This window comes from Giraffa tippelskirchi, chromosome 11, assembly GCF_054371585.1.
Source record: "Giraffa tippelskirchi isolate mGirTip1 chromosome 11, T2T-mGirTip1v1.2.pri, whole genome shotgun sequence".
Taxonomy (NCBI): Eukaryota; Metazoa; Chordata; class Mammalia; order Artiodactyla; family Giraffidae; genus Giraffa; species Giraffa tippelskirchi.
Window position 1 is genome coordinate 94928289 of NC_137285.1, and position 72089 is coordinate 95000377.

At 39.1% G+C, this 72089-nt stretch overlaps 1 long non-coding RNA gene and 1 pseudogene across 1 annotated transcript; one reads left to right on the forward strand and one right to left on the reverse strand.

Moving 5' to 3' along the window:
* Positions 1-26619: 26619 nt before the first annotated feature.
* LOC145526644 (uncharacterized) lies at positions 26620-29608 on the forward strand. Its single transcript, XR_014069046.1, has 2 exons — positions 26620-26872; positions 29459-29608. It is a non-coding gene; the product is annotated as an uncharacterized LOC145526644 (long non-coding RNA).
* A 17270-nt stretch (positions 29609-46878) lies between these two features.
* Positions 46879-50328, reverse strand: LOC145525233 (heterogeneous nuclear ribonucleoprotein A1-like; annotated as a pseudogene).
* Between the last annotated feature and the right edge of the window lie 21761 nt (positions 50329-72089).

Here is a 72089-nt window from a genome sequence, read left to right on the forward strand (position 1 = left end):
TGTTATTCGAAGAAGTTACTGTGAAATGACCTGAAATTGTGTTGAGATCATTGTGGCTTGCTCTTGCAGAAAAGACGTATCTCTGCCACTGTGTGGGATTCTGAAGAGCTTATAACAAAAACAAAACAGGTTTATTTTGCACTTGAGACTATCAGAAAAAGAGTCTCATTATACACTATTATGTTATACACATATGCTAATTTGTCTCATTATACACTATTAGGCAAAATCTCTACATCTCCACCTAAATATTGCTTTATTTAGCACCTGCTCTATGCCAGGTACCATGACAGGATCTGAGAACTGTAGCAATGAGCAAAACTGACACAAATCATTATACTCCTGAAGCTTATATTCCAGTAGGAGTAAATCAACAGTAAGCAAATAAATAAGTCAATCATACAGTACATTAGATAGGGGAAGTTCTATGGAAAAAATTAAAACAGAGAAGGAAGGTAAGGAGTATTGTGAGGTGGGGAAGGTAAGAACTTGTATTTTTAAATAGGCTGGTTAGAAAAGATCTCACTCAGAAGGGGGCAATCAAGCCAAAATGTGAAAAAGATGAGGGCTCAAGCCACACAAATATGACGAAGGAGAAAATTCCACGTTTGGTAAACAGCATGTACAAATTCCCTGAAGCAGGACTACAGTTGAACCAGTTAAGAAATATCAGAGAGGCCAAAGTGGTTGGAATGGAGTAAATGAGGGGAATAATATGAGATTAGTGAGATAATTAGGGGGCAGACTGAGTAGAGTTTTCATATTTTTGTAAGTATGTTGGCTTTAACTCTTAGTGACATGGAGAATCACTGAAACTTTAAGGCATGATCTGTCTTACATTTCAACAGGATAACTTAAGCTTCTGTATTGAGTATATTCTCTGGGGGATGAAGGGAAAAATTAAAGAGAACAATTAAGACTTGGTTTGCATAATCCAGGTGAGAAATCATGTGGCTCAGCCAGGATGGTAGTGGTAGATAGTAATGAGAAGAGGTCAGAATTTGAATATACTTTGAAGAAAAAGTCAAGATGATTTGCTAGTGAATGAGATTTTTGATAGGAGAGAAAGGGAAAAGAAAAGATTATGATTTTGACCTGTGTTTGCCATTAACTGAGATGGGGAAGACTATAAGAGAAGCAAGTTCTGAAGTAAGACCAAGTTTTTGACCTGTTATATTTGAGATATTTGTTGAACATTCAAGTAGGATGATTGTAGGAGACCATAAGTTAGAGAGAGAGATCTATTCTGTAGACATTCACTTTTGAGTCTCAGCATGTATATGATTTTTGAAGTCAAGAGACTGGATGAGATCACCAATGAAATGTTTAAATACAAAAGAGAGTCCTGGAGGACCACAGTATTTAGAGGCTGTGAATAAGAGAAGGAACTAGCAAAGGATTTTAAGAAAGAGAGGTCAGTGAGGCAGGAGGAAAACTAGGACCTTGTGATGTGCTGGAAGCCAAGCAAAAGAGGTTACAGAAGTAGTCATCTAATATTGGGTAGTCATCTAATATTAGTCATCTAATATTGCAGTGGATCAAGGTGAGTGAGTTATGAGAATTGATCAGTGCACTCAGCATTACAGTAGTCATTTGTGACTTGATAAGGACAGTTTTAAATGTGGAGTGATGGGGAAGAAAGCCTGGCTAGTTTGGGTTTGAGAGAGAATGAGGATTGAGACATTAGGTATAGAAAGTATACACAACTTGAATGAATTTTCTTTAAAATAGCCAGAGAAATGGAGCTGAAGTTAGAGAGTATGGTATTAGTTTTTTGTGTGTTTCTTTTTAAGAAGATAAAGATATTATATCCCCACAATCTGCATAACTTCCTTATCTTTATTGGAGGAATAAAAACTACATGCCCAGTGTAGACATAGAATAAAATGTAGGCACCTATATTGTGGTGCTCCTTTAAAAGAGATTAAATGTTGGCAGTGTTTGGATTCTTTCAAAAGAAAATTTTTCTTAATCTAACCAAGATATCAATCAGAATAGTTTGACTTAAATTGTAAAATCATGAGTCTGAAAATTGGCAACCAAAGTCAAAATTCAATAGTGATATTTCTGGTTGATTTACTCTTACAAGAACATTATCAGTTTAATAATTAATATAATAATTTGCTCTGTGTGCTGTATGTGCTGTCCTCAGTCACTCAGTAGTGTCTGACTCTTTGTGACCCTATAGACTGTAACCTGTCAGTCTCCTCTGTCCGTGAGATTCTCCAGGCAAGGATACTGTAGTGGGTTGCCATTTCCTCTTCCAGGGGATCTTCGCAACTCAGGGATCAAACACATCTCCTATATTTCCTGAATTGGAAGGCAGATTCTTTACCACTGAGCTACCATAGTTTTGAGAGAGTCATTTCCTAGGCAGGTTGATAAGAAGTCTAGGGGTCCCCAAGGAGAGAGGGGTCTGGAATTCTCAAGGAAGAAGAAGGGACAAACTATTTTTTTTTCCTGTACATTCCTTAGGATTATATAACAATAATGTATCCTGCTTGAGGACAGTCTCTGGAAAAAAACCTTCTGGCTAATCCTGTTATCTTAAATTGTAAATTATGGGAGTGGATCTGGTGAAGTCTTTACAACCTCCAGACATTCTTTTGATTCACTATAATAACTAATTTGAGAGTATATATTTCCACTGCTAACGTTAGCAAGGGGGTACTCTTTCTACCCTCTTCTAACGTCTATGTCAGAAGCTTTCTCTATCCCTTTTATACTTTAATAAAATTGCACAAAAGCTCTGAGCGAACAAGCCTCGTCTCTGGTCCGGGATTGAATGCTTCTCCTCCGGAGGCCAAGAATCTCGGCATCTTTTCGTGGGTTCAGCAACAACCTTTCAGTTTGGTGGCCAATTATAAAATTTTGATGATGTAAGACTTCATATTTAATATAGATATTATGCTTGGAAGAATTTCAAAATATAGGGCTAATATCAACTTTGAAGATGATTTAATTTAATGTGTACATTTTATCAGCTGATGACTTCAACCAGAGATTAAAATGACATAACTGAGATCATCAAGCCAGTTAAACAGGGCCAGGGCTAGAAACCAGCTGAGAAAGGGCCATTCTACTGTGTCTCAGGCTTCAACTTGGGAGAATACCCTGACTATGTCTAAAATGGGGACATCTCTATCAGTTTATATGTTAATTTAACATGAAGAACAAATATTATAAGAAAAACCTGCTCATTTAGCTGGTAAATGATGAAATCAACACTGTGTATTTTTCCCCTTCAGTCTGCAGCTGAAAGAATTAGTGCCCAACAATTTTGATTCATTCGGTATATACTCAGAGAGCACCTTCTGTATTCCAAGCTCCATAGAGGGTCTAAGAGGAATATGATGAACTCAGTACATCCCCAGGGCTTAGTGTCACTTGTATAGAGAAGAAGAGAAAGGGACTGACAATTTATAGGCCAGGCACCTTCATAAACAACCTCTTCTTATATCTCACCATAGCTATGTGAAGTAGGGGTGATCATGTTATTTTTTACAGATAAGGCAACTGGGGTTAATTTGCTCAAAAAGTCAGAGTTATATAGTATAGGTGTTGTTGAAAGTAGGGACCATATTCTTTTGATATATACCCCATAGGGAACTGAAGGCTATTTTATTTACAAGGTAGGGTAGGGAAATTTGTCATCTGAGAAACTACATTTATGATGGACTGAAAAGAAGAGGTGAAGGAAAAGATTCTCATAGAACACAAGAGAATCTTTCATATATCTTGACCCAGGTTCTCAAAGAAGGAGGTGATACGCTGTCCTCTTCAGTCTGGGTAGGATGCAGGAGAGCAGGAAGGTATGGAAATGCCCTATAGTTAGAAGTGTGTTGGCCCAGCCCAGGAAATCAGACAAATTTCCACAACCCCACAACAGTATATGGGCATTTTTAAAGAAGTTGGTGATGAATTTCAACTAAACTCTATCTTTGGAAAAGTGGGATTTTAATAACTTAAAGAAAAATGGATTCAAATAAATGACTATCAAGTATAATGGTGGAAAACATACATCTATAAATCAGAATACCTGGATTTTGGTCCTAACTCTGCCACTTACTAGCTTTGAGAATAGTGGAAAGTCACTTAAGTAGGCTGAGTTCTTATTCCTTCATCTTTAAAGTGAACATGATAAGTGCTACTTTACATCACTTTTGAGAAGAACAAGCGAGATTCATGCATATAAAAGTGCTTTAAAAACTCTAGAATGTATGACATTCTATGTACAAACCTTAGTTACCATTTTTTTGATGGTATTTTTGGAGTGCTGTGAGTCAGTCATAAAGACTACTCTGAAAATTAAAATGAAAATATGCTTATACAACTATCAGTGTGTTGAGCTTAGAACATAAGTCACTATCCTTGACTATGAACTGATGGGCCCTTGAAAACTTGGAATTTTCAATGTGCCAGCTAAGAAATAGATATTTCTCAGAACTAATATGAAGGAAATGATGAGTAGGAACATCCTTAACATGTTGAGCGCTTGCATAGAATTCTAATTCATTTGCTTGTTTTGTACATGAATCATACTTGCAATCTACAGCATAGAAGATCGAAGTTTCTTTTACTAAGAATGTGAAAATTTAATTAGAACTGTGGCTCACTTATTCTTTGAATTATTCTTTATCTTTATTGTTTCCCACCTCATTATTCCATTCATGATTGCAATAGATGGAAGGTAAATTGCTTTGATTTAAGGGGTTGAAGTTACTGCAGAAGAATTTGATAGTTAAAGTTCTCCTTTAGCTTCTTGAAATTGAAATAGATTTGCACTAAATATACACTGTCAACAATTTGAATAAAATATATTTTATCAACTGAGAACAATTTTCATGAGACTAAGTTGAGTCTGACCTGTCTGACTTTTTGGGCAAAGAATTTGATTAAAATTGATAGCTACGTGTGACTACACTTTAGAGCTATGAAACATTCCTTTTTTTCATCATTTTAGTTTTTCATTTTGTTTGTAATGACATATTACTTTAATAAAATGTCAATTTCTGTTGAATAAAGCTTATATAATTACAATGCTTTTACAAGATTTCTACAAAATGATAACAAATGAAACACCATTTGGGTATTAAAGACATATCTGCTGAGGGCTACCTGTTGGTGAGTAGTAGTGGACTGGAATCAACTGCATGGTTTTGACTGAGGAGTTGCTCTCCATGTGTGAAAAACAGAACAGGGAAACAGAGAAAACCTTCAGTACTTTTGTTGTTCAGTCGCTCAGTCCTGTCCAACTCTTTGCGACTCCATGGACTGCAGCACTCCAGGCTTTCCTGTCCTTCACCATCTCCTGGAGCTTGCTCAAACTCATGTCCATTGAATCAGTGATGTTATCCAACCATCTCATCCTCTGTCGTCACCTTCTCCTCCTGCCTTCAATCTTTCCCAGCATCAGGGTTTTTTCCAATGACTCGGCTCTTTGCATCAGGTGGCCAAAGTATTGGAGCTTCAGCATCCATCCTTCCAATGAATATTCAGAGTTGATTTCCTTTAGGATTGACTGGTTGGATCTCCTTGCAGTCCAAGGGACTCTCAACAATCTTCCCCAACACCACAGCATCAATTCTTTGGCACTCAACCTTCTTTATGGTCCAACTCTCACATCCAAATGTGACTACTGGAAAAAACACAGCTTTGACTATATGGACCTTTGTCAGCAAAGTCATGTCTCTGCTTCATAATACACTGTCTAGTTTGGTCATAGCTTTTCTTCCAAGGAGCAAGTGTCTTTTAATTTCATGGTTGCAGCCACCATCTGCAGTGATTTTGGAGGCCAAATAATAAAGTCTGTCAGTGTTTTCATTGTTTCCCTATGTATTTGCCATGAAGTGATGGGACCAGATGCCACAATCTTCATTTTTTGAATGTTGAGTTTTAAGACAAATTTGGCCAAATGAGATTGTGGTTACCTTGGCTCAGAATTGCTTAGTCGCCAGTAACAGAGGTCCACTGAAAGTTACTCTAATACCAATGCGGCACTAATTGCTAAGAAACAAGATGCCTTTCAGAGCAGGCAGGATAGCCAGCCTCGCAGGTGGCTAGAACCAGAGACTGGACAAGAGCCCAGGCAGCCTGACTGCTTGTTAGCTGGTCTCCATATCAGTCCTGAGTCACACGCCTTTTATTTTTGCTTCTCTCTGCATATATGCTTTAGTTTTCTCTTTCTGAAAACTGACTTTCCCTGATCACTTTTTGCTGTCGCAGTACAGCCATTCCAGTTAAAAGCTAGTGGAGCCAAGTCCTAGTATCTTTTGTGCTCTGATTACATTTTTGGAGTTTGAGGCTCACTTAATTCCCTTTAGAGCTGATGGCATAGTCTGACCTTACGGTCCCTAGGATTCTGAGTGAGCCCCAGAATTCTAGGGAGGAGAGAAGCTCTGAGGCTTCAAGAGCTTCTGGGCCCCAAGGCATTGGTATGGCTTGGTCAGGAAGAAGCTGGGAGAAACTGGGAGTTCATCTGGTATTCTTGGCTTCCTCTCTTGCCTCTATATGGATGTCATAACCCCATCTGGGGGCATCTGCTGCCCTCAGACTCTTCAGAGTTTTATTCTCTATCCCTCATCATCTTTCTTTGACAGCAGTAGAACTTTTTCCAGATCCATTTCCACTATCCCCACAGCTATTTGTACCTTCCTAGCTATGATGTTCTCTCATTTATTCAGCTATGGTCTGAATGACACTATCTGGCAAACGCAGAACCCTTCATAGTCAACCAAGAGTACTTATTTTCAAAAGGACTTTAAGCAGTGACTCAAATAATGAGAGTGCCAGATATTAGGCAGGAGGCATTTGAAGTCAGGAAGGTCTTAAAGTAAAAGGTAATTCATAAAAATTTGTATTTGAGTCTCAACTCCATTACTTTGGGCTGTGAGAACCTGGAAATTTGCTTGACATCTCTGTTCCTGAATTTTTAATTATCTCATTTCTACTTATCCCATAGAATTGCCATATTAAATTAGATAAAGTATGCAAGTATGTAAAGTACCCAAATATATAGGATTTTAGAGAATGATAATTGAGAATTATCTTCAATCCCCGACTCCCACTACATGCCCTTCACTCAAATCTCATTACAAAAATGGTTGCTTTAGAGTAGGACCAAAACTCTGTGGGCGCCTTTAGAAATACTATTGGCTCCTCTCGCTGGGGCAGGTATTTCCTATTCTTTTATGCACAGATTGTCTCTACAGGATATCACACTCTTCCGATAAAAGCATTATGGTTATAACTTTGAAGACAGCAAAGGGACTCAAGACATAGAGGCACTTTGGATCTAAAAGGTGACTACTGGCATCTTAGATCAAGGAGAGCATGGGGATGTGTTTCTAGTGGTATCACCTTATAACCCTAGAAGCCTCACTTTTACAATATCTGTATTAATTTAGAATTCCAATGACAGAGAATCCTGGTGGGATACTGCCCATGGGGTCACAAAGAGTCAGACACAACTGAGTGACTAACACCCATTGATTTATAAATAACAATGCCCCTTACATGGCCATAATCATGAAGATAATAATCTCATTAACAACTGCTATATTTTTGCCACTAGCTTGGTATTTAACACATCAAGTATTTCACATATTATCTCCCACAAAACTCTCAGAATCATTATCTCATTTTTGTGTTTTTTAATTAAATTTTCTTTTTATTTTAATTGGAGGCTAATTATTTTACAATATTGTGGTGGTTTTTGCCATATATTCACATGAATCAGCCATGGGTGTACATGTGTTCCCCATCCTGAACCTCCCTCCCACCTCTCTCCCCATCCCACCCCTCAGGTTGATCCCAGGGCACCAGCCTGAGCACCCTGTCTCATGCATCGAACCTGGACTGGTGATTTATTTCACATATGATAATATACATGTTTCAATGCTATTCTCTCAAATCATCCCACCCTCACCTTCTCCCAGAGTCCAAAAGTCTGTTCTTTACATCTGTGTCTCTTTTGCTATCTCGCGTATAGGGTCATCATTACCATCTTTCTAAATTCCATATATATGCATTAATATACTGTATTGGTGTTTTTCTTTCTGACTTATTTTGCTCTGTATAATAGCTCTGGTTTCATCCACCTCATTAGAACTGATTCAAATGCATTCTTTTTAATAGCTGAGTAATGTTCCATGTGTATATGTACCACAGCTTTCTCATCCATTTGTCTGCCGATGGACATCTAGGTTGCTTCCATGTCCTAGCTATTGTAAATGGTGCTGCAATGAACATTGGGGTACACGTGTCTCTTTCAATTCTGGTTTCCTCGGTGTGTATGCCCAGCAGTGGAATTGCTGGGTCATATGGCAGTTCTATTCCCAGTTTTTTAAGGAATCTCCACGCTGTTCTCCATAGTGGCTGTACTAGTTTGCGTTCCCACCAACAGTGTAAGAGGGTTCCCTTTTCTCCACACTCTCTCCAGCATTTATTGTTTGTAGACTTTTTGATAACAGCCATTCTGACCGGAGTGAGATGGTATCTCATTGTGGTTTTAATTTGCATTTTGCTGATAATGAGTGATGTTGAGAATCTTTTCATGTGTTTGTTAGCCATCTGTTTGTCTTCTTTGGAGGAATGTCTGTTTAGTTCTTTGGCCCATTTTTTTATTGGGTCACTTATTTTTCTGGAATTGAGCTGCAGGAGGTGCTTGTATATTTCTGAGATTGTCAGTTGCTTCATTTGCTATTATTTTCTCCCATTCTGAAGGCTGTCTTTTCACCTTGCTTATAGTTTCCTTTGTTGTACAAAAGCTTTTAAGTTTAATTAGGTCCCATTTGTTTATTTTTGCTTTTATTTCCAGTATTCTGGGAGGTGGGTCATAGAGGATCCTGCTATGATTTACATCAGAGAGTATTTTGCCTATGTTTTCCTCTAGGAGTTTTATAGTTTCTGATCTTACATTTAGATCTTTAATACATTTTGAGATAATTTTTGTGTATGGTGTTAGAAAGTGTTCTAGTTTCATTCTTTTACAAGTGGTTGATCAGTTTTCCCAGCACCACTTGTTAAACAGATTGCCTTTCTCCATAGTATATTCTTGCCTCCTTTGTCGAAGATACTGTGTCCATAGGTGGGTGGATTTATCTCTGGGCTTTCTATTTTGTTCCATTGATCTATGTTTCTGTCTTTGTGCCAGTACCATACTGTCTTGATGACTGTTGTTTTGTAGTAGAGCCTGAAGTCAGGCAGGTTGATTCCTCCAGTCCCATTCTTCTTTCTCAAGATTGCTTTGGTATTCGAGGTTTTTGGTATTTCCATACAAATTGTGAGATTATTTGTTCTAGTTCTCTGAAAAATACCATTGATAGCTGGATAGGGATTGCATTGAATCTATAGATTGCTTTGGCTAGTATACTCATTTTCACTATATTGATTCTTCCGATCCATGAACATGGTCTACTTCACCATCTATTTGTGTCATCTTTGATTTCTTTCATCAGTGTTTTATACTTTTCTATATATAAGTCTTTTGTTTCTTTAGGTAGATATGTTCCTAAGTATTTTATTCTTTTTGTTGCAATGGTGAATGGAATTGTTTCCTTAATTTCTCTTTCTGTTTTCTCATTGTTAGTGTATAGGAATGCAAGGGATTTCTCTGTGTTAATTTTATATCCTGAAACTTTACTATATTCATTGATTAGCTCTAGTAATTTTCTGGTGGAGTCTTTAGGGTTTTCTATGTAGAGGATCATGTCATCTGCAAACAGTGAGAGTTTTACTTCTTCTTTTCCAATCTGGATTCCTTTTATTTCTTTTTCTTCTCTGATTACTATGGCTAAAACTTCCAAAACTATGTTGAATAATAGTGGTGAGAGTAGGCATCCTTGTCTTTTTCATGACTTTCGGGAAAATGCTTTCAATTTTTCACCGTTGAGGATAATGTTTGCTGTGGGTTTTATCATATATGGCTTTTATTATGTTGAGGTATGTTCCTTCTATGCCTGCTTCCTGGAGGATTTTTATCATAAATGGAAGTTGAATTTTGTCAAAGGCTTTCTCTCATCTATTGAAATAATCATATGGTTTTTATCTTTCGATTTGTTGATGTGGTGTATCACATTGATTGATTTGCAAATATTGAAGAATCCTTGCATCCCTGGAATAAAGCCCACTTGGTCATGATGTATGATCTTTTTAATATGCTGTTGTACTCCATTTGCTAGAATTTTATTAAGGATTTTTGTATTATGTTCATCAGTGTTATTGGCCTGTAGTTTTCTTTCTTTGTGACATCTTTGTCTGATTTTGGTATTAGGATGATGGTAGCCTCATAGATTGAGTTTGGAAGTTTACCTTCCTCTGAAATTTTCTGGAAGAGTTTGAGGTGGGATAGGTGTTAGCTCTTCTCTACATTTTTGGTAGAATTCAGCTGTGAAGCCACCTGGTCCTGGGCTTTTGTTTGCTGGAAGATTTCTGATTATAGTTTCGATTTCTGTGCTTGTGATGGGTCTGTTAAGATTTTTTATTTCTTTCTGGTTCAGTTTTGGAAAGTTGTATTTTTCTAAGAATTTGTCCATTTCTTCCAAGTTGTCCATTTTATTGGCATATAGTTTCTGATAGTAGTCTCTTATGATCCTTTGTATTTCTGTGTTGTCTGTTGTGATTTCTCCATTTTCATTTCTAAATTTGTTGATTTTATTCTTCTCCCTATTTTTATTGATCAGTCTGGCTAATGGTTTGTCAGTTTTATTGATCTTCTCAAAAAACCAGCTTTTAGCTTTGTTGATTTTTGCTATGGTCTCTTTTGTTTATTTTGCATTTATTTCTGTCCTAATTTTTAAGATTTCTTTCCTTCTACTAACCCTGGGGTGCTTCACTTATTCTTTTTCTAGTTGTTTAGGTGTAGAGTTAGGTTATTTATTTGATTTTTCTCCTGTTTCTTGAGGTAGGCTTGTACTGCTATGAACCTTCCCCTTAGCACTGCTTTTACTGTATCTCATAGGTTTAGGGTTGTTGTGTTTTCATTTTCATTCATTTCTATGCATATTTTGAATTCTTTTTTGATTTCTTCTGTGATTTGTTGGTTATCCAGAAGTGTGTTGTTTAGCCTCCACATTTGTATTTTAGTAGTTTTTTTTTTTTTTTTTCCTATAGTTGACAGCTAATCTTACCACATTATGATCAGGAAAGATACTTGAGATGATTTCAATTTTTTTGAATTTACCAAGGCTAGATTTATGGCCCAGGATGTGATCTATCCTGGAGAAGCTTCCGTGTGCACTTGAAAAAAAGGTGAAATTCATTGTTTTGGGGTGAAATGTCCTATAGATATCAATTATGTCTAAGTTGTCCATTGTATCATGTAAAGTTTGTGTTTCCTTGCTAATTTTCTGTTTAGTTGATCTATCCATAGGTGTGAGTGGGGTTTTAAAGTCTCCCATTATTATTGTATTATTGTTAATTTCCCGTTTCATATTTCATACTTGTTAGCATTTGCCTTACATACTGAGGTGCTCCTATGTTGGGTGCATATATATGTATAATTTTTATATCTTCTTGGATTGGTCCTTTGATCATTATGTAGTGTCCTTCTTTGTCTCTTTTCGTGGTCTTTATTTCAAAGTCTATTTTATCTGATATGAGTGTTGCTACTCCTGCTTTCTTTTGGTCTCCATTTGCGTGCAATATCTTTTTACAGCCCTTCACTTTCAGTCTGTATGTGTCCCTAGGTTTGAGGTGGGTCTCTTATAGACAGTATATATAGGGGTCTTGTTTTTGTATCCATTCAGCCAGGCTTTGTCTTTTGGTTGGGGCATTCAACCCATTTACATTTAAGGTAATTATCGATCGATAAATATGATCCCGTTGCCATTTATTTTGTTGTTTTAGGTTCGAGTTTATAAACTTTTTCTGTGTTTCCTATATAGAGAAGATCCTTTAGCATTTGTTGAAGAGCTGGTTTGGTGGTGCTGAATTCTCTGAGCTTTTGCTTGTTTGTAAAGCTTTTGATTTGTACTTCATATTTGAATGAGATCCTTGCTGGGAACAGTAATCTTGGTTGTAGCTTTTTCTCTTTCATCACTTTAAGTATGTTCTGCCATTCCCTTCTGGCTTGAAGAGTTTCTATTGAAAGATCAGCTGTTATCCTTATGGGGAATCCCCTTGTGAGTTATTTGTTGTTTTTCCCTTGCTGCTTTTAATATTTGTTCTATGTGTTTGATCTTCGTTAATTTGATTAATATGTTTCTTGGGGTGTTTTGCCTTGGGTTTATCCTGTTTGGGACTCTCTGGGTTTCTTGGACTTGGGTGGATATTTCCTTCCCCATTTTAGGGAAGTTTTCAACTATTATCTCCTCAAGTATTTTCTCATGGCCTTTCTTTATGTCTTCTTCTGGGACTCCTATGATTCGAATGTTGGGGCATTTCACATTGTCCCAGAGGTCTCTGAGGTTGTTCTCATTTCTTTTAATTCTTTTTTCCTCTCAGCTTCATTTATTTCCACCATTCTATCTTCCACCTCACTTATTGTATAGTCTGCCTCAGTTATTCTACTGTTGGTTCCCTCCAGAGTGCTTTTGATCTCAGTTATTGCATTATTCATTATTGATTGACTCTTTTTTGTTTCTTCTAGGTCCTTGTTAAACTTTTCTTGCACCTTCTCAATCCCTGTCTCCAGACTGTTTATCTGTAACTCCATTTTTTTTTCAAGATTTTGGATCATTTTTACTATCACTGTCCCAAATTCTTTTTCAGGTAGACTCCCTATCTTCTCTTCTTTTATGTGGTTTGGTGGGCTTTTACCATGTTCCTTTACCTGCTGAATACTTCTCTGCCTTTTCATCTTGTTTAGGTTGCTGTGTTTGGGGTGGCCTTTCTGTATGCTGGAAGTTTGTGGTTCCTATTTATTGTGGAGGTTCCTCCCTGTGGGTGGGTTTGGACTAGTGTCTTGTCAGGGTTTCCTGGTTAGGGAAGCTTGCATCAGTGTTCTGGTGGGTGGAGCTGGATCTCTTCTCTCTGGAGTTCAACAAAGTGTCCAGTAGTGAGTTTTGAGGTGTCTGTGGGTTTGGTGTGACTTTTGGCTGTCTGTATTTTTGTGCTCAGTGTTATATTACTGGATTGTTGGAGAATTAGCTTGGTATGTCTTGCTCTGAAACTTGTTGGCTCTTGGGTGGAGCTTGGTTTCAGTGTAGGTATGGAGGCTTTTGGATGAGCTCTTGTTGATTAGTGTTCCCTGGAGTCAGGAGTTTTCTGGTGTTCTCAAGTTTTGGATTTAAGCCTCCTGCCTCTGGCTTTCAGTCTTATTCTTACAGTAGCCTCAAGACTTCTCCATCCATACAGCACAAATGATAAACCATCTAGGTTAATGGTGAAAAGATTCTCCACAGTGAGGGACACCCAGAGAGGTTCACAGAGTTACATGGAGAAGAGAAGATGGAGGAGAGGATAGAGGTGACAAGAAGAAGAGGGGGAATCAAAAGAGGCGAGAGCAATCTAGTCCATAATCAATTCCCTATTTGCTCTCCACAGTCTGGAACACTCAGAGAGGTTCACGGAGTTCCACAGAGAAGAGAAGAGGGAGGAAGGAGGTAGAGGTGACCAGGAGGAGAGGAGGGGGAGTCAAAAGAAGAGAGACCAATCTAGCCAGTGATTAGTTCCCTAAGTGTTCTCCACAGCCTGGAACACCCAAAGAGATTCACAGGGTTAAGTAGAGAAGAGAAGGGGGAGGGAGGAGATAGAGGTGACCTGGGGCAGAAAAAGGAGAGTCAAAAGGGGAGAGAGCAATCAAGCCAGTAATCACACTCCTAAGTAAAGATGGGTACTGAAGATTGGATTCTTAAAGGTACAAAATTGATGACAAATACCAAAAAGCAAAGATTAAAAATCTAGAGTAGAGGTTAGACTCTCAAAAATGCAATATTAAAAAAACAAAACAAAATCGCAAAAATTATAAAATATATATATATGAAATTTGCTTTAAAAATGAGGTATTTTTTTTGTAAAGTAATAGTAGGTTTTAAAAATGAAAATTAAAGGAGTAATAAAGAACTTAAAATTTTTTTTTAATTTTAAAAATTAAAATAGTAAAATATATCTAGGAATTTCTCTGGGGCTCTTGAGGGCAGTGTGGGGTCAGTTCAGTTTCAGATAGTTCCTTGTTCCAGCTTATACTTCTTCTCAAGGTCTATAGGTCCCTTCCAATGTAATCAATGCTAACTACAGGGTTTTAATCTGTTGGACCTGTCACTTCCAAAGTGGTTCCCTCTTCTTTGTTTATTTTGGCTTCCTCTTTGCAAGTCTTTTCAGTATCTAACTTCTGCCCTGACACAAGGAGGCGAAGGTGGTCACTTATTTAGGTTCACTTGTTCAGTCGTGCTGTGGAGAGGGAGGAGCACTGCAAATAAATATCACTGGCATGTGTGGAGGGTGCTTACAGTGTCTGCGCCACACTGGGTTTGTCCCTGCTCATGGCGTTTGTGCTTTCTCAGTCTACACTGCTCAGGCTCCAGGTTACTCTGCAGGGGAACTGTCTAAAGCAGACCCTGGGTTGCATGCACTTCCCAGGTCTAAATCGCCCAGGTTCAGGTTCTCAGGTACTCCACAAAGGCACAGACTAGGTTGGGCCTGCGTTTTGTGCCTTTCCCAGGTCCGAGCATCTTAGGCGACCAGGTGCTTGGTGAGTGCACTCTCCCCAGGTGGGCAGTGCATCTTATCACCTCCCTGGTCCCTGCCGCTTGGTTTCCCCGGTGCGCAGCAGGAGCACTGTCTCAGGTGTGCCAAGTGTCTCCTTTGGGGAGCTGATCTCTGGTTGTGACCCTCCTGGTAGATGTCAACCATCCAGGATCCCAGGAAGACTTGGTTAGCAACTGGGAGCCTGCTCACAGTTTGGTAGAGGATGCCGTCTCTGGGGCCGAGTGTGCCCCTTGCCTTCCTGCCCACCTGCCTCACTGCCTCCAGTGGGGGATGGGCCAGTCTGCAGCCGGCTAGCTCTCCTCTGGTATTCACTCAGTCCTTTGTTCTGTGAGCGGGCTGGCAGTGCTTTAGGTTAGAGCTTTTCACAGGAAAGTTCTCTCTCTCTCTCTCCTTTATTTCCCCCCCCCCCGGCTATCCCACAGTCTGGGTTGCGATCTCACGTTAGCTCCCTCAGATTGCCCTCGGGGCATTCAGGCCCGGTCCTTACCCTAAGCAATGCAGCCCACACCTCCCTTTTCAGCCCCAGCTTGCTGGTGGTGGACGCTAGCGTCTGGGCTACTTCTCTGCTGGGAGTTGCGGTTAGGCACGTAATCTGTGGGTTTTATTTATTTATTTTTTCCTCCTGGTTATGTTGCCCTCTGAGATTCCAAAACTCCCCACAGACCCGCCAGTGAAAGGGTTTCCTGGTGTTTGGAAACTTCTCCTCTTTTACGATTCCCTCCCCGGGATGGGTCTCCATCCCTAACTCTTTTGTCTCTTTCTTACCTTTTATGTTTTGCCCTACCTCCTTTTGAAGACAATCGGCTGCCTTTCCAGGTGCCTGGTGTCCTCCGCCAGCGTCCAGAAGTTGTTTTGTGGTATTTGCTCAGCGTTCAAATGATCTTTCGATGAATTTGTAGGGGACAAAGTGGTCTCCCCATCCTATTCCTCCACCATCTTAGGACCGCCCCGATTATCTCGTTTTACAGATAAGGAAACTAAGACTCAGAGGTAGGTGTTCAGTAACCTGTCTAAGGTATGACTGTACTGAAAGATCAGTCATAGAAAAGGCAGAGGAAACAGAGATCAAATTGCCAACATCTGTTGAATCATCAAAGCAAGAAAATACCAGTAAAATATCTATTTCTGCTTTATTAACTGTGCCAAAGCTTTTTACTCTGTGTATCACAACAACCTGTGGAAAATTCTGAAAGAGATGGGAATACCGAACCACCTGACCTGCCAACTGAGAAATCTGTTTGCAGGTCAAGAAGCAACAGTTAGAACCAGACATGGAACAACGACTGGTTCCATATTGGGAAAGGAGTACGTCAAGCCTGTATATTGTCACCCTGCTTATTTAACTTATATGCAGAGTACATCATGCAAAATGCCAGGCTGGATTAAGCACAAGCTGGAATCAAGATTGCAGGGAGAAATAGCAATAACTTCAGATACACAGATGACACCACCCTTATGGCAGAAAGCGAAGAAAAACTAAAGAGCTTCTTGATAAAAGTGAAAGAGGAAAGTGAAAAAGTTGGCTTAAAACTCAGCATTAAAAAATATAGATCATGGCATCTGGTCCCATCACTTCATGGCAAATAGATGGGGAAACAATGGAAATAGTGACACACTTTATTTTGGGGGGCTTCAAAATCACTGCAGATGGTGACTGCAGCCATGAAATTAAAACACGCTTGCTCCTTGAAAGAAAAGTTATGACCAACCTAGACAGCATGTTAAAAAGCAGAGATATTACTTCGCCAAAAAAGGTCCATCTAGTCAAAGCCATCGGAGAAGGCAATGGCAACCTACTCCAGTACTCTTGCCTGGTAAATCCCATGGACAGAGGAGCCTGGTAGGCTTGCAGTCCATGGGGTTGCTAAGAGTCGGACATGACTGAGCGACTTCACTTTCATTTTCACCTTCATGCATTGGAGAAGGAAATGGCAACCCACTCCAGTGTTCTTGCCTGGAGAATCCCAGGGACGGGGGAGCCTGGTGGGCTGCCGTCTATGGGGTCGCACAGAGTCGGACACGACTGAAGCGACTTAGCAGCAGCAGCAGCAGCAGCAGTCAAAGCTGTGGTTTTTCCAGTAGTCATGTACGGATGTGAGAGTTGGACTATAAAGAAAGCTGAGCACCGAAGAATTGATGAGTTTGAACTGTGGTGCTGGAGAAGGCTCCTGAGAGTCCCTTGGACAGCGAGGAGATCCAACCAGTTCATCCTAAAGGAAATCAGTCCTGAATATTCATTGGAGGCACTGATGCTGAAGCTAAAACTCCAATACTTCGGCCACCTGATGCGAAGAACTGACTCATTTGAAAAGATTCTGATTATGGGAAAGATTGAAGGCAGGAGGAGAAGGGGATGACAGAGGATGAGATGGTTGGATGGCATCACTGACTCGATGAACATGAGTTTGAGCAAGCTCTGGCAGTTAGTGATGGACAGGGAAGCCTGGTGTGCTGCAGTCCATGGGGTCACAAAGAGTCAGACAAGACTGAGCAACTGAGCTGAACTGTACTGAAAGATATAAGTATTCCAACTCCAAAAATGATCATTTTTATTACTTACAGTATGTTGTGCTGCTCACTCCTGCTTCTGTGCTGCTTTCATTTTCTCTGTCCTCTATCACAGCGATGACTTCAGCTACCTGGAAGTTCCAGCTCTCTATAAGCCCTCATGAAGCTGGATGGATTCTCTGAAGACTCTGCAGACCCACAGCTGAGTTCCAAGCTTCATCCATTCCATAGATCCAGGACCCTGCTATTCAAAGTGTGGCACTTGGACAAACAGTGTCACCTGGGAGCTTGTGAGAAATGCAGAATCTCACCCCAGACCTACTGTGTAAGAACTGACAGTTTAAAAAGTTTCCCAGGTGATTTCTATGAATATTAAAAACACTGATCTGAGAATTGAAACACACTGGATACAGATTGTCTTAATTGCTTGGATATTTTTCAGTATATTAATCCCCTTTATGCATTAGCCATAATGTTTTTGATACTTGTGAGCAAATTCCACCATGAATCTTATCACGCCCTCCTTTCCCAGCTTTATTTATTAGCAGTGTCTTCACTGACATAGAGTTAGAGAATTTGGGAGCCAGGAAATGATTTCGCTTTGGGGGAGTCCTCTGTTCCATGCAAAATAGAAGGCCCTGCTCAACTTGTACTCTGGAGGTCAGGACCACTGATTGGCCAAGCCTTTACAGCTCATAGGATAAGGGATGTTTTCCTCGTTTGCTGGAAATGAGCCTTCCTGTTTATTTTTTCCTTTCCACATTAGACTTGAACATAGTGCAACTGCATGTGTGACAGTTGTCCACCTCTGCAACCAGATATTCTGGAGATGTCAGCTGCTGTGCACTCGGAGAAAACCCTTCTGATTTGTTTCTGAGAAAACATTTCTGTCTTATTTCTCAAAGCATAGAGAGTTAGAGAAAGGAATTCATTCATTTAAGGTAGTAACAGAGGAGCAGTGGGTCTTTAATTCTGGAAAAACAGAGATTTCAAATATCTGTTTAATATAATGTAATTAAATTGCATTGAAGAGGGTGAAAATATGAGGGCAAACTGTTTCTACTGTTGCCAATCAATGGCAATATATCACTTTTAATCTTTTGAGGAATTCTATGATTTAGAGATTCCGTCAATGGTCAGCAGAACAGATGAGCTTCCCAGACCCCACACTCCATCACTCCTCCCTCATCAGACCCCATCAGAGGACTTTGAGCTGGGATGCTGGCCCGTGATGACTCAGGAGCATGAAGGTCAGCTCCCAGGGCTGCTGAGACTGGTGCTCACATGGCATATATGGAGAAAGCTAGAAACCCTGGGAGAGGGAATTCTGCATGAAATGACTTGGCTCTCAGTGCTTCCGCTGGGCCCTGGAATGATTAAAGAGTGGTTCTCAGGAGTGACATATCCTCTGGGAAAGATAGACAAGATACAGGGTTTGGAGAGGACTTCATCATCACATATGTTAACAATCATTTTTCCCTCCTTGGTTATAAAACTAAGGTGTTCCATTGTAGAACATTAGGAAAACACAGAAAGGTCCATCAGTTCAGTTCAATTGCTCAGTCATGTCCAACTTTTTGCAACCCCGTGAACCTCAGCATGCCAGGCCTTCCTGTCCATCACCAACTCCTGGAGTACACCCAAACTCATGTCCATTGAGTCGGTGATGCCATCCAACCGTCTCATCTTCTGTCGTCCCCTTCTCCTCCCGCCTCAATCTTTCCCAGCATCAGGGTCTTTTTCAGTGAGTCAGTTCTTCGTGTCAGGTGGCCAAAGTATTGGAGTTTCAGCTTCAGAACCGGTCCTTCCAGTGAATACCCAGGGCTGATTTCCTTTAGGATGGACTGGTTGGATCTCCTTGCAGTTCAAGGGACTCTCAAGAGTCCTCTCCAACACCACAGTTCAAAAGCATCAATTCTTCAGTGCTCAGCTTTCTTTATGGTCCAACTCTCACATCCATACATGACTACTGGAAAAATCATAGCTTTGACTAGATAGACCTTCATTGGCAAAGTAATGTCTCTGCTTTTCAATATGCTGTCTAGGTTGGTCATAACTTTCCTTCCAAGGAGTAAACGTCTTTTAATTTCATGGCTGCAATCGTAGAGGAAGTCAAAGTTGCCTGTAACCCCATTAGTCAGAATAATTATATATTGGGTTATATTTCCTTTCAGATATACATATTTTTTTCATTTACTATCATTCATGTTCCTTAGTAAATATTGTCAAAACATAAAATAACTGCTCCATGTAAATATGCCCAAGCGTTATTAAATTGATCATTTTTGTGATTTATAATTTCTACCTACTAAAAATATCTGTTTTGACTATTCTTCAACAAAAGTCTTTGATTATCTGTCATTATCTCCTGAGGAGAAACTCTTAGAAGAGGGATTGTAGAGCAAAAGATGCTAAGGTTTCTGATATATATTACATTTTGCTTCCAATTTGCAATCCCAACTGCTGAGTTTGTTAGTACTCATTGAAGCCTTATAAGATGAAGCAGTCAGTATGCTTTCAGTTATAAATAATAATGATAATAATAACTAGCTCAAATTGGCTTAAACAGAAAGGAGATTTATTGGCTTGTGTAACTGGGGGGGTAACAGCTTCATTCTGTTTCTCCCCAGATAATTTTATCCTCAGTCTGATTTCCTTGCAGTTACAAGATGGCTGATGGTGATGTGCTGCTTCTTTTATAACTAAAGGAGATAGTCCCACAACTATTGAAAAAAGCCATTCTGATTGGTCAGGCTGGGCTAGGAACAGCTAACAATGAGGCTAGGGGGTTCCCATTACTCTGATGGGCACTACTATTCAGGGAGCAGCCTAGGAGAAGAGTGAGGGTCAGGCCCCCTTGCCATTTTATTGCTCATGATAGTCAAGGTATGAATGGGCATTGACAAGGCAACCATTAGGTCCTTTAATTCTCTGTTCTATATTATCAGTTTTAAAAACTTTCTAATACGATAGGAAAAAATGACATTCCACTTCTATTTTATCTTGCATTTCTTTGATTACTATTGATGTTTAATATGTTTTTTTAAAAAAATTATTGGCCATTTCTATGTCTTCTTTATTAAATTGCTTCTTCAGGTCCCTTTCCCAGTGGAATCCATTCTCATACAGATTGCAAAATCATGCTTAGGACCCTGAACATGCAGAACAGTGGCTCTCATACATTAAGCTCATCTAAGGAGTTTAAAAAAATGTTGTCATAACCCCACCTCCAAAGATTCTGGTTTAATTCATATGTAGTATGTTTTAAGGGCTTCCAAGTCAGCTCAAGTGGTAAAGAATCTGCTGCCAGTGCAGGAGACATAAGAGACGTGGGTTCAGTACCTGAGTTGAGAAGATCCCCTAGAGGAGGGCATGGCAACACACTCCAGTATTCTTACCTGGAGAATCCCATGGACAGAGGAGCCTGGCAGGCTATAGTCCATGGGGTCACAGAGTCAGACATGACTGAAGTGACTTAGCGTGCACACCCACAGTATGTTTTAAAATCTACCCTGGAGATTTACTCTGCCAGGATTGATACATACCTTTTGAAATACACTTTCTTAAACCTACAGGCTTTCCTCATAGCTCAGTTGGTAAAGAATCTGCTTCCAAACAGGAGACCTCAGTTCAATTCTTGGGTTGGGAAGATTCCCTAGAGAAGGGCTAGGCTACCCACTCCAGTATTCTTGGGTTTCCCTTGTGGCTGAGATGGTAAACAATCCACCTGCAATGAGGGAGACCTGAGTTTGATCCCTGGGTTGGGAAGATCCTCTGGAGAAGGGAAAGGCTACCCACTCCAGTATTCTGGCCTGAAGAATTCCATGAACTGTATAGTGCATGAGGTCGCAGAGTCAGACACACAGAGTGACTTTCGCTTTCTTTCCTCAAACCTACACATACCTCCTTCACATTGAACCTAAATTTTGCTTCTTTAATGTATTATTCTGGAATCCTACAAGATATCATAAGTAGCTCTAGTAAAGTGCAGCACTTATTCAAATACTGGAAAAAAACAGACCTAGATGAATATTCATGACCACTTAGTACACATAAGTCAAGAAATCAGCGGCTTCTCCAGCAGGGTCAGTACAGCAGTGCTTAGACTCAGTGTAATCATTATCGGTCTCTTCTTTCCTGATTAAAGGGAAAAGACAAAGATGTCCCTAAGAAACCCAACTCGGGAACAGTATATTTGTAAACAAGGAGCTAAACAAAAACGTGTTCCTGTTGAAAAGCAGAAACATATTTACTTCTACCTTGGTTGTTTATGGCATTGCAGCTGTTCTACAGAAACAAATGAAGTTATGCTTGGTTTATTCCCACTCCTAAAGAGCCCAAGGAAATGTGAGCAGACATTTCTTTTAACAAATGACAGTGCTTCTATTAAGCAGCTATTCTGCATGCATCTGCCTTCTCCATGTTTGGGGAATAGCAGGGTACTTGTTATTCCCAGGGTGTGTTAAGTCAATGAAATCAAATAAGAAACTTTGTTCCTTCCAACATTGTACTGACAAATTGGTTGGATTTTTTTAAAAAATCAGAAACACCTCTCTACTTCAAACCATTAATCAGGAGAAATTGCTTTGTAAATGTTCCTTTTCTTGGCCATAACTAAGATGTGCTTCCTCTTTCAGTATTCAGGAGGGCTATTAGGCTTTTGAGTACTAACAGGGAAGCTAGCATCCCATCTCAACAGTTCCTGACATTGCCTCTAAGTGTTTATTTGATAAATCATCATGTCTACTGTATACATCCATCACTGATTGATCTTTCGTTATCTCACTCAGTCTTTTAGATTTTTCCATAAGCTGTTTGCTAATGTTTTATCAAATTATAAAAATATTTAGCATTTTAAACAAACACATAAACACCATCTGTGCAAAGTAGTTGCAACTATTACCTGAGAGAAGTAGCCATCACTGAGGCTGGCATTTGACAAGCACCTTTTGTTGTCTTCAGAAAAGCTGACAGGAAAAATATATTTTAAGGGAAGGCAGGACAAAAATAGGGCATTTAGAAGCCCTCCCCTTTATAAGACATTTTAAGTCAAACCTGTGTACTTGTTTGTCCAAAAGATGTAATGGAAATGCTTAAAGAACTTGATTATTCTAGCAGCCTAAGTTTGCCTACCAAGCCCAGAGCAGTATTCATTTAAAGGAAGAAAGTCTTTTTTGTCTTCTTGAGAGTTAATAATACAAAATTCAAATTTTTGAAAAGTATAATCGGTCCCCAAGGAGGTTGTTCCCATCTTCATAATTTGCAAATCCAGCAAAATGCAGCAAATCGTGCAGTTTAGCAATGAGGGAAGAATCTCAACCCTCAAAAAGGCAACAGAGTATTACTGTCAGAGAATTCGAATGCCCCAGCACTGGTCATAAAGATATGACTGAGATTTTTCTCATCTGGCAGACAAGAAGAAAATGTCATGAAAGACCCAGGTCATAGTCAATACAGTATTTTCCTGAGTGGAAGGTAAGGATAAACAAAACTCTTGAATAGGCTAGTGCAAATATGCTCAAAAAGACACTGGGTGGGCCCCCAGGCTATTACTGGAGGCACTTCGGCTCTTACCCTGTCTTCCTGGATAGATGCCTCCCCCTCCTACACATCCCTTTGTCCTCTTTGTAGGTAGAAAAAGTACAGAAGAAAGAAGAATGGCTTATGAATCAAAAAGAAAATGGTACGAATCTCCATTGCAAATACACCATGTAACCTAAAGGAAGTTATTTCATTTTAGACTCAATTTCTTCAATAGCAAAATGAGCATAAATTAAAATAGGAGCTCAAACAACATAAAGGAAGGAAGGAAGGATGGAAGGGAGGGAGGAAGTGGAGGAGAGAAAAAGAAACTGAGAGATGGAGGAGGAAGAGGAAATCAAGGGAAGGAGAAAGAGAAGGAGGCAGGGAGGAAGATAAATCCTATTATTAGGATCAAATGAAACAGTTTCTCAACAACTTTAGTTCCCTATCTGCCTGTCTGTTCCCATTTCCTGCAGTCTCTCTCAGACTCTCAGTTCTGCTCCCTTTACTCTCATCCCAGGGCACTGACAACATTCAATCAAAGCCCCCAACATAGGAAGGACCTCTCAGCTCCAGGACTGCTGATGGGCATAGCCAGGTAAACTATTCACGGCACAGCATGGAGATGACATGTGGTATTGGTTTGTTTAAACCAGATTAACTTTACCAGTGTCTGTCTTCATTGTAGGGATGGTTGAACATCAAAATATGGTTGGTGAAGTCTGCTACTGTTGTTAGAATGTCAGTTAATCCTCCCTCCCTAACTAAAGCTTATTTTTGAATTATTGTGTTTGTGTGCACACTTGCACATGCATAGGTTTATAGGTTTGGGGAATATTTGTATACATCTCATCTCATTTGGGAGAAAACAATGGCACCCCATTCCAGTACTCTTGCCTGGAAAATCCCGTGGACGGAGGAGCTTGGTAAGCTGCAGTCCATGGGGTCGCTAAGAGTCGGACACAACTGAAGCAACTTAGCAGCAGCAGCACCATCTCATTTGACCAGTTTGCTGTACATTTGTGGACACCATATCCTTATATAGGGTTGGGGAAAATGGAGCTTTGCAGAAGCCCTGGCTCAAAGTAAGGGGCAATGGGAAAGCTGTGTATATGGCCCAGTTTTCTAACTCTCTGACTATGGTTGGTGTCCCTGGCCCTGGGCTGCACTCTTGGCACACCCCTTGGCTGCACTCTTGGCACACTCCTTGGCCATGCTTTGTGCTCTTAAAAGGTGTGGCTATTACAACCCAGCAATCCCACTGCTGGGCATACACACCGAGGAAACCAGAATTGAAAGAGACACGTGTACCCCAATGTTCATCGCAGCACTGTTGACAATAGCCAGGACATGGAAGCAACCTAGATGCCCACTGGCAGACGAATGGATAAGGAAGCTGTGGTACATATATACAATGGAATATTACTCAGCCATGAAAAAGAATGCATTTGAATCAGTTCTACTGAGGTGGATGAAACTGGAGAGTGAAGTAAGTCAGAAAGAAAAACATCAATACAGTATACTAACGCATATATATGGAATTTAGAAAGATGGTAATGGTGACACTATATGCGAGACAGCAAAAGAGACACAGATGTAAAGAACAGTCTTTGGACTCTGTGGGAGAAGGCGAGGGTGGGATGATTTGAGAGGGTAGCGGTGAAACATGTATATTACCATATGTGAAGCGGATCACCAGTCCAGGTTCAATGCATGAGACAGGGCACTTAGGGCTGGTGCACTGGGATGACCCTGGGGGATGGGATGGGAAGGGAGGTGGGAGGGGGGTTCAGGATGGGGAACACATGTGCACCCGTGGCTGATTCATGTCAGTGTATGGCAAAAAACACTACAATATTGTAAAGTAATTACCCTCCAATTAAAATTAATTAATTAATTAAAAAAATAATAATAATAAATTATCATTATTGTGCCCTACTGAGGGAGAGAAGTAAAACATAAAACAAAACAAACAAACAAAAAAACTTCAAGGTTTTTCTGGAAGAGCTAGGCTGCAGGGAAAATAGGAACAATGATAGGTAATAACTAGCATTTATTGAGCACTTATTAAGTGCCATTCAGTTTGTTAAGTGATTTATATATTTTAACTCATTTAATTATTTTAACGACTTCACAAGTAGCTATGAGGCACTTAGAGTCAGTGGAGGCAGAGAAAGATTAAAAAATGTCTTCAAGACCTTAAAGCTAGACCTTAAGCTAGGAACCGTGGAGCTGAAATTTAAAACTAGACACTGTGATTCTGGAATTCTTGAGCTTAATCTTTATGCTGAAAGTAAGGATGGGCTTAGAGTTGGACAGACAAGGATTTAAGCATTGGCCCTGCATTGTAAAGGCTGAATGACATTGAATATGACACTTAAACTTTGTGAAACTTCATTCTTCATTTATTAAGTAGAGAAGCTAACAGAATTTCGAATCAGAGGTCTGATGCTGAATATTAGGTGGGATAATATATGTAAAAACCCTTGGCATGGAACTTGATACAGAGTAACCTTTCAGTAAATGTTAGCTATGAAGACTTTCATTTTATTATGGAGGTAACAGAAATAGCAACACTAATGTGATTTAATTTGCTAATTTTTGTGCATTAATCACAACATAGGCACGATTGATACTGGTGCAAATATATTTACATATATATGTATATATATGTAACTTCTTTTAAAACATTAGTTCTCACTTTGGAAAAAATGAATTATATTCTGAAAATTTCTCATGCATTAGGATGAAATGGTTTCTGCTGTTATGAAAAACTTCTGACTGGGATTTAAAAATCATCCTGGAGAGAAGTGGACTGTGTACAGTAATAAATTGCTACCCTGTTATCCTGCTCCTTAATCCGATCTAATCCTTGTTGTTTTGTCCAGGTCATTAAGAAACTATATCTGAAAGGCTCAAAGGAAAGCAATGTTGTAGAAAAAATTAGAGTTCAAAATTCATAAAGTAAGATCCCTTTTGCTCACAAACTTGAGGAAAATACATGCTTTGGTTCTTCATGTTGGATATACTTTCATATACACAGAAACCCTTGAGCTTTCTTTCAAAAGGGATAAGCTACAAAATAATAGCTCCATAAGGAAGGAACCAACTGTATCAAATTGAGTTTCATACATAAGTACTATTTATTGGCTTTGAGCTAGCAGGTTGAGTAAAATAAGGAAAACTATTTGAACACCTTTCTTCCTTTTAATGATGTGTTGAAAAATGTTCCCAGTTCTCCTAAATATCTCCAGTCAATCACGTCTGAAAGAATGTCATGGCAACCCACTCCAGTATTCTTGCCTTGGAGAATCCCCATGGACAGAGGAGCCTGGCGGGCTATAGTCCACGGGGTCGCAAAGAGTCAGACACGACTGAGCGACGAAGCGCAGCACAGCACAGCACTGTGTCTACGTAGTGTTTCAACTTTGCAATTCGAATATTTCCTAAGATGTTTCTGGTCAATGTATATTGTTTTCACACAAACTGATTCTAAAGAACTCTCAGTAATTTCCATCTTCATCAAAAAGCCCTTAGGAGGGGGAAACTAAGACTTCCATGAGTGATATACAGGTAAAGAGAACAGTGAAAGGGGATAGAAACCAGGGTCAGAGAGGCTCCTGGGAAGAGTGGCTGCCAAGAGGGCTTTAGGGGAATAAAAGTCGGGTGATTTCTCTAACTGCTAGCCCATCTCAACCTCTTTAAAGGGCTGATGATCACAAGGAAAAGAGCAAACGGCCTCTCTTTTCTTTCAAACTATAGGGCTTCCCTTGTGGCTCAGCTGGTAAAGAATCCACCTGCAACTCGGGAGACCTGGGTTCTATCCCTGGGTTGGGAAGATCCTCTGGAGAAGGGAAGGCTACCCACTCCAGTATTCTGGCCTGGAGAATTCCATGGACTGTATAGTCCCATGAGGTCACAAAGAGTCGGACATGACTGAGCAACTTCCACTCATTTTCTTATGGCGAAGCTAAACAGATTTTTTCTTTGAAAAAATTGTTGGGGTTTCAAGAATGTGCTGTTTCGTCTCGTAATATTTAAAACAAAACAAAATGGAGGAGAAGGAGATGATGATACAGGAACTCTTGCTTACTTGCAACAAAGTAAACACTCCTAAGTTATTTTTGATACTGAACAAAAACAGAAGATAGTGACTGAAGAAAAGAGGGTGAGAGTCCATTTGAGGAAGAAGGTGAGAGAAGACAGAGAGGAAACAGAGATATGGAGGGAAGGGGAGACAGAGAGACTGGCAAAATGATAATCACAGTTGAAATCCTTTCCTATCCTGACAGATGTATGTTTTCAGCGGCTATTCTATCTTACCCATTAAGTATGTCTCCGAAAGTCTTGCCCCCACCCCACCACTGCAATGCCAGCCACGACACAGCCTTTGGGTCAGTCCAGGAACTATCTACATACACTTTAGTGTTTTGCCAAGAAAATCGGGTGACAGATTGTTTGTGTGTCATTTTCTGGAGCAGAAGCTTATTTTAAAAAGCACATTTAAAAGTCACTGATTATTTTACTTGCAAACAAATCATATGCATTATGGACACTTGTATTTTGAGGCAGAATTGGTGGTACTGAGAAGGAAAATCTTCTCTTGTATTTATGAGACCATTCCTGATGGGAAGACAATTATGGGGGAAAGCATTTGGATCCTGGGCTCCTATAGAGGAGAGAGAGGGGGAGAAAGAGGGAGAGAGAGAAGAGGCATGGATACACCCCCACCCCAAACAACAGACGTAAGGCTTGAAGGATTCATGTATATAAATCTGGAAATAGTACATTTAGGGTTGAGGACACTATAGTCTGAATCAGAAATGACTTGTCCAAAGGCAGTGTTTATTGGCTGGCATTTCTCTCTACTTCTCAAAGAGTTAGCATATCTGGGGTTCAATGTATGTCCTGGAATCTTTAATGCCTATTGGTATTGAGCCTATGGAGATGTTCTGAGTTTTCCTGAGTCACACACCCACACCCACACCCACATACACACCTAGTTGTTAATTTCTTTTTGGTGTAATAATTTGTCTGTATATTGACATTCAAAGAGGGGAAGGTATTTCATGCTAACAAGCAAAGTTACCATAACAATCATTCAACATCTTCTAGAAAGTTGAACCTAAAACACTCAAAATATTTCATCTAATAATTCATCTAACCCTCAAAATACTTCTAGACTTTCAAATAGTAGCAGCCACAATGTCTTCTTTTTAATGGAATCCCATTTCCTCCATGTTAGGAAATGAGCTGACTATTTCTTCTTGCCTTCATCTTTTGATTTGCAACTCAATAACCACCTCTTCATCAGCTACCTCATTGTATCATTGTCAAATCAATCAGCCCTATTTTATTCCTTCCACTTTATATGCCTGCTTGTGGCACAAACTATTACCTGCCCCCTCCCCCACCAGAATGGAAGAAAAGCTTCTTGCAACTCCTTCTTCTGATTCAGAAATTGTTTCAACTTGTTCCTCCTTGCCTGCCTAGAGGATTTCATTCTTTGATTTTTCTGACTAATAGCTTGTCTTAGGTAGATGCAGGAGAATCCACAACCAGAAAATAAATATGCTCCCTATTCTCAGAGAGCTTTAAGCTCAGGGGAGAAGACAGATCCTTGCTCCTCAAATTGTGGTGTGTAAGATTTGCAATATCAATGTTACCTGGGGTCTATTTAGAAACACAGAATTTCCCATGACATCTCAGACCTACTGAATCAGAATCTGAACCTGAATGAGACTCCTGAATGATTCAAATGCACATTAAAATTTTGGAAGCACTGTAATCAACACCAGATATATAAGAATAACCTTTATCATTATTGGGCAGTGAGAGGTACTTGTAAAAGGAACACACATATGATGTGATGGGTCAAGTGAAAGTAAAATTGAAAGTTGCTCAGTTGTGTCTGACTTTGCGACCTCATGGACTGTATAGTCCCTGGAATTCTCCAGGCCAAAATATTGCAGTGGGTAGCTTTTCCCTTCTCCAAGGATCTTCCCAACCCAGGGTTTGAACCCAGGTCTCCTGCATTGCAGGCGAATTCTTTACCAGCTGAGCCACAAGGGATGGGTCAAGGAGGACTATCAATGCTTAAATTCGAAGGACATATTAAGGCATTGGAGATGGGGCTAGAAAGAAAGTGGACATATTTTCAAAAAAGTTATTAGGTGTGGGTGGTGAAGGTGGGAGTGATTCCATAAAAAGATTCTTTCTCTGATTTAGACCACAGGGTGTATGGTGATATCATTTCCTGAGATGGAGAACGCTGTTGAAGCAGCAGATGTGGGCAGGGAGGAAATTGGATGAGTTCCATTCTGGTCCAGTGTTTGAGCTTATAACTGTGTTCTTGTTTTCTAGGAGGTTTTTTGTCAGTTGGATCTGAAAATTTTATTTTAGTGTTTGTTACATACTTTTTAGCTAACCTCATAGGTTTGGTGATGGGCATTTGAAATGTTCTCTAGCTGGGACCCCCACACTCTCCAGACCCTGGCATTGGTAGCTCCATTTTTACCACCTCTCACAAGTTTTTGTCAAGGGGGAAAACAGAGAAATTTGTAAGCCATTAGCCTCACCTCACCCAGGGATAGGGAGGAGATCATTCAGATAACTTCTAATGTTCATTCAGCTTAGAGACTGTCATGGACTAAATGCTTGTGTAGCTAAGAAATTATATGTTGAAATCCTAACCCCCAATATGTTGGTATCAGGAAGTGAAGCCTTTGGGAGGTGATTAGATCATCAGGATGCAGCCCTTATGAATGTGCTTTGTAAGAGATTTCTCCAGGTCTTTCTACCACATGAGGACACAGGAAGAAGAAGAACCAGAAAGTAGGCCCTCATCAGACATTGAATCTGCTGATCCCTTTGATCTTGGACTTCCCAGACTCCAAATATGTGAGAAATAAATTCCTGTTGTTCATAAGTCACTCATTCTATGGTATTTTGTTATAACAGCCTAACCTAAGACAGAGGCCTTTATGTTATCCACCTATCTTATTCATCAGTGTTTATATTCCATTGAATAATATTAAAAGGCAAAAGCCACATCAACATTTTAATGGCTTTGAATATCAAAGTGTTGGCGAGGATGTAAGGAATAGAATTTTTCTTTTGAGCCTTTAGGAGTTTAAATGACATTCAGATCCTCTGACATGGTTAATCCACTTTTAGTTACACACTCTAGAAAAACTTATATACATATGCCCAGGATCCATAAAGAGGAATATACATATATATAGCCAAATTGTAAAAATTAATATTGGAAAAGTCCAAATATCCAGAAAAAGTAGGTATGTACATAGAAAGTAGAAATTGCACATATTCATAAAATAGTATACCTACAGTAATGAACATGATGACATCGCAACTTCAGCCAACATTGTAAATAAAAACAACAATTAGTGAAAGAAGCAAAACCAAAAGAAAATACGGTTACTTTATTTGAGTAAGGTTTAAAGTAAGCAGAGCTGCCATATTGTTGAGGGATGTAAACCATAAAGAAAATCAGGAATATGACCACTGAGAAAGTCAAGACAGCCATTGCTGAAGGATTGGAGTTGGGATAAGGAAGAGGCACGTGGGGCTGGGAGCTTCTGGAGATCTGTCAGTGCTCCGTTTCTTGAAGCTTACTGATATACTTTCGGGGAGAGAAATGAACCAATATCTTGTTTTTAAAATTTGATTCTGAACTCAACAGGTAAACAAATGCCTTAATGTGGGTCCTGGAATCTCCATTTTTATCAAAAAAGATGATTTATAGTAGTAGATTTTGCTGAAGAAAAGTGGACCCAGGATTGACTGGTGCTGGATTATAGTAACTGATGAGGAGACAATGTAAGGGTGGCCTTTGACCAGCTTCATTCTAGGGACTGGCACACTGCTGTCCCAGGAATTCAAGGGTCATACCTTTCCCCCCACATTTTCCCTAGATTGGATGTCCTATAAGTTCATTCTTTCCTTTTAATTCAGTTCTCAGCCACAGTGGTTTTCCTTTCATTAGAGGGTTGAACATGCCCCAGAGTCATTTTCACACTGTATTTATGTAGACTGATGGCAGAGAGTGAAGAAGAACTAAAGAGCCTCTTGATGAAGGTGAAGGAGGAGAGTGAAAAAGTTGGCTTAAAGCTCAACGTTCAGAAAACTAAGATCATGGCATCTGGTCCTATCACTCCATGGGAAATAGATGGGGAAACAGTGGAAACAGTGTCAGACTTTATTTTTTTGGGCTCCAGAATCACTGGTGATGGTGACTGCAGCCATGAAATTAAAAGACGCTTACTCCTTGGAAGGAAGGTTATGGCCAACCTAGATAGCATATTTAAAAGCAGAGACATTACTTTGCCAACAAAAGTCCGTCTAGTCAAGGCTATGGTTTTTCCAGTGGTCACGTATGGATGTGAGAGTTGGACAGTGAAGAAAGCTGAGCGCCGCAGAATTGATGCTTTTGAGCTGTGGTGTTGGAGAAGACTCTTGAGAGTCCCTTGGACTGCAAGGAGATCCAATCAATCCATCCTAAAAGAGATCAATCCTGGGTGTTCATTGGAAGGTCTGATGTTGAAGCTGAAACTCCAATACTTTGGGCACCTCATGCGAAGGGTTGACTCATTGGAAAAGACCCTAATGCTGGGTAGGATTGGGGGCGGGAGGAGAAGGGGATGACAGAGGATGAGATGGTTGGATGGCATCAACGACTCGATGAACATGGGTTTGGGTAGACTCCGGGAGTTGGTGATGGACAGGGAGGCCAGGCGTGCTGCAATTCATGGGTTGCAAAGAGTCGGACACGACTGAGCGACTGAACTGAACTGAACTGATAGTTTCCTAAAAGTCTTTGGCCTGATTATGATTGCATGATCATGATTATCAATATAATACATGAAATCTATATATCAATAGATTAATTTATAAAGGCCACTAAGGAATAACAATGAATGTTTTTAAAGTAAGTTATACATACGTTCAGAATAAGATAATTTATATTTTAATGATATATTTCCATATTAGTATGTATGTGCACCAATACTGAGAAAAAAGAACTTGGAGGCTATACACCCACGTTCTCAACAAGAGGGGAATTTTGTCCACTGAGACATTTTTAGTGGTCATAACTGAGAAGTGGATACTAAGGGCCTCTAGTGGATAGAGGATAAAGATGCTACAAAGTACCCTGCAAGGCCCAAAATGTCCATAGTGCCACTGTTGAGTTACCCTGCTATTCATCAAAATTAGTAACAATGTTATTCTCTGGTGAGGGACTGAAATGGTTAAATATTTAAAGGGTATTTCACTTCTATCTGTAGAGTTTGAGTTTTAAATAAGACACTTATATTCTCAGTTCAGTTCAGCCGCTCAGTTGTGTCCAACTCTTCGTGACCCCATGAACCGCAGCATGCCAGGCCTCCCTGTCCATCACCAACTCCCGGAGTTTACCCAAACTCATGTCCATTGAGTCGGTGATGCCATCCAACCATCTCATCCTCTGCTGTCCCCTTCTCCTCCTGCCCTCAATCTTTCCCAGCATCAGGGTATTTTCAAATGAGTCATCTCTTCACATCAGGTGGCCAAAGTATTGGAGTTTCAGCTTCAACATTAGTCCTTCCAATGAACACCCAGGGCTGATCTCATTTAGGATGGACTGGTTGGATCTCCCTGCAGTCCAAGGGACTCTCAAGAGTCTTCTCCAACACCACGGTTCAAAAGCATCAATCCTTCGGTGCTCAGCTTTCTTTATAGTCCAACTCGCACATCCATACATGACTACTGGAAAAACCATAGCCTTGACTAAATGGACCTTTGTTGACAAAGTAATGTCTCTGCTTTTTAACATGCTATCTAGGTTGGTCATTACTTTCCTTCCAAGGAGTAAGCATCTTTCAATTTCAAGGCTGCAGTCACCATCTGCAGTGATCTTGGAGCCCTAAAAAATAAAGCCAGCCACTGTTTCCACTGTTTCCCCATCTATTTGCCATGAAGTGATGGGACCGGATGCCATGATCTTAGTTTTCTGAATGTTGAGCTTTAAGCCAACTTTTTCACCCTCCTCTTTTACCTTCATCAAGAGGCTCTTTAGGTCTTCTTCACTTTCTGCCATAAGGGTGGTATCATCTGCATATCTGAGGTTATTGATATTTCTCCCAGTGATATTGATTCCAGCTTGTGCTTCTTCCAGCCCAGCATTTCTCATGATGTAGTCTGCAAATAAGTTAAATAAGCAGGGTGACAATATATAGCTTTGACGTACTCCTTTTCCTATTTGGAACCATTCTGTTGTTCCATGTCCAGTTCTAACTGTTGCTTCCTGACCTGCTTATATTCTACACACTATTAATAAACAAAACATGAAAGTAATACATATCTATCACAAAAAAAGAGAAAATACAGAAAAGTTAAAAAATTTAAAACTATCTAAAACCCACCATCCAGAGGCATCTGGCATATTTCTAGTTGTTTTCCCTATGTATACGCCTGTGAACATACAGAATTATATTTTGAAAGTAATGCTCATTCTCTACATAAACTCTATTTCCCACTCACACTATATTATGAACATTATCTCATGTCAATAAATACAGGATTTTAAGTGGCTGTGAAACATTCCGTCTACATGGATGTACTAGAGCCACATTTCTAAAATAAATTCAGAAATGTTCATATGTTTAGAATTTAAGTGGAAACTAATTTCTGAAGCAAGAGTTTTATTGGGAGAATAAGTTATAGTACATAACATCAACTTCAGATTTCAGTCAGATGACAACCTCATTCCATTTTCAATAGGAAACAAAATTAGTGGAAACTAATAGATAGCACATTCATTTGAAAACAGAAATTTAAGAGCTGGTTAACTTAGAAAAAAATATTACTTGGTAACGTTGCTACAGCTAGAAGCCCACTAAACTACAAGTAATTGCCACTTGTGGTTTAATTAATCTATTTTCTCAAGAACATAGTTTGGAGCTCAAGTATGCTTATTGGGGAGTGATTAACCTTCAGTAGTAATGTAGAGGACACCAAACAGCTTATTTAAGCATCCCCCTCCTTGAAATGCTACTAAAGTGAATTAAATTCCAATTTCTATTCATAGATTAGAGCAAATTGCTCATTATGGTCAGGCAGATGAAGACCCTGTGACACGTGGAGGCCACTGGAGCTAGAAATGCCTGGCTGCAAGGAGGTCTGTGACAGTGAAAAGACAGGAAGGTGAAAGCTGGCAGGCTCCCTGCCTTCCCCAAGTTCAGCTTTCCCGCCCATTGACATGTCTGTTAATTCAGCTCTAGAAGGCTTGAAAATGCTTCAAGATCACCTCCAAATTCCCATTTGCCCTAACTCTGCCCCATGCACTTGACCTTACATGCCTTCAAAATAGCAGGAGGGTTCAGTGAAACAACTGAAATGAGTTTTCTGAAGTGCCGCCTACTCGGAAAATATTTTTCCCCTTCTGGCAAAAACGTGATGAGGTGATGGTTCTGAGATGACGCAAAATTGTGAAGACATCCCCACTTCTCAGTGGGGACTAAAGATGAGGACTCTGGAATCAGAAGCCCCATTGGTTAGCTGTGCGACTGTAGGCAAGTTACCTACCCTGTATACACTTCAGTTTCCTCTATCTGCTAATGGTAAGAGCACTAATACCCATTTTTTTCATGATCACTTGAGCATTACCCAAGTTTAAGTGAAGCAGCATGCACCTGTAGGTACAGGCTTGGTCTCAAGAAGTGTCTTTCTTTTCTGTTCTCATTTCATGCTCTCCAAAGGCCTGATATCTCTAAGTCTGAAATGAGAAAAGGCTATGGTAAGTGCAGAGGAGTATTCAGGGCAACTGTAAAGAGAAGAGTGAAGGTGTTTGGGGAGGTGTCACAGAAAACAGTTCCCTCATCGCTAATTAATTTCTCTCTAAGCTGCTTGGACCAGTGTTCCTCTTGGTGGACCAGTTTCTGAGTGGTTCTGCTTTTAGCATGTCAGCTAGGACAATTTATCCTTTCCTCCTCATGTAGGAAAGGGAATATCTTCCTGGCAGTGCTTCTTGGGGAATTATCATGGGCAAACTGATTCAATCATTCATTCATTCCATTGCTCAACAAATATGTATTGGATACCTGATTTCTGGGTCACACAAGAGATAAAGAGGTGAGTGAAATGCAGTTCCTACTCTAAGAAAGTTCAGGGTTTATTGAAATAGGGAGATATTTCCACAGACCTCAGCAGAATAATGAAGGCTGTTTGCAAGCAAAACAGACAAAAAAAAACTACTGACCCCTTTCACTATATAGCCTTTTCCTGCTCACTTAAAAAAAAAAAAAAGTTGCCAACACAGATGCTGGTAGAGTGGAAAATGTTTTTGGAATTCTTAAGTCAAATAATTCTTCAACTGTCCCAGTCTCTGAGAATGCATTGACTCACTACTGTTAAGTCCCTTTCCTTTATCTGTATGTTAAAAATATACATATATCAACATGAAGGAAAAATTTGTGAAGTTTGAGTTAGATCCAATTCCAGGACTTAAATACAAAGCTAGGAAGTATTGATTTCTGGACCAAACTCTCCAATAGGCTATCATGATGAATTCCTTAATTCTATTACATATTTGACACTATTTTTGGTTGCTTGGCCTTATTTTGTCTAAAGACTAAGATCTTTTCTGGTTGATCTGAGTTAAAATGATTCCTTTCTGGCTTATCCAGAGAGTTTTTTATTGGAGGCTTGACAAAAATGGTAAATACCAGGATGGCATCTAGTGAAATATCATGAACAAATTCTTCTCTGAAATTCTTTGACCATGGACTATCTCTCCTAAAAGTGTGATGACTCAGACCGAGTCAGACATAGAATGCACCTTACAAATGTTATTTGGCAAGCGCACCATCAGACAGGCATGAAAAGGACAAAAGTTTTTTGAAAATTTTTTCTAGAATAAGTAGACAATCTTCAGAGGAAGTAATAAGTACAGTGCCCATTGCAGACTTGGGAGTCTGTTCTTGCCTTGCTGCCCTTGTCAGTACTGAAGTGGATTGCCCAGGGGATAGTCTGTGTGAAGGTGCAGCCTGGCTTCAAGTCAGTTTGGCCTTCCTCATGATTGAATTCCCTAGCAGGTATAATGAATTCCTTGGTCCTTGTCCTCAAATTATTCCGATTATGGTATCCTTTCACTTTTATCTTCAGGCCTAGCTTTTCCCGGGCTCTAGAGCCAATCATTTTCATCAATTTCAGGAAGTATAGGATTCCTAAATTCTGTATCACTAGTCTTGCTCTAGCTCCGTTCTGACCTTGTATTGCAGGCCTAATAGCTGTGTTCTCACTTTGTTCTTAATGCCCAAACATTTGTGTTAAACACCAATTCTGGTAATTGGATCCCTGCCTTAGTTTAGTGTCTTGACCCAGACAGATTCCTCTAGGGCTAGACTTCTCCCTTACATTGGGCAACCTTCCCAAGGATCAGAGTCTGTGTTCTGAATGCTAATTCCCATATGAGGTACTTGAAACACAAAGCCAGACCCCTGCCTTGGGGGCATTGCTTGTCTCAGCAACAGCTACCTGCATCCCTTAGCCAGTATCACTAACATACCTAGCCAATACAGTATATTCTGGATCAAACGTCTCTCCTTAGCCTTCCTTAACACTCCACCTGTCCACTTCTTTCACAATCACAGTGCTTCTCATTCTTCAGAACATGCAGGCTAGGAGATGGCAATCACAACTGTGTGAAAGTGCTGTGGTGGGGAAATGTTGGGTGTCTTGGGTGTTGGAGCATTTAGGGAAAAACTGACATGAACTTTGGGTATGACAGAAGACATCCTGAAGGAAGCAACATTTAAACTGACACAAGAAGATTAAGCCAGACAACAGGCACAAGATGAGGGAAGGGGTAAAGAGAGATTACATCAGAAAGAAAAACTAGATCAGAGACTGGGGGATGAGAGAAAGAGAACATGGCTCATTTGAAGCTGGCTGAAAACAAGCTTGAGAAGATGAGAAATGAGAGAGAAGCTGGTTGGAGCCCAGATGATACAAGTAAGAAGTCTGATCACTACATAGAAGCAATGGGAAAGCCTTCAGCATTTAGAGATAGGGAAGTGACACGCCATGTGGGGATGTAGACTCCTATCCTGCCCCTGATCTGGTTCAATCTGTTTGCAACCAAAAACAGGATTTTGACAGCCAGTTATATAAATAACTATTGAAGGTTTTGGTAAAATAGACCAGAAAAGATTTATTTATATCATTCACATATAGTCTCATCTTGATGGTTGATATGGATGGTTCCTTTAAGAATGAATCTCCCTCACTTGATGACCACAAACAACTTCAGGTGCCGATAACTTTGTTATCCTTTTTAACACTTGTGAAACGTAATTTTAAATAAATCGCAAAAGACATCTTATTGTAGTAAATGAAGCCAAATCATTCTCCAGATGCTCTCCTCAGAAACAAAACATTGAAATCTGATTGAAGTATAGTTTAGATTATGTTTCACAAGGCTTTATAATAAGTATTTCCAATAACTGGAAAAAAAGACTCTTCCTGTTCACCCTCTTCCAGTCAGTCTTATGTTTATTTTTAAAATTGAAAGACAGAGCAAGTGAACCCAGTCATATATTCTATAAATGCATAATATAATTTTATTATTTTATTTTAAAATTTTTATTCTATTTATTTAAAATAAAAAAAAATGTTTTATGCCTTTGTCTCTCTTCAGCCTCCTGAAACTACCAGTCTGTTTTCTGTATCAATGAACTTGGCATGTTTGTTTATAAGTTGTTTTTGTCTTTTAAATTCTTTATATAAGAGAGGTCATATTGTATTTGTCTTTCTCTGAATTATTTCACTTAGCATAATGCCTTCAAGGTCCATTCAGGTTGTCACAAATGGAAAATTTTCATTCTTTTTTATGGCTGAGTAATATTCATGTATATATATATATACATATATATATATGTATATATATAGTCACATCTTTATCCATTCATCCATTAATGAATGCTTAAGTTATTTCCATGTCTTGGCTATTGTATTAATACTGCAAGGCATATATCTTTTCAATTAGTGTTCTGGTTTTCTTTGAAAAATTACCTAGAAATGGAATTGTGTATCATATAGTAGTTCTATTTTTAATATTTTAAAGAATCTCCATACTGTTTTCCATAGTGACTGCACTAATTTACATTATTACCAACAATGTACAAGTGCCCATTTTTCTCTACATACTTGCCAACAGTTATTATTTCTTGTCTTTTTGATAACAGCCTTTCTAACAGGTGTGAAGTGATATCTCATGATTTTGATTTGCATTTCCCTAATGATTGGTAATGTTGAGCACCTTTAGTGTTTTAATTTGCCTTTCTCTGATTATTAATGATGTTGAGCATGTTTTCACATGCTTTGTGGCCATCTGTATGTCTTCTTTGGAGAGATGTCTGTTTAGATTCTCTGCCCAATTTTAATCGGATTTTTTTTTTTTTTTTGCTAGTGAGTTATATGAGTTCTCTATGTATTTTGGATATTAACTCCCTATCAGATATACGATTTGCAAATACTTTTCCCATTCAGTAGGCTGTCTTTTTGTTTTGTTAATAGTTGCCTTTGCTGTACAGAAGCTTTTTAGTTTGATGTAGTCCCAGCTGTTTATTTTTGCTTTTGTTGCTTTTCCTTTTGGTGTCAGGTTCAAGAAATCATCTGCAAAACCTACATCAAGGAGCTTACCGCCCATGTTTTCTTTCAGTGGGTTTATGGTTTCAGTTTCTTATATTCAAGTCTTTCATTCATGTTGAGTTCATTTTTGTGCATGGTATAAGTTAGTGGTACAGTTTCATTCTTTTTAATGTGGCTGTCCAATTTTTCAAACACTATTTATTGAAGAGACTGTCTTTTTTCCATTCTATATTCTTGGCTCATTTGTTGTAAATTAATTGACCACAGATTTATTTCAAGACTCTTTATTCTGTTGCATTTATCTATGTGTGTTTTTATACCAATACCATATTGCTTTAATTACTATAGCTTTATAATACAGTGAAAAATCAGGATGTGTGATACTTCCCAGGTTTATTGTTTCTCAAGATTGCTTGGGAATTAATTAATAAAAAATTTCAGAAAATCTGTTAACTTCTAGGTAGCTTATGAAGGTGACAGAAATATTTATTTCTCTTTCTGGAGAAAAATCAACTGAAAAATTAGAACCAACTCTTAGTAAGAAAGAGATAATATAATGAATCAATAAGATACTTCAATCTGCAGTATTATAAATATAATCCTTTTTCATTTGTCTATTCTTTACTTAGAGTTACAGTGGATGAGTGAGGCATAAACTGTTTCATTCTTCTTAAACAGAAATGAGGAGTATGTTTTCTATTCTAAGTCTTTGTCCTACCTTTAATCTTTACCCACCCCCACAATCATACATATATATGCAAGTGCTTGCACACATGCAATGAACTAGATGTTAGACAGGTGACAATTCTGTTTCTTTGTTGCTATTGTTGTCATTGTTTTAATTAAGTAGAAATTTAAACAATTTCATTTATCTTTAAAAATTTTTTTTTGTCGGTTTATTTATTTATTTATTTTTTAAATTAGTTTATTTATCTATTTTTTAACTTTACAATATTGTGTTTGTTTTGCCATACATTGACATGAATCCACCATGGGTGTACATGTGTTCCCCTTCCAGAACCCCCCTCCCACCTCCTTCCCCATTCCATCCTGGGTCATCCCGGTGCACCAGCCCCGAGCACCCTGTATCATGCATCGAACCTGGACTGGCGATTCGTTTCACATATGATAATTTGCATTTTAAACTGACTCAAGAACTATAAAATATATGATATGTAAGAAACTATACTATTCTAGTAATACAGAATATATTTTTAATGTTGTATAACAGAAAATGCATGTATATATACTCTATCTACATCTATATGCATATATCTATCTATATATAAAGAGATACTACTTAGGGAAAGAGAATATATGACAAAAGGACACCACAAGGGGAAATCCACAGAGGCAAGTATACAGTGAAAAAGAGAAGTAGAAATACAGAAATCTGCAGAGGCAGAGACAGCCTGAAAGCTTTGGCAGATCTTCCTATTCACCAGGTTTAAAAGCATTAGAACAGGTGGGCACCTTCTAATAATCAGCTTTCAATGCTCCAACAACTTCACAATTTGGAAATCATCCCTTTTCCAGGACAAAAGTAATCCATTTGCATACATTTGATATATACATCTTGATGTGTTTGGGCAAATGCATATACCCATGATACCATCACCACAATCAACCTACATGTCCATCATCTCTAAAATTTTCCTTGTGTTCTTGTCTATGTATGTGTATATGTTAAGAATACTTAAGATGATATCTATCCTGCAACATAAAATGCACAATACCACATTGTTAACAATAGATATTAGGTTGCAGAGCAGTTCTCTATAACTTATTCATCTTGCATAATTCAGTTCAGTTCAGTCGCTCAGTCATGTCTGACTCTTTGTGACCCCATGGATTGCAGCACGCCAGGCCTCCCTATCCATCACCAACTCCTGGAGTTGACTCAAACTCATGTCCATTGAGTCGGTAATGCCGTAACTGAATCTCTGAAACTCATTGAAAGATTCCTCATTTCTGCCCAATCCCACCACAGTCCCTGGCAACCATCATTCTATTCTCTGCTTCTATAAGTTTGACTATTTTAGATATCTCATATAATAAGTGGAATGTTGCTGTATTTGTCTTTCTGTGACTAGCTTATTTCATTTGTCATAATGTTCTCTAGGTTCATCCATTTATTGAAAATGGCAGAATTTCCTTCTTCTTTAAACCTGAATAGTATTCCATTGTATGTATCACATACATATCACATCAAAAATAATTATTTCTCCTTTCAAGTTTGTACTTGTATGTGCTTATTCAAATTGTATTTGTACGGGTTTGTACTTGTCCTACATAAGAATTAAAATTAATTTGAGGCTGAAATCAACTCTAGAAGTTATAAGTGTGCCAAGCCTGTTGTCTAGGGCTCTTGGATACACAGTACTTCCCCTACCCCACTGGTTGCTGTTGTTGCCTTTGCTCTTGTTCTGATAGCTACCTCCTATGTTTTCTGGGTAAGCACCCTCCCTATGGGGCTACATGTAAGACTGATGTGAATAATCTGGCCTCTTTATGCTTTTGCCTCTTCAGAATCTTGCTTAATATTATTCCCTCTGTGGCTGCAATAAACATAACAAAGAGATATGGTGTCCTCATTACTCACCATGTGCTTGGTCTATGGTAGGCCACAAACAAATGTTTTAGGAATGTTAAATAAATTAGAAGCTGTACTTTTTGTTCCCACTAAAAAACTAACAAACCAAGCAGTGCACAAAAATCCCAAGGATTTACATTTCAAACCCTATTAGCTTTGATGTTTCCAACTGAAGCTCCCTATATCATCCTATATTTATCCTATGTTGATAAATTCTTGAGATCAGCTCGGATTTTGGATTTTTTTAGTCTCAAGTATTTTTAAGACCTAATTTAATTTTCAGGAATGCACTTTATTCTTCAAATAATTTTTATCTAAATTTCCATATTAAAACTGGAATGCTTGATCATCTCCCCTTAAAAAACAGTTCATACCATAATTTGTGTGTATTTTGGAATGTGACTTTTTTCCATAAGAATTTGCAAATATCTGCCCTGAGCCATTGACATGAACATGAGACACTGGAAGATAAAATGAATGCATTTGTATCTCAGGACTCTTGCTATAAGCCCAAATATACCACTAGCCATAAGTTGTATTTTCAAGCTTCAGTGCAACTCTTTTTGGCAAGAGATTCCATTTAAGTCTTTCTTTTTTCCCTCTGAAAGCTTTTCTGATATAAGATTTAAGATTAAGGTGAAGCAATGGCCTTCGCTGCTTTTTATTTTCTTCCCAACTGTGAGCATCCACACAGGAGATTAAGAGGTGAACTTGAAGAAGCCAGCCTGCAGCCTTTCCATTCTTCTCACTTCCCCTGCTTTTCTCTTCCTTTGCCTTCGTTCAACTTTCGAGATGAAAGTAGGCTATGAGCAAGGACAGTGGATTGCTCCTGGATGAAGGGGAGCCAAGTGACAACACAGCCCAGAAGACAATGATGCAGTCCTCTATTTTTGCTACAGCCAAATTGATTTTCAAGATTTTTGTGTTATAAAAATGCATGGATTTTTAGAAACTATACTTGATTATATAACCTAATCCTCATTTCAACCCTGAAAGCCAGATGTAGGGCAAACAACTATCTAGCTTTTCTTGCTTTTCTGCTTTGTCCCATAAAATAAGAACTTTTGACCTCTCAGAATTCTCAGAAGTGCGAGAAACTAGCTTATTTTTTTTTCTCCTATCTCTCACTGGTTTCTCTCTATGGGAGAAGAGTGCTCTAATTTGTGATATGACTAGAGTCTGGAGTCTAATGGTTTAGGTTTTCCATTGTATTGAGTTTATGTGTTTATAGCTTAACACACAAAAGTGGTCCCAGAACATCGGGCTTTTAACTTCTCTCTGACTTGCTCTTTGGACTCTGTGTGCCAAAAACTGGTTCTCCTTGCTCCTGGCTCACTTACTGTCCTCATAGCAGTACAAAGTCTCACCTCAGATGTTCATAAAATCTAGACTTTTTGTCCACTTGGAAACCCAGTGAAAGCTTTTATTATCTCCATGTTCAGACATGGAAAATGTCTCAGAGAGGTTAATAACTGTCCAAAGCCATACAGTTAGTGGATGGAAGAATGAAATTTTGAATACCATGTACCTGGCTCTAAGAACATACTTTTTAATTCTTACTGTCCCATAACACATGCCCAGTACTAAGGCTAGGAAGCACCAGAAGTCACTTTTCTGATTTCACAGGGTCAACTTGGTTTTATACCTGAGTGTGGAGCTTGTAGAGAAAGCAGTGGCCAGGATACCCAAGTTCTATTTCTGCCTTCCCTCTATGCCTGACTCTCGAGAAACCTAGGATATCATTCATGTCTGTCAGGCTTGTCACATAAATATTCCAGAAATATCAAAGAATTTAGCCTTGTGAGGATCTTCCTGAACTGTGCTGGTTTTCCATCCAAACCTCCTGCCCATCACCTGTTCTGTAAGGGTCACACTTTAACTGGTTACATAAATGAGAAAATCCAAACCATCCATGGCCTTACATAAAAAAGCAGATTTCACTTTTCAAAAATGGTGTATCATGCATTGAACCCGGACTGGCGATTCGTTTCACATATGATCATTTACATGCTTCCATGCCATTCTTCCATATCATCCCGCCCTCGCCCTCTCCCATAGAGTCCATAATACTGTTCTATTTATCTGTGTCTCTTTTGATGTCTCGCATACAGGGTTATCTTTACCGACTGACTAAATACCATATATATGTGTTAGTATACTGTATTGGTGTTTTTCTGGTGGTCGGTGTTGGTGCACCGGGATGACCCGGAGGGATGGGATGGGGAGGGAGGTGGAAGGGGGATTCTGGAAGGGGAAAACATGTACACCCATGGTGGATTCATGTCAATGTATGGCAAAACAAATACAATATTTTAAAGTTAAAAAATAGAAAATAAACTAATTAAAAAAAATTGGTGAAGAGGTTGGACAGTTTAGGGCAGGTATAATCACTTCATTCCATGGTCTTCAGGACCCAAGTACTTCCTATCCTTCTTGTCTGCCATCACTCCCATGTCTTTTACGCATTCAGATTGGCTGCTGGAGTCCCAGCGATCATATTCATATCCAGGAAAGAAGAAGGGAGAGAGAGGAAAGAAGAAGGGAGAGAGAGCAAAAGACTTTTCCTAGATATTCTACCAGTAACTTTTGCTAATATCCCACTGACACCAAGCTACCAGGAAAATGTTTCTTTTTAGCTGGGCATTCTATAACCCAGAAGGAAAACAAGCATGTTATTAGTAGGAAAGAAAGATGAAATGGACATTGGGTAGGCAACTTGCAGTTTTACCATATCTGCAAACACATCCATCTCCCCAACACACGCAAGGCTGTCATGTTGTACAGATCCAGGTGTCATTCACACTGTATTCTGTGAGCACAGAAATGTAAGCATTAGCTGCACTCACCTGGCTCAGGTACTTTTCTGAATGAGTTTATTTAAATGACACTTTTACATATTCAACATCAGAATTAGTTAAGAATTACTGATCTTGAGCTTTGGAAGAATTTTTATAAAATGGTTAATTTAAAGTTTAAAATACACAGATGAAACAAGTATCGATAATCTTCAGATAGGACTTCAATATGTTTCTGTATTTCCTGCCATTAGTCAAGAAAATTGGAAGAGACAGAATTCTGTGTCTCACTCAAAAATTTTCCCAGCCCCTCCTGGGCAGCAAGTGAGGCTAAAGACTCTCCTCCTGTTATCTTACTAAATTTTTGTTCTTTAATCATGTATATGTATCTATTTATGTATGTATCACACACCTTTGTTACACAAGCATTAGTAAAATCATGGAGAAGATAAGACGTATCTTAAAGTCATGATTCTTTGAAGGGCAGCAACCATACTGACAACAAAGGCCCCTCCAAAAAAGAATTACGTTTTCAGAGAAGCAAGAACCCTTTCCTCTGGTTATAAGGCTTAAACTATTTTAAAAAATTCTGGTGATGCTTGTTGCCATGGGGCATAAGGACAACCAGCCAAAGAGAATGGAGTTGATGAAGGAAATATGGAAGGGAGAGAATGTCCTGAGGGGATGGAAGTCCCTGGAGTTCTTTCCTATCCTTGAAGGATAGGAATCCATATTTTCCTTGAGTCTGTCATGGAAAGGTGGTTATGCAACTCTGAACAGGTTTATAAGATCACAGGTTGATATATAATAGAGTGTCAGCAGGGACTGAGGGTATTTTCACTCTTCTGGGAGAAGATGTTTTCAACTCAGAGCACAGCCGTGAGAATTATAACCAAACCTGAAACTGCAGGCCCCATTCTTAACACTAAGGAGTTTCTTGAGCCTTCAGCAGCAACACCACATCTCTGAGTGGGTGGAAGGTTGCATACACTTTGCCCCAGCGTTATATCAAAAAGTCACAGATTAACTGGATCTCCTTCATAAAAACACAGCAAGTTCCAGCATCGTCCCTCACCGATGCTATTTTCACTAAAAAGTTGCATTGTGTTATGGCTTGTGCTTCATTCCTCTATAGTTTCCTTTTTACCTCACAACCAGCTACTAATAAGTAATAAAATAAGCAAAGGTAGGCAACAGGAAAGAGACGCAGAGAAGTAAATGACATGGATACTCAAAATAACATGGACTTTCCCTGAATAATCCAAAGCTGCTGATTCGCAAAACTATGATGTATCCCAAACAGTCCTTTGCTTTTTTAAAGGCTGCCAACTCTACAATAATTACCTAATCAGTAAGCACGACCCCTGCATTGAGGAGATCTGCAATTTGCAGGCAGAGAAATGAGAAGTAAAGTCAGTGAAGAAATTCCTTTATTAAGAAATCCTTGCATGTTACTGGATTTTATAGCTCACAGTGAACTTTCACATTCATTGTCCTGTATTATCTTCTAGGAATACTATCAGATATTTGGAAGAGCATGGTTATTCACTGCCAGTGGATGGGAAAGCTCAGACTCAGAGAGGTCTGTCCTATGGTCAGGCCAAGATTACACTCATGGAATGAATTAGAGGTGGGACTTCACAAACCAGTATCTGTATTCCTACTTTAGAAGTCTTTTTTATTAAATGGCCCTATAGACCACTCTATTTTTCCCTTGAACACTAGTTAACCCAAGGCTTTTATAAAATACTTGTAACACAAAATAAAATGCATACAAATCACTCAAAACCAATAGCCTGGAGACTGAATGTTGAAAATATTTCAGCATGCATTTTTTCCTCACATTTTTGTTGCATAACTAATAACAGTAATTATTAGCATAAGAGAATGTTAGGCACTTCTTATGTTCTTTATACATATTAATTTATTTAATCATCATAATAATCCTTTGAAGAAGGTATTTATTATTGTTATTATCCTTATTTTAGGAATAAAGAAACTGAGGAACAGAAAGGATAGAAAACTTGCTCACTGGTACTTTGCTACTGTTTATGATTCGAGCTTACGCTCTTACTTTATAATAATATATAAATACTTCCCCGACAACGCACATGTACATACTCACACATTTATGTATATAAATATATAAATTTTAGATCATGCTCTATAATTCTTTAGAAGCTTCCTTTTGTATTTATCTATATTTATTGCATATTTTCACATTATTAACATATAAAAAATGTGTATATGTATAGATTTTAGATTTATCATAATATCTTGGACTTCTCTTATTAATAAATATTTAATTTGCTTCTACTTTCTCATTATAAATAAAAATGAACATTCTTAAACATAGTCCCCTGTATCCAGCTGATTATTTTCTTAAGATAAATGCTTAGCCTCTGATTAAAGTTTGATGCATTTTCTTCCAATAATTTTTTAAAGAGGGTATTAAATCTTTTATTGATTACACATTATAATGGATGATACCCAAGCTTCATTCCCATCTATAACTTTATCTGGTAACATAATTCAATTTAGATATGTTTCATAGGATGTGCCAACAATCATTAATAACCAAAAAAAAAAAAAAAAAACTCCATGACTTTGCAAGGGTGGCCCTTTTAATGGTGAACTCCAGGTCACAACACAATAACTGTCAGTTCAAATACACCAAGGTTCTGAAGACAATAGCTTCTCCACCAAAGCAGGTTGTAAATAAATTTCAAATAGAACTTGGCATCACTCTGAAGGAATTCTAACTTTACACTGTTGGGGTAGTTTACCAAAATGGCTTCAGAGTAGACTAACTTTACACAGCACATTAAAAAAAAAAAAAGACATTTATTCAGCATCATGATCAGACTATTACATTTAGCAATCAACAGCATGGGTGCAAAAAAAAAAATCTGCATTCCTTTGTTGGAATGCTTTACACTTTCCACAGAACAGAAACTAAAATAACCTGTTATACAATTAGTCACAAGTACAGTCCTCGAGCTTTTTGCCCAAACACATGAGTATTGTCTAAAACATGTCTTCTTTGTAGCAGCTAGGCCCTGCTACCACTGTTGGCTAAGTTCACAAATCTGTTGTAACCTGTAGCTTCCCTGTCACTTCTCTGACCCTCTTCTTCTGCTAAGCTTTGTTTCCTAGCAGTAATTAAAACCTTCGGCCACTGCCATAGCTACTGCTGCTGCTGGAACCACCATAGCCACCTTGGTTTCGTGGTTTGGCAAAGAATTGGCCTCCACCACCATAGGGGCCAGAACTTCTGCCTTCAAAGTTTCCTCCTTTCATGGGTCCAAAATTGGAAGATTGATTGTTGTAACTGCCAAAATCATTGTAGCTTCCACCACCTCCAAAATTGCTTCCATCATTACCAAATCCATCATAACCATCCCCACTGCCAGCATATCTGCCACCACCATGGCTGCCACCAAAGCCACCTCGACCACTGAAGTTTCCTCCATGACCAAAGTTGTCTTTCCCACCGAAACCACCTCCATAACCACTACCAAAGTTTCCAGAACCACTTCAACCTCTCTGGCTGGATGAAGCACTAGCCATCTCTAGCTTAGACAGGGCTTTTCTCACTACACAGTTGTGGCCATTCACAGTGTGGTATTTCTGAATGACAATCTTGTCTACGGAGTCACGGTCATCAAAGGTTACTAAAGCAAAGGCTCTCTTTTTGCCACTGCCTCAGTCAATCATGATTTCAATCACTTTAATTTTCTCATAATCTTCAAAATAATCTCTCAGGTGATGTTCTTCGTGTCTCCTTTAATGCCACCAATAAAAATCTTTTTCACAGTTAAGTGGGCACCAGGTCTTTGGGAATCTTCTCTTGAGGTGGCCCTCTCTGTGTCCACCTTGTGTGGCCTTGCATTCATGGCTGTCTTCACCTTTTCCTCCGTAGCTTATGTGACAAACCCGAAGCCTCCGGAGTGCTTGGTGTTTGGAACCCTCATTACCCCACTGTCTATGAGCATTCTCCATTGCTCAAAATGGCTCCTCAGACTCTCATCAGTTGTTTCAAAGCTCAATCGTCTGATGAAGAGCTTCCACAGCTGTTCCGGCTCCTTGGGAGACTCTGACTTAGACGTGACGGCAGTGGACAAGGGGGAAAGACTTCAACGATGCTTTCCCGGCTGCGTCCATGAGCAGAAAAGCACCTTCCAATAATTTTTATTTGTGTATGTACATGATTGAGATCAAACTGTACCTCGAATTTTTTATCCTACTTTTTAACTTACCAACATTTTATAATAATCATTTTTCCATTTTATTTAAAAATTCTATGTGTTAATACAACAAAAGCTAAACAATAAAAAGACAGTAAAGGAGGCAATGAGACATGAAAAGAAGGTGTCGATGACAGTGACTTGCTCCCAGTTTTGCTCCCTCAAATCTGTCCTCCACACCACAGCTACAGTTTTCCCTCTAATGTTAAAGCTATCATGATATCCCTTTGCTTACAATTCCCAGTGGCTCCTGCTTCCTATAGACATTATCCTAGTTCCTCTGCAGAAACACGTGCCATATGAGCCAGCTATACTTCAGGCTTGGAGGCCTTGGAGAAACCTTTAAGGCTCCCTCCCACACTGTTTCCCATACCCTAGTTTTTGTTTTTTCTTAATTGAGGTTTAATTGGAATATAACATTATATTAGTTCCATGTATACAAAGTAGTGATTGAATGTTTTTATATATTTCAAAATGATCACTACAATAAGTGTAATTAACATTCAACACTGCATACAGTTTAAAAGGGCTTCCCTGGTGGCTCAGCTGGTAAAGAATCCACCTACAATACAGAAGACCTAGGTTCCATCCCTGGGTTGGAAAGAGCTCCTGGAGAAGGGAAAGTCTACCCACTCTAATATTCTGGCCTGGAGAATCCCATGGACTGTATCGTCCATGGGCTGCAAAGAGTCAGACACAGCTGAGTGACTTTCACTTTCTATAATTTAAAAACAGTTACAATATTGTAAAGTAATTAGCCCCCAACTAAAATAAATAAATTTATTAAAAAAAAAAAAAAACAGTTGATGTGTGTGTGATGAGACTTTTATGATCTACTCTGTTAGCAACTTTCAAATATTCAATACAATATTGTTCACCATGGTCACCATGCTATACATTACCTCCTCATGACTTATTTTATAACTGGACATTTGTACTTTTTGACCCCTTTTGCCATTTGAGTCACCCCTACCCCACCCCATACTTCACCTCCCGACTTAGGCAACTGACAATCTCTTCTCTGTATCTACGAGCTTGTTTTTTTAAATTCTAATTCTACATGTAAGTGAAAATATGTGGTATTTTTCTTTCTGATTTATTTCACTTAGCATTATGCCCTCAAGTTTCATCCTCACAAAATGGCAAGATTTCGTTCTTTTTTATATCTAAATAGTATTTAGACAAAAAATAAATAAAACACCTACACCCTAGTTTTTGATAGTCCTTTTTCCTGGAATGCTTTCTCTTTCCTTTCCCCCCAGATTAACCTGTTAAAGAATCAACAGTTTAATTCTTTAAGTCCCTACTCAGAAATTGTTTCCTCCAGGAAGAATTTTTCCTTGGACTCCACCACACTCTGAGCTGGGTATCTGAGCCCCATCTGTGGCATTACATGACACCCTGGAACAAGAAAAAATTGGGGGAATAAATGCATTCAGGGAAACGGCCAGCCTAGACATTACATTTGAATATTCCCCAGCCTTGCTTTATGGAGTCTAATTCAACTCTGGAGTGATCTTGTGGAATTCCATAGGAATCTCGGATCAGAATTTCCCTGGATCATGAGAGATCCCTCGGGGAGGGCAGCTTGTGACTGTCTCTCTTTTTCCATCTCTCCCAATAGCCTGCCAGGTTTCCTGCTACAGAAGTCAGTCTGTGTCTTAGAAGAGTTTTCAAAAAGTTTTTTTGTGTTTTTTTTCCCCTGCTACTGCAATCACCAATAGTTCTCTTTAGCTTCTGGCTTAGATTAGTAAGAAAAACTCCCTGCATGTTAATACTACTTTTATTAGTTCTCTATTCCTTAGTATGAATGAGGATCTGAAAGAAGGATTCAGTGAAGGAAGAGAAAATGGAACATCCTGAAATCTGCCGAAGTCCTTCCTCAACTACATCTCACCCTCAGAGCTGCAACCACCAACCCCAAGAGAGTGAGCCTGGGAGACCTAGGCCTGCAAACCCACCAGGATTTCTACTAGGCCATGAGAGCAATTCCTACACGTTTGCTTTCACTTTCTGCTAAAGCAACTAGCCAACACCCACTGGGGCCTGAAGTGGCTGTCCAAGCCCCATTCCTCCTCATTTAGAGATCATGCAGGAGCTATTTTTGTACCCCACTCTGATATCTGGACATCTCCAAATGTGGTTTGAAAAATTCCTGTTTGCTGAGGATTTGTTGCCTGTGGAGGATGCAGCAGCTAAAATCATAAGGAATGTATCTGCCTCTCTCTGACTCCTTTGTAGCTAAGTTAAGTCACTTATTTAAGCAATCGCTGCCTTTTTATGAATGGGACTATAGTCTATCTATAGTCTATCTATTGTTTACCTTAATGTCTTGTTCAAAATCAAGGTAGCTTTTTCCAGACATAACCTCCAGTCCATTTAATGCAGATTTTTTCTTTGGGGGGGGGGTGGGTTGGGGGAATCTCTTCATGAGACAGCTTACTGAAACCAGCATCCAAAATAGCTTCGCTCTCTAAGCAAATATTATACCATTACCAGAAGAAACTGGGACCAGAGGCCAGGCTGGGAATTAAGGTTGCTGGGGTGATATTCTGCTTTCTTATACAAGCTGTGGTGTTTTTAAATAAAATCATTTCACCAATGAGTTTCAATTTCTTCCTAAATTAGAAAAACGGTACCTCCTTCCTTCTTCCAGAGGCTGATGGAGAGCAGTTGACAAACGTCCCCAAGGCTTTGGAGTTACGTAGTTGCTTTTTCTAGCAGCATCTCTTTCTCAGTAAAGATTCTCAGAGGCTCAGTGTGGCTCAGGTAAAAATTGCCTTTCATCTATTTCTTCCTTGCTTTCCAGATAATCTGTGGCTAAAATTAGCAATGCTTAGTTCAGTAAAAAATATTGTTACAGCGGCAGCCATGGAAACGGTGTTTGAGCAGCTTCCCCTTCAGGGAGCTGACTTTTGTGGGATATGCTTTCTTGCTGATTAAATGCAACAACTCACTGCTTTTGAAGCTGAGGTCTGAAATTAGTTAAGAGTACAGGCAAATCTTCCAAAAGAACCATCCTCCACATTTCTCCTCTTTCTTTCCATTAAGGAAAGAAAAAATATATCTCAAATTAGGTGTCAGATTTTGCTTTGAATAGAGTATAGGAAGATTAATCTGTTGACCCATCATCCTACATTTGAGTTGTCTTTTCACAGAAATAGTGGATAATACTATTAATGCTGATGCCTTTCTCATACATCTTCTTACAGTTTACCAAGAATGCTTTCCTGTGCACTGCCACTGAATTCTTATGATCAGTGTAGAAGACAGAGAGAGCATAATGAGGAAATTCCTGATCAGATGAGGAAAGAGGCTCAGCCATTCTTGCCTACATGGCTAGTAATTAGAGGAGATGAGATGAAATTCTCTCACCTCTGATTGCATTGTTCTTTTACATTCCCTGGCTGATCTTGTGCCTGAGGTAGTGAATTCAAGTGGCCAAGGTCAGACTTACATCCAGTTGAGTCTGCGTTTGGTAAACTCTCAGCTTTGCCTTTGTCAACTTCCCTGACTAGCAGGGTCTCCCCTGCTTCAGAGAGCCGAGCCCTCCTGATGCTTCCTGGGAAGGAGTCTGCATTTGAATTCCACTTTCTGACCTGTCTGCCTTCCCTCCAAAGGACCCTTCCTCTGGGTCCTTATTTTCCTCCAGTTTCCATCATTTTAATTCATCTGTTCTCATGCCTTTCTTTATGATCTCTGTTCTCCTGGCAACTTCTTCTCTGAGAAGTTTATTCTTCTAAATGTGTTTATAGGGCTAATGAATTAATGAGTGCCAGGACAGGGCCCTTCTTTTTAAGACTCTAATTACTTTGGTTCTAGTAAAACGTTCCTTCGCATAACTTTGGCCAACCCAGGAAAGATCAGGAGCCAGCCTCCAAAGTCTTCCCCTGTGGCCACAGTGGAGATTGAAGGGTGATGATTTTAGGGAGAAGGAGAGCAATAAATTATACCTGTGGGAAATTTTTTCTTTTTGCCTTTTGGTAGAGCATCCTTACGAAATTGTAGTTCACATTATTTGAAGGATTTAAGCCTTTGCTTCCACTATGAATTATCAAGTAGGTTTCTCCCCCTTCTCCATTCTACCTCCCCTACCCTAAGTGCTCCAGCAGTTTCCCAAGAAGCTCAGGGCCAGAGCAGGGCTCCTGATCACTGCAGTCCTTGAAGTCAGACACAGCTGGCTCTTTCTCTCCCTCTGGTGCCAGACCAGAGATTAATCACTGATTCTCATCCCACAATCCACATGCCACTTTATGAGGTGAGAACAGGGACGAACTCATCACAGTGTGGTTTCCTTGACCCAGCAAGCATCCAACCCTGCACACTAAGTTTTGTTTCCACTTTATGTAAGAGACAAAATGATGATTATTTGCTTATTTGCTGAGCTTTCCAACTCTGTGTCCTTATCAAATGCTTCCATGGCAGCAGAAGTTTCTTTGTCCTCAGCAGTGTTGGAGAACAGCTGGATCGTGGAAGTCCTCTCAGGTATAGTGATGCATTCACAGCTGCAGAAGAAGATGTGTCAGGCCAGCAATAATGCACAACTGTCATTGTGCATTACCAGTCGTCAGAGAAAACAGCCACGCACATGACTTGCATTTCTGTGTCCGAAATTGTTTATCCTGAGTCTGTGAGCTTAATGGCTTCCTCTTCCATGAAATCTTCCCTGTGTCACTTCCATGCTCCTGTCTGTTTTCCTCTGGGTTATCAAAGTATCCCATGCTCGGATCTAAAGCCTCTTCAAACTGTGTTGTATTTACCCTTGTTTTTAGCTTCCTCCTAAGAGAAACATATACTAATGCATCTGTTAAATGAGTTTAGACTAAAGGTTATATGAAAAGACAGATGAAAAATACATCTCATTTTACAAATTAACTCTCATCAGCCAAAAGTGTCTGACGAGAAACAAACTGTGAAGTGTAGTTGTTGCTGTTGTTGTTGTTTTTGTCACTAAGTCTTGTCCGACAGGTGCAAACAGAATAAAGAGATCGTTGTGTAGAGGCCAACCTCTACTCAGGTGGGAGGACTAGTGATTCCTGTGCTGCTTGTTGATGCAGGGTAAGCTCCTAGACAGCAGCTAGTTGCTGCTGACAGCTGAGTACAGCCACCCAGGCTGGACAGTCCAACCAGGAGAGAGGCCTCAATTATGGCGTGAAAGCTGAGGAGCATAATAAAGACAAGGCCTGAATAGAACGTGAGCGCACCTGAACTCTGTGTTGAGCCAAAATTGTATCCATTCATGCAGATGGGATTTTTCTTATATACTTGCTTTAAATCTGCTTCAGTGCACACAGACTCGGGCTGTCAAGGAACTAGGCACCTCAGAGATGCTTCCTCCCCACAGACTTCTCTTACCAGCACAGGTTTTCTTGGTCCCCTGCTCACCTTCATATGCACCTCTGCCCCAGTTCTGTCCACACCTGACATACATATTCATTCAGATGCTTTTTCCTTTCTTTGGTTTGATTTCTACCAGACCTGTGAGAATTCTTCTGATGCTTTTAGCTGTCAGCTCTGCTTACATTAGAAAAAGTTAAGAGAGAGTATAAGGTATAGAAAAATAAATTTGGAGATAATATGTAAATTAAAGGAATTAAGTAACTTAGGTAGAATTATGAATTTCGCATACATTGGACTGAACTTAACTACCACAGGAAAACAATCACATGGATTTGAAACTACAGAGTAAATACTTGAAAACAGTTACTCTCAGATATTTGAGCACCGATACAAGCAATAGTATAGACTTCCCTGGTGGCTCAGACGGTAAAGTGTCTGCCTTCAATGTGGTAGACCCAGATTCAGTCCCTGGGTTGGGAAGATCTCCTGGAGAAGGAAATGGCAACCCCCTCCAGTATTATGCCTGGAAAATCCCGTGGATGGAGGAACCTGGTAGGCTACAGTCCATGGGGTCGCAAAGAGTTGGACACGACTGAGCAACTTCACTTTCATTTTCTATAAGCAATTAATGGAAGGATTTTGCTACACTTTCTATCTGACTCTGGAGTAAAAATGAGGTTAGGGATGTTGTCCTGGCATTCCAGTCTCAGTCTCAGTTCAGTCGCTCAGTTGTGTGCAACTCTTTGTGACCCCATGGACTACAGCATGCCAGGTTTCCCTGTCCATCATCCATCCTGGAGCCTACTCAAACTCGCGTCCATCGCGTCGGTGATGCCGTTCAACCATCTCATCCTCTGTCCTCCCCTTCTCTTCCTGCCCTCAATCTTTCCCAGCATCAGAGTCTTTTCAAATGAGTCGGTTCTTCACATCAGGTGGCCAAAGTATTGGAGTTTCAGCTTCAACATCAGACCTTCCAATGAATATTCAGGACTGATTTCCTTTAGGATGGACTGGTTGGATCTCCTTGCAGTCCAAGGGACTCTCAAGAGTCTTCTCCAACACCACAGTTCAAAAGCATCAATTCTTCAGCACTCAGCTTTCTTTATAGTCCAACTCTCACATCCATACATGACTACTGGAAAAACCATAGCTTTGACTGGCATTCCAAAAGTTGGACAAAACTGAATCTGGTCTACAGAATAGCAAGTAACACTCTCTCAACATATTCTTAAAACCTGACTGATACAGATCTATGCCTTCTTTGTTTCAACAACAGATTTTATTGTTCACTAAATCTTAGTTGAGTGTCTTACATATGCAGGGTTGTTTCTGCCAGTTCAGTGAGTAAACAAGAGTTGATTCTTCCTCTCAAGAGCATGACCAGTACTGACCTGAGCCAGCACTTCCTACATATGAATACTTACAGGTATTGTATATGCGCCTTTCTCTCCGCCCAACCAACCAATTTACACATACACCCACTTCATTTCCTGCCACTTATACATTCCATATTCCTCTGATGCAAGGACAAGTATTTTTATAGCTCCATTTACCCCTTGGCACCAGCAGACTTAAAATAGCACACACCTTTAAATTGTATTTTTCAAAGATGACTGCACTAATATATTCCATCCCAGATGCTCTGCTTACAAAGTGATGTTGACCCTCCTTCCATTGAGAAGTAGGGTCTTGTTCTCTCCCCTTGATTCTTAGTGGTCCTGTAACTACAAGCAAAGTGACACTATGTGACTTCTGAGGCTAAGGTGTAAACTGGCAATATGCTTCCCACTTGGTCCTTTTTTGGATGCTTACACTTGAGACTAGCCACCATGTTATGAGGAAGCCTGGGCTACATGGAGAGGCCACAGGTAGGCATTTCCACTGATAGGCCCAGAGGAGGTGCGGAGAACTCAATTATGAGTTCACATCAACATCTTCAGACATGTAAATGAATTACCCTTAATTATTCAACCCCTCCCTCCCACTCTTGAACCCCTCTACTGGTTAATGCTTATAAAATTAATTTTCTCTGCTAAACTCTGCTCAAATTGCAGATCCAGGAGCTAAACAAATGATCATTGTTTTAAGACTAAGTTTTAGGGTGGTGTGTTCAGAACAATGTCTGTCTTATCCACTCCTTTGATGTATTAATTAGCAATCACATCTTCTCTTCCCAGCCAGACTGTAGGTTCCTTTGAGTCTGGAGTTTTAAGTCTAAACTTCCAGAACATTCTTTCATACTATGTTATATTTAAGTCAAACTAAATTTCTGCTTCTCTCTGTATTTAATCTTAGACTCCCAGTCTTTGTATACTTGATCACCCTATCTCTTTTTTTGTGCACACTCTTGTTCCCATCTGTATTCTCCCAAGTATCATTCATTTTCAAGACTGAGTTACATACCAGGAAGAATTTCCTGATTCCTCCTGACAGAAGAGATGCCTCCCTTTCTGAACTCCCAGAGTGCTATAGATAAATTTCTTTTACCAATATTATCATCTTTTACCTTATATCACAGTTACTTGTTTACAGATGTTTCTCCACTTCTAGACTGTCTTATTTGTCCTTACATCCATTTATACAAAAGTATCCATGGAAAGTCTACTACTTGCCATACAATCCACAAGGCACAGGGTAAAGAACAGTGAACAAAGGAAGACATGATCCTGTCCTGATAGATCTTCCAGTTTAGTGAAGGAAGCACAATAAATAAATACACAAATGTTTGACAATCACTCTCTTTTAAGGGTTTTAACCAAGTCAGTCACACCCAGGACCTAATGAGATACCGTATATCCTTTGCAATCTTGGAAGGCAAGATGGAATAATCAGAGATATCAGTTTGAATTCTGTCTGACCTGTGAATATGAAGCAAGGGCCTCACCTCTTCATGCTTGACTTCTTTCATGGATCAAATAAAGGTAACTTTATCTGCTTTATACTTTTTAAATTATTAGTGAGAAAATTTATGTGAGCTCTGCATTTGTGCTGGGCACACAACGAAATCATATAGCCCTTTGTTCCCAGCTTCTCTTGCTTAATATAGAGCTCAGCCTTCAGTTTGCATTCACCTAATGAGGCTGATCATGACATCAAATACTCAGACCCCATCCTTCCCTTGTACATGAAACTCTTTCTATGGTTGAATAGCACCCAATTGTTTTCTTGGGGCAACTTCAGCCAGTGGCACTGGAGGGAAAGGAAGACCTTAGTCTTTGTCATATGGCTGACTCCTACTCATTGTACAAAATGTAACCAAAATGGCATTTCTTTAGGGAGACTGTGACCACCACCCACTCCAGTCCTCATCAGCTTGTGTCACATTTCTTTAGGGAGACTGTGACCACCACCCACTCCAGTCCTCATCAGCTTGTGTCGGTTCCCTCCTTTTCAGACTACACAGAACGTTACAGCTCTCCTTCACAATACTTGTCAAAACTGGAATTGATTAATTTTTAAAAACTATCTATCACACTCCCATTAGATTGTAAGGGTGATAAAGGCAGGGGCCAAGGTCTGTTGCTGCCATGATGACCAGTACCAGGTAAAGTCCTTGCCATATAGAAAATACTCAAGAAATATTTATACAATTAATGAATTGGGAAAAGCTTTGCAGCTGGAACACCAAGAAAGAAGTGAGCTCAACAATTGTCAGAAACCATTTTCTTTGAGCATTTTTCATGATCAATTTTCAGAAGATTCTGAACTCAGAAGGTGGGATCTTCCTTTAATGGGCCCAAAGAAAGAATGATTAATTTTATTTTGTCAGTTAACAAGTTTTTCTGAACAGTGCCCCTGGGTTTCCTGATATGACCTATGGAAGGTATAAGAAATTAATGTCATAAAGTTAGGTGGTTTAGTCAGACCAGCAAGCTGTTTTAAGCCATGTCTGTAATAGCAAACCAAAAAGGTAACAGACAATTTGAGAGAGTCATGGCTGTACTAACTACAATTTCTGAGACAGTTATACTGTGGTACCACAAGCCTTCTAGAGATGTAAAACCCCAAGATCTTTTGAAGCTAAGAGGCTTACAAATTTTTACCTTAAAAAAATAAGTAGCAGCTGTCTTGCCTGCATGTGTGTGTGCTCAGTTGCTTCAGTCGTGTCTGACTCTTTACCATCTACGGACTACAGCCCGCCAGACTCCTCTGTCCATGAGACTTTCCATGCAAGAATACTGAAGCGAGTTGCTGTGCCCTCCTCCAAGGGATCTTCCCAACCCAGGAACTGAATCCATATCTCCTGCATCTTTACCCTCTGAGCCACTTGGGAAGCCCATCTTGCCCTGCCATGGGCATTTAACTGGCCATTCCCCCAGCACACACTAAAATATCTTTCTATATTATTTGCTCAAAGCCAAAGAGTTGTAATAAAATATCTTTTTTCTTGGAAGTATGAGACCAGATATAGCAAAGTAACCAAGAAAAGTAAAATTTGGATCTTTTTTTTTTTTTTTTGCAACTATTAGCATTGATTATTTCTCTAGCAATATGAGGACAAATTCCCAATAGGGTCTAGCTAAATAAACACTATATTTCTTACTACCAAAATGCAGGACATGGTTCCAGATCTGCTTCCCAGCTTGAAACTGGACCTGCTGAATCTTCACTGCCTAAGGTTGAATTTAATCAAAATTAACACATCTACTGACCTAATTCCCCTATGAAAAGAAAGATTTGTTAGAAGATTAGACCATGATTTTAACTCAAGTTCTATAAATACATAAAATCTCATTTATTTTTTGTATTTTAATATGTTGAAAGTGGCTTCTTACATAGAAAAGGCTGCTAGGGCTGAGAGAAGAGACAGCATTAAAGAAAACTGGTACTTTTTATAGGCTGACTTTCATGTATCTGAAGAATATGCTACAGAAATTGAATAAGGTCTAATCACATTTTGCATCTATCACCAGTCACATCCACAGTTGGGTATCATTTTTGCTTTGGCTCCATCCCATCATTCTTTCTGGAGTTATTTCTCCACTGATCTCCATTAGCATATTGGGCACCTACTGACCTGGGGGGTTCATCTTTCAGTGTCCTATCCTTTTGCCTTTTCATACTGTTCATGGGGTTCTCAAGGCAAGAATACTGAAGTGGTTTGCCATGCCCTTCTCCAGTGGACCACAACAAATAGAGGAAAACAACAGATTGGGAAAGACTAGAGATCTCTTCAACAAAATTAGAGATACCAAAGGAAAATTTCATGCAAAGATAGGCTCGATAAAGGACAGAAATGGTATGGACCTAACAGAAGCAGAAGATATTAAGAAGAGGTGGCAAGAATACACAGAAGAACTATACAAAAAAGATCTTCACGACCCAGATAATCATGATGGTGTGATCACTCACCTAGAGCCAGACATCCTGGAATGGGAAGTCAAGTGGGCCTTAGAAAGCATCACTACGAACAAAGCTAGTGGAGGTGATGGAATTCCAGTTGAGCTATTTCAAATCCTCAAAGGTGATGCTGTGAAAGTGCTGCACTCGATATGCCAGCAAATTTGGAAAACTCAGCAGTGGCCACAGGACTGGAAAAGGTCAGTTTTCGTTCCAATCCCAAAGAAAGGCAATGCCAAAGAATGCTCAAACTACGGCACAATTGCACTCATCTCACATGCTAGCAAAGTAATGCTCAAAATTCTCCAAGCCAGGCTTCAGCAATACGTGAACCGTGAACTTCCAGATGTTCAAGCTGGTTTTAGAAAAGGCAGAGGAACCAGAGATCAAATTGCCAATATCCGCTGGATCATTGAAAAAGCAAGAGAGTTCCAGAAAAACATCTATTTCGGCTTTATTGACTATGCCAAAGCCTTTGACTGTGTGGATCACAATAAACTGTGGAAAATTCTGAAAGAGATGGGAATACCAGACCATCTGACCTGTCTCTTGAGAAACCTGTATGCAGGTCAGGAAGCAACAGTTAGAACTGGACATGGAACAACAGACTGGTTCCAAATAGGAAAAGGAGTACGTCAAGGCTGTATATTGTCACCCTGCTTATTTAACTTATGTGCAGAGTACATCATGAGAAACGCTGGGCTGGAAGAAACACAAGCTGAAATCAAGATTGCTGGGAGAAATATCAATAACCTCAGATATGCAGATGACACCACCCTTATGGCAGAAAGTGAAAAAGAACTAAAGAGCCTCTTGATGAAGGTGAAGGAGGAAAGTGAAAAAGTTGGCTTAAAGCTCAATGTTCAGAAAACTAAGATCATGGCATCTGGTCCCATCACTCCATGGGAAATAGATGGGGAAACAGTGTCAGACTTTACTTTTTTGGGCTCCAGAATCACTGGTGATGGTGACTGCAGCCATGAAATTAAAAGACGCTTACTCCTTGGAAGGAAGGTTATGGCCAACCTAGATAGCATGTTTAAAAGCAGAGACATTACTTTGCCAACAAAAATCCGTCTAGTCAAGGCTATGGTTTTTCCAGTGGTCATGTATGGATGTGAGAGTTGGACGGTGAAGAAAGCTGAGCACCGCAGAATTGATGCTTTTGAGCTGTGGTGTTGGAGAAGACTCTTGAGAGTCCCTTGGACTGCAAGGAGATCCAATCAATCCATCCTAAAAGAGATCAATCCTGGGTGTTCATTGGAAGGTCTGATGTTGAAGCTGAAGCTCCAGTACTTTGGGCACCTCATGCGAAGGGTTGACTCATTGGAAAAGACCCTAATGCTGGGTAGGATTGGGGGCGGGAGGAGAAGGGGACGACAGAGGATGAGATGGTTGGATGGCATCACCGACTCGATGAACATGGGTTTGGGTAGACTCCGGGAGTTGGTGATGGACAGGGAGGCCTGGCGTGCTGCAGTTCATGGGGTCGCGGAGAGTCGGACATGACTGAGCGACTGAACTGAACTGAACTGAATCGCATTTTGTTATTTTTTACATATTTTTGTGTGCTAGATCCTGGAAAAATTCATTCAGCTCTGCACCCTTTTTTTCGAGATATATAACTGTTATTAACATGAAACAGGGAGAAAAATCAAGACTAATGCATCTCATTTGCCCATAAAAATTTTCCTCAGAGGAGTAAAAGGCTTTCTCTTCATGTTGCATACAGAAATATTCTTTGCACGTTTCTATGGAGCGCCCCTACCTAATGAGGTCTGAATATTGCACCAACTGGTATAAGCATTTCTTAGCTCTTGGGTCTTATTCTGCAATTAATACTATTTTTAGTTCCAAGAGTTTCTTCTTAGGGAAGTGTCTCATACTATTGATACTGGAAATAAAAAGACAATACTTTCATCATGAAGTCTTCCATTTAACAAACATTTAATGAGCACTGCACTAGGCACTGAAGGAACGGAAAATCTAATGAAGAAAGGATTTCCATTTACATCAAAAATAGAGGGGCCATAAATACCCTCTTGAATAAATCAAAAATATAGACAAAACAAATCAAACAATGGATTTAAGACACTGGACATCATAATAAAATTGCTAAAAATGAATGATTTTTAAAAACTGTAAAAGCAGCCTTGAGAAAAAAAGACATTATGTGTTAAGGAACAAAGATTAAGATGATCACACATTTCTCACTGCAAATAATGCAAACAAGAAGACAGTGGAGCAATATTTTTAAAATACTGAGTGAAAAACCCTGAATTGAAAGAAATCTGAAAGACAAAAAGAATTCTATAACCAGCAAAATATCATTCAGAAGTGAGAGTTAGATTAGGAAATTTCAGGACATAAGAAAGTGGAAAAGTGTAGTTCTGACAGAACTACACCACAAGTGATATTAAAGAAAGTTCTTCAGATGGAAGGAAAATGATAACAAGTGGAATTATAAACCTGTATAAAGAAATAAGGAGCACTGAAATAACTACTAAGATAAATATATAATATATACAATATATTGTTGTGTTTGTATATCTTTGCAAGATAATTGGTTAAGATAACAATGTTAGGATTTATAATAATATATATAAAAATTAAATGTGCCAAATCAATAGCACATAGGCTGGAAGAAAAGAATTAGAAGTATAACTATCGTAAGGATTTTTTTCTATAATGAATGTAGCATATTATCATTTGAACAAACTTTGATATGTTAAAGATGTATGCTGTAAACTTTAAGAACCTAGAAATATAAAAACCAGTTAAAACTAAATAGAAAATGGAAAATAATAAAAGTTGAGATGAAATTAATTAAATAGAAAAAAACACACCACACAAAGAAAAAATAATAAAGCCAACTGAACCAAAAGCTTCTTCTTTAAGAAGAAATATATGTATATATAAAATAATTCATTGAGTCCAAAATAGGTTTATCCTAGGAATGCAAGGCTGGTTTAACATTCACAAAACAATAATATTAAGAAAATAAACAAATAAATCAGTTTCCATTTATGCTCCCCCTCCCTGTGCTATGGTCCAGAAATTTCCTCAATTCAGAAACACAGGATAACCATAAGATTCATTTTATTTCCTTTTTCTCATTCACAATCTGAGTTGCCTGATTAAAGTCTGAAAACAATTGTTTTATAGTTGTTTTCTAGTTGATTATGTTTAGAGGTTAAGCTCAATCTTCATCATTGTATGTAATATTTAGAAACATAATTCTCAATCTTTTTCTTTAACTGTAGATGCTATACTTTTTCTCCAGTAGACAACTAATTGACATGTGTAATTAAGCTTCGGTGTAATTATTGACATGTTTGCCTTTAAGTGTACCAAATTTTTAGAAACATTTTCTTAAAATTTTTCAGTTTTTCTGTGTTCTTGTCTTTCTCTTTTGGATCAATCAAGTATGTCTTATTCAGTTTTATTTTAATGGTTATTCTAGAAATTATCATTAACTTACTGCAGTCTATCTTCTTATTACTTTTTATCGTTGTTTAGTTGCTAAGCTGTGTCTGACTCTTCCGCTACCGCATGGACTGTAGCTTGCCAGGCTCCTCCGTCCATGCCATTTCCTTTTCCAGGGGATCTTCCCAACTCAGGGATCAAACCCGGATCTCCTGCATTGACAGGTGGATTCTTTACCACTGCACCACCAGGGAAGTCCTCTGAAGATTGTGTAAAACATCAAAATTATTTTGGAAAATTATTTGGTGTTTTTTTTATAATGTTCCTTTGAGACCTCATGGACTGCAGCGTGCCAGGCTTCCCTGTCCTTCACTATCTTCTGTGTTAAAATTTTCCCTCCCTAGTGACCCTGCAGTTTCACTCCTAGAGAGTTACCTAAGAGAAATGAAAATACATCCTCACAATTATGTGTATAAATAACAGTATAGCAGTAGACTATTCATAATGGTCTATTCACAATAGACTACAAGAGGAAATAAGCTAATGCTCATGTACAGGGTAATATATTAGCAATTTTAGTATAAATTGTCACAATAGAATAGCACTCAGCGATAAAAATATGAACTGCTATCCATGCAATAACATAAATCAATACCCCCAAAATCATTTTATGTGGAAGAATTCAGATATAAGATATTACATTCTTATTGATTCAATTTATATAAAATTTAAAGCTATCAAAACAATTAATGATGGTAGCAATCAGAACTGTAGTTGCCCATAGGTTGTGGGAGTTGACCAGAAGTGACAAAGAGGAAAATTTCTGAGAATTATGAGAATATCCTAAACCTTGAGTATAGAGGTATTGGTTATATTAGTGTATACTTTTACCAAAATTCATCAAATCATATGCTTAAAAGCTCGATAGTTCACCTTAATTAAAAAAGCATTTATGATTCGCACTTGGCTATGAAATCCCTGCTTTGTCTCAATCATTAATATGATAAAATGAACTTTTTCTCTTGTTAATAAGTTTTTTGAGCCAAAAATTAAAAACTCTGATACAAAGAATCACACTAACATTAATTTGCAGAAGAGGAAACAGAACTCAAAAAAAGTATCTGTCTCAAAGACAGTGAGGAAGACTGAAGCAGTGCTCAGGATAAAAGCAGACATTCTGATCCTAATTGTAATAAATTTAATACTACCTCATAGCATAATTATTCAAAAATTATTTAACAGGTCCAGCAAAATTTATAAAATCAAGAAAAGTAAAATGAATGATCAGAGGTAAATCTGAGCAATTCACATTCTGTAACAAAATAGAATCCTAACATTATCTTCAAGATGATGTACCTAGACTTCATGGTTTAATCCAAAAATGAACTTCAATGTTCTTTTAAAAATAAGCCATACTATGACATGACATACTAACTTAGCGTTAGAGGCAATAATATGTTTGGGGTGTTTTGGGTGTAAAACAGTTTTACACTACATGTGATAATGTACTATTATTAACTCAGCATAGTTACTGAGTGTCCCATATGTGACAGTAAGATCCTGAATTATTTTCTGATGGAAATTTGAAGAATGAGTCACCACTTATTCACTTTAAATGGCTTACTTTTTCCATCCACTTATAATTATGAGTTAGCATTATAGTCAATAATATTATGTTTTCATGATATAGCCTATGTTTAAAAAATCATAGAATTACGATTCTGAACTAAGCCATGAAGCTTAGGTACCAGGCCTTAGTGTTAGGAGTCCATTTCCTTATCTAATAGAACTGAAGTTTTTGTTTAAGTTTAATTTACTTATTTTATTTTACCTTTTTAATGCTCTTATAAATTTAACTTAAAGATTTTTGGATAAATTACAATGTCGTGTTAAGTGCTGAGTGTTGAGGCTCCAAATGAATCAAATCCAATGTGCATCTAGTGGTTCTCTGTCAGTCATGAAGATTGAAAGTGAAAGTCGCTCAGTCTGTCTGACTCTTTGAGACCCCATGCACTACACAGCCCATGGAATTCTCCAGGCCAGAACACTGGCGTGGGTAGCCATTCCCTTCTCCAGCGTATCTTCCCAACCCAGGGATCCAACTGGGGTTTCCTGCCTTGCAGGTGGATTCTTTACCAGCTATGATTCACAATTGGATACAAAATAACAAATGTTTCCCAGACAATAAGCAGATACAGAGCCTGATCTCTCTGTCTCCCTAGCTAACAACTTATTCTGAGATAACTAAAAGAGAAGATCCAAAGAGTAAGGAGGCTTTAGGTCTGACATTCTAGATAATAGCTGTTCATGTTCGTAGTAATTTCCAGGCTGTATGCAATCCCAGCTGCTCTGGGTAGAATCAGATGCTAGATGCTCTCAGAGTATCCTTGATGCCTCTTGTTTCCTGAAACATCCTCTGTGCTTGGACAGCTCCAAATTACTATCCTACTCCACCTGCCAATGCAGGAGATGTAAGAGATGGGTTTGACTCCTGGGTAGGAAAGATCCCCTGGAGGAGGAAATGGCAACCTACTCCAGTATTCTTGCCTGGGAAATCCCATGGACAGAGGAGCCTGGCGGGCTATAGTCCATGGGGTCGCAAAGAGTAAGACACGACTGAACCAACTTGGTAATTTGGCTGGGCACCACCTCTAGACAGTGCTTTATATCTGGGTGTGTATTGATCCCTCTGGAACAGTGTGGCTTTCAAACCTTGAGGGAAATCTATGGGTAGGAACACACTTAACACTGTGATTCACTAAACATATACATAACCTCAAAAAAAAATCACAAAATAATACTCATTATTGATACCTGTGATTTTATATTCTATTTAATTCTTAAATGAGAATCACAACCACCTGAATGTTCCATATTTAAATGTGGATGGACTTCCCAGGTGGTGCAGTGGTAAAGGATCCACCTGCCAATGCAGGAGACACAGGTTCGATCCCTGGGTGGGGAAGATGCCCTGGGATGGGAAATGGCAACCCACTCCAGTATTCTTGCCTCAGAAATCCTGTGGACAGAGGAGCCTGATGGGCTACAGTTCTCGGGTTTGCAAAGAGTCGGACACAACTGAGCACTGCATCTTCCCTCACCCCACCAATGTGGATCAACTTGCCATCTGAAAAACATTGCTTTAGAAGAAGCAACTATATGGAGACATCACTTTCAATAAATATCTTTTTAAGAATTTAAAGAAATTTCAGGTTTAGATGAGTGAAATTTTTCCAACGCTTTGAGTATAAGGATTCTGTATATATAGTGAACTAATCAGGGATTCTTACAATGCAGAAGGTGGAGAACAGCACTGTTGAAAATTATATACTAATGCTTTCTGCAGTACCACTGGGCATTTATGGTAACAGTTTTTGTTTATTTCAGGATACATCATTATATAATCACAGACTTCACCTCCTGAAAATGTTTACTTTTTATGTTAGTACATAAAAGAACATAACTGGCTTTTTTAGTTTATTAGAGTATATCTTCTACTTTTTCCTTTTTTCTTGTAAGAAAAATTCACTTTAGTGTAGTATTTTGAAATAACATGTTTAGGGCTGGATGAATTCAGGTAAGTGTATATACACACACAGAGACCCCCTCAGCTTTGTTCTCTGCTTCCAGCCACTGTCAACTCAGCTCCCCAGTTTGGCACACTGTTTCCACTTCCTACCCAAGAGTTAGGTCTAAGCTCAGGGCATGATGCCAGAATTCCCCATGGAAATAACTATCCATGAAAATTCCCTTGGAAAGACAACTTGTACTGCTCAGCAAGTCCAACACAAGCATACTTTCCTCCAGTATCAGAACATGTTCTGCTCTCAGATGAGCACCCCAGGAACTATGGCTTGTGTTGGGGGTCAAGCTGTATGAAAAATGTGAAACCTTAAAAACTAGACTCACAGCAATCCAATGAGATGTATATACTTTGAAAGGTAAAGTCAGATCTATCTCATGCAGAGCAGATGGTCACTGAAAGGACTGGCAGGTGGAATCATCTATGGTTTCTGTTAGAACTATGTTTACCTCAACTGAGAACACCACCACAAGACAGATATTTCAGTAGTGCAAGCAAATGGAAACTGATTTGCTCATTACAATAAGAAGAACTCCATCAACAGTTTAAAGCTGGTTTTGCAGGGCTTAGCCACACAGCCAGAGACCTGGTCTTTACCTCTTCACTCCACTGTCCTTAACACATTGGCCTTTGTCCTCATTCTTAGAGCTGTGTGGTTTCAAGGTGACATGGGCTTAGGTCTTACATTCACACCTAGGCAGAAAAGGAAGAAAGGCAAAAAGGTTAAGAGAAAAAGTACCTTCTCCAGGGAGGCTATGTAGATGCTCTCCTCAAGGATCTTTTTAGAGATAGTTTTGAATAGAACATGGCCATTCCCCTGCTGCCAGAGAAAATGTGAAATCAAGTATTTTCAGTGGTGCATGTTTTTGCCTTGTATTAAGAAAAGTAAAATGAAAACTTTTACATGACAGTCTCTCTCCACATTACTTTCCTTTTTCTGAGAGCATATGCTGCTGCTGCTGCTGCTAAGTCGCTTCAGTCGTGTCCGACTCTGTGCGACCCCATAGACGGTAGCCCACCAGGCTCCCCCATCCCTGAGATTCTCCAGGCAAGAACACTGGAGTGGGTTGCCATTGCCTTCTCCAATGCATGAAAGTGAAAAGTGAAAGTGAAGTTGCTCAGTCGTGTCCGACTCTTAGCGACCCCATGGACTGCAGCCTACCAGGCTCCTCCGTCCATGGGATTTTCCAGGCAAGAGTACTGGAGTGGGTTGCCATTGCCTTCTCCGAGAGCATATAGCTGAGGTCAATTAAATAAGTTGCACATATGATATGACTTTCTATAATTCATTTATGAATATCTGAGAGGGGAATGTGAAAGGGAATTAAAATTTATTGAGTACCTTGTATGTGCTAGACATATTGTTATGCCTTTTGCATATATATATGTATAAATGCATATACATATATATTGATATATATATTCATGTTATATATTTCTACATATATTAATTTTTATATTGACATTCTATATATAATTCTTAATTATCTATTATCATATATACATATTGTTATATATAATATATATATTATCCTCAAAACCTAAGAGAAGATATCTAAAGACACCATTATGTCCATGTTGTCCATGTTACAGATTAAGAAAATGATATTCAGACAGATTAAGCAAGTTTCCTTCAGTGGCAAAACTAGAGTCAAGATTCAGACACAATTCTGTCCGTAACCTATTCTGCCTCACACCTAGAAGGTAAAACAGGCAGGAGAAAATATGCATGTGGTGTAAAGCAGTCTGTCCATAATTTTAAATTGAACATTACCAAGGCACTCAAGTTACTGGGACAATGTACTCACTCAGAAAATAGCCTCCTGTGCCCAATAGTTCATATGAAAGTTTTAAGTATCTTCCAGGTCCAGGTCTAATGTGACAGGGGCTTAGGTGACCTGTTGCCAAGTTAGCAGCAGGGCTACATTTTTTACTTTATTGACTAACTGTGCTAGTGTCACATAGGAACAGCCTTAGGGTAAATGCATCTTCTTGCTCCTGTTTCCTGAATCCCAAGTGAACAGGGTGTTGTCATAGCCCCATGCCAGGCACAGCTTTGGCACAAGTCCCAGAGTCACCATGTGGCTACCACAGCCCTCAAACTCTTTCCATTCTGGCATAGTGTAAGCAAGATCTGTTCTGAATTGGAAGAGGGAGTTCTACATTGTTCCCCAGCAGAAGAGATGGTGGAGAGCAAATAAATTTCACTGATATTATAAAAATATAGTTTGCAAATTTCATCACAAGGGAATTTAGGCTCATTTCAAATACTGTTTTCTTAACACAAGCTCTGGAATAATTTTCACCATGCTCCACAACGGCCTGCAAAGAATAATAGAGCTTCCCTTTTACATAATGCACAATTATTTAAAGCTATGTTGTCTCTGGAAAAAAATGAGACTTTGATTCATGAAAATATACAATAAGAAATGGCTTGAGTTTAAAAATGGATTGGATTCAGCACAGATATGCAAAACAAGTGCCAGAGTATTTACATCTCACCTCCTTTAAGAAAACAACCACGGTGGCTCTCACAGTCATTTGAAAAGCTGAGTCTGTCATCCCATTATTACTCAGTTACTGGTACACTGCCTCTATTACCTGTAATGATCAGTTCTCATGGCAGCAGCCATGAGTATGTTTCCTCAAGTGAGAGAGGAAATGACAGTCACCCTTCTTCCTTGTGCGTAATGCCTATTGAGAACAACCATATGGGGGGAAGTAGAGAAATGAGCTATGGAAAGTAATTCCCTCTGTGATTTTCCACAGAACTAGAGAGTATCTGCATCCAGGTGAAATGGGGCACTCTGCATTAGAGGTCATGAATAAGAAGTTGGGGAAACAATCATGGGGTACCTCTAGACCCACAAACATGCCTTCTAAGGCTCTGAAAATCAGCTGAAAGAGCAGAAAACCACTAACCATGAGCTATGCTGTCAAGATCAGAAATTTAGGAGAAGCTAAGGATTTTTTTTTCCCCTTGATATTCTATGGATATGCCATTTTATTCTGTGCTCCCCAAACTGAGGGAAAATGGTGGAAGCAAGAATTATTTACAAAGCCCAAATTTATCACTTCTCAAGGCTCTTAGCATACTTTTATTTTTTTTTTATAGGAGATAGGTATTATTATTATTAATACTTCCATTTTACAGCAGAAGAAACTGAAATTATAAGTGGTAAAGAAATGTGTGCATGGTCTCAAGAAGATAAACACCAGATTCAAAATACTAGCACAAATAAGACTAGTTTTACAAGCCATTTTCCCTCCTCTATATCATGCTGGCATATAGGAAAAACTAGACTCATTAATTTCCTCACTATAACCAATTGTAAGAGTTGTGATTGCAAGGTGACATTCCTGTGGCAAAGTTTGTGGTGATACACATGCTTATAGTCTATAGTTGGGGGCACAATAAATAAGCTTGAAGGTAATTTTGAAGAGTGACCAGGATGGGGAAGAATCTGGACATTTTGATATAACAAAAGTCATATAAAGAGAGAAGTGGAGGAGTCCTGATCAAGAAGACTGATGAGCATCTTCAGTGTAAGAAGGGCTTATATAGACAGAAAGATTGCATACATTCTGAGGATGAATGTGTAACTATTAGAAAAAAGAAAATGTCAGCTCACCACGAGAAATGATGTATTGTAATTTGTTTAATATTTCCAAACCATGTAGGCTCATAATACGGTGTTGACACAGAGGTTTAACAATCCTGTCTGAGAAACTGAAGGGGAACTTTTGTAATGGGCAGAGCATAGGATGAGTAGACCTCATTGTAGCACCCACCATTATTCTTTGATTCTGTGATTATAATTCTGTAGGAGCAAGGAGCAGTACATGATTTTTAGCTTTGGGTGTACAAGTATCATTGATATCAGCAGTTCCAAAGCAAAAAGAGAGATGATGCACAGAAATGACCACCAACAAGAACATGAGCAAAAAATGATCTAGTCTAGAAGGCACGTCAGAAATGAGATTATGACCTAAATTATATCCCTTATGATTGTACAGTGGAAGTGAGAAATAGATTTAAGGGACTAAGTCTGATAGACAGATGCCTGATGAACTATGGACAGAGGTTTGTGACATTGTACAGGAGACAGAGAGCAAGACCATCCCCAAGAAAAATAAATGCAAAAAAGCAAAATGGCTGTCCAAGGAGGCCTTACAAATAGCTGTGAAAAGAAGAGAAGAGAAAAGCAAAGAACAAAAGGAAACATATACCCACTTGAATGCAGAGTTCCAAAGAATAGCAAGGAGAGATAAGAAAGCCTTCCTCAGAGATCAGTGCAAAGAAAAAGAGGAAAACAATAGAATGGGAAAGCCTAGAGACCTCTTTAAGAAAATTAGAGATACCAAGGGAACATTTCATGCAAAGATTGGCTCAATAAAGGACATAAATGGTAGGGACTTAACAGAAGCAGAAGATATTAAGAAGAGGTGGCAAGAATACACAGAACTGCACAAAAAAGATCTTCACAACCCAGATAATCATGATGGTGTGATCACTCACCTAGAGCCAGACATCCTGGAATGTGAAGTCAAGTGGGCCTTAGAAAGCATCACAATGAACAAAGCTAGTGGATGGGATGGAATTCCAGTTGAGCTATTTCAGATCTTAAAAGATGATGCTGTCAAAGTGTTGCACTCAATATGCCAGTGAATTTGAAAAACTCAGCAGTGGCCACAGGACTACAAAAGGTCAGTTTTCATTCCAATTGCAAAGAAAGACAATGGCAAAGAATGCTCAAACTACTGCACAATTGCACTCATCGACACACTAGTAAAGTAATGCTCAAAAGTCTCCAATCCAGGCTTCAGCGATACGTGAACTGTGAACTTCCAGATGTTCAAGAGGTTTTAGAAAAGACAGAGGAACCAGAGGTCAAATTGCCAACGTCTGGTGGATCATCGGAAAAGCAAGAGAGTTCCAGAAAAACATCTATTTCGGCTTTATTGACTATGCCAAAGCCTTAGACTGTGTGGATCACAATAAACGGTAGAAAATTCTGAAAGAGATGGGAATACCAGACCACCTGACCTGCCTCTTGAGAAACCTGTATGCAGGTCAGAAAGCAACAGTTAGAACTGGACATGGAACAACAGACTGGTTCCAAATAGGAAAAGGAGTAAGTCAAGGCTGTATATTTTCTCCCTTCTTATTTAACTTATATGCAGAGTACATCATGAGAAATTCTGGGCTGGAGGAAGCACAAGTTGGAATCAAGATTTCTGGGAGAAATATCAATAACCTCAGATATGCCGATGACATCACCCTATGGCAGAAAGTGGAGAAGAACTAAAGAGCTTCTTGATGAAAGTGGCAGACTTTATTTTTTGGGGTTCCAAAATTACTGCAGATGGTGACTGCAGCCATGAAATTAAAAGATGCTTACTCCTTGGAAGCAAAGTTATGACGAACCTAGACAGCATATTAGGAAAGCAGAGACATTACTTTGTCAACAAAGGTCTGTCTAGTCAAGGCTATGGTTTTTCCAGTAGTCATGTATGGATGTGAGAGTTGGACTATAAAAAGGGCTGAGTGCCGAAGAAATGATGCTTTTGAACTGTGGTGTTGGAGAAGACTCTTGAGAGTCCCTTGGGCTGCAAGGAGATACATCCAGTCCATCCTAAATGAGATCAGCCCTGGGTGTTCATTGGAAGGACTGATGCTGAAGCTGAAACTCCAATACTTTGGCCACCTGATGGGAAGAACTGACTCATTTGAAAAGACCCTGATGCTGGGAAAGATTTTGGGTGGGAGGAGAAGGGGAGGACAGAGGATGAAATGGTTGGATGGCATCACTGACTCGATGGACATGAGTTTGGGTTGACTCCAGGAGTTGGTGATGGACAGGGAGGCCTGGTGTGCTGCAGTCCATGGGATCGCAAAGAGTCGGACATGACTGAGCAACTGAACTGAACTGAACTGAACTGAACTGAAAGATGTTTTCTTCTTACATTAGATATTTTTGAAACCTGAGACTCAACAGTTTAAATGTTTTCTTCTAGATGAAAGGGGGAAAAGGAAACAGAATGGAGAATGACAAGATTGGACAATTAGATTATACAATTAGATTATTAAATTGAAATAAGTTAGGATAGATTTTAGGGTTCCTTGAGCTTAGTGATTATGCTTTATTCTTCTACTTGTCCAGTGCAACATCTGCCACGTATTCTTCCTGCAGAGATGATATTTACACTTGTTGGATCTCTCAGAAAAGGAGATAAAACCTAACAAAAGACAGAATTTAAACAAATGGAGATAAATTAGAGGAAATTATGTGCCAAAAAAAATGTTTTATTCTATGTACACTCTACCCATGGTAGAGGTCAACAAATGCCTCCTGGAAAATAAGCTGATTTCATGTTTAGAAAAATAGATGCTATGGAATCTTTGATATAAACAAATATGAAAGAGACTGAAGGAA